This window comes from Scyliorhinus torazame, chromosome 12 (genome assembly GCF_047496885.1).
Source record: "Scyliorhinus torazame isolate Kashiwa2021f chromosome 12, sScyTor2.1, whole genome shotgun sequence".
NCBI classification, from domain to species: Eukaryota; Metazoa; Chordata; class Chondrichthyes; order Carcharhiniformes; family Scyliorhinidae; genus Scyliorhinus; species Scyliorhinus torazame.
The window spans coordinates 119,870,390-119,940,268 of NC_092718.1; positions in this window are offsets into that span (position 1 = coordinate 119,870,390).

A 69,879-nucleotide genomic window follows, 5' to 3' on the forward strand; every position below is an offset into this window, starting at 1 on the left:
GAGACGTGAGTTAGTCGGGACAGTGAAAACAGCGGAAGCGGAGAGTGAGCATTGACAGTGAAAACAGCGCGTGTGGAGAGTGAGCCGAGACATTGAAAACAGCGCGGGAGGTGAGTGAGCCTGGACATTGAAAACAGCGCGAGAGGTGAGTGAGCCGGGACATTGAAAACAGCGCGAGAGGTGAGTGAGCCGGGACATTAAAAACAGCGCGAGAGGCGAGTGAGCTGGGACAGTGAAAACAGCGCGAGAGGTGAGCGAGCTGGGACAGTGAAAACAGCGCGGGAGGTGAGTGAGCCGGGACATTGAACAGAGCGCGGGAGCTGAGTGAGCCGGGACATTGAAAACAGCGTGGGAGCTGAGTGAGCCGGGACATTGAAAACAGCGCGGGATGTGTGTGAGCCGGTTCATTGAACCAGCGCGAGGTGAGTGAGCCGGGACATTGAAAAAAGCGCAGGAGGTGAGTGAATCGGGACAGTGAAAACAGCGAATGAGGTGAGATGAGCCGGGAAATTGAAAACAGCGCGAGAGGTGAGTGAGCCCGGACATTGAAAACAGCGCTGGAGGTGAGTGAGCCGGGACAGTGAAAACAGCGCGGGAGATGAGTGAGCCGGGAAACAGAAAAAAGCGCGAGAAGTGAGTGAGTCTGGACATTGAAAACAGCGCGTGAGATGAGTGAGCATTGTCACAGAAAACAGCGCGAGAGGTGAGTGAGCCGGGACAGTGAAAACAGCGCGAGTGGTGAGTTAGTCGGGACAGTGAAAACAGCGGAAGCGGAGAGTGAGCATTCACAGTGAAAACAGCGCGTGTGGAGAGTGAGCCAGGACATTGAAAACAGTGCGGGAGCTGAGTGAGCCGTGACATTGAAAACAGAGCGGGAGCTGAGTGAGCCGGGACTTTGAAAACAGCGCGGGAGGTGAGTGAGCCTGGACATTGAAAACAGCGCGAGAGGTGAGTGAGCCGGGACATTGAGAACAGCGCGGGAGGTGAGTGAGCCGGGACAACGAAAATAGCGCGAGAGGTGAGTGAACCGGGGCATACAAAAAAGCGCGAGGGGTGAGTGAGCCTGGACATTAAAAACAGTGCGAGAGGTGAGTGAGCCGGGACAGTGAAAACAGCGCGGGAGGTGAGTGAGCCTGGACAGTGAAAACAGCGGGAGCGGAGAGTGAGCAGTGACAGTGAAAACAGCGCGAGTGGAGAGTGAGCCAGGACATTGAAAACAGCGCGGAAGCTGAATGAGCCGGGACATTGAAAACAGCGCGGGAGCTGAGTGAGCCGGGACATTGAAAACAGCGCGGGAGCTGAGTGAGCCCGGACATTGAAAACAGCGCGGGAGGTGAGTGAGCAGGGACAGTGAAAACAGCGCGAGAGGTGAGTGAGCCTGGGTAGTGAAAACAGCGCGAGAGGCAAGTGAGCCGGGACAGTGAAAACAGCGCGGGAGCAGAGTGAGCCAGGGCAGTGAAAATAGCGCGAGAGGTGAGTGAGCCGGGACACAGAAAAAAGCGCGAGAAGTGAGTGAGTCTGGACATTGAAAACACCGCGTGAGGTGAGTGAGCTTGGAAACTGAAAACAGCGCGAGAGGTGAGTGAGCCGGGACTGTGAAAACAGCGCGTGAGGTGAGTGAGCCGGGACATTGAAAACAGCGCGGGAGGTGAGTGAGCTGGGACAGCAATAACAGCGCGTGAGGTGAGTGAGCCGTGACAGTGAAAACAGCGCGAGAGGTGAGTGAGTCGGAACAGTGAAAACAGCGGGAGCGGAGAGTGAGCAGTGACAGTGAAAACAGCGCGAGTGGAGTGTGAGCCGGGACATTGAAAACAGCGCGGGAGCTGAATGAGCCGGGACATTGAAAACAGCGCGGGAGCTGAGTGAGCCGGGACTTTGAAAACACCGCGGGAGGTGAGTGAGCCGGGACATTGAAAACAGCGCGAGAGGTGAGTGAGCCGGGACATTGAAAACAGCGCGGGAGGTGAGTGAGCAGGGACAGTGAAAACAGCGCGAGAGGTGAGTGAGCCGGGACATTAAAAACAGCGCGAGAGGTGATTGAGCCTGGCCAATGAAAACATCGCGAGAGGTGAGTGAGCCGGGACGGTGTAAACAGCGCGCACGGAGCGTGAGCCGGGATATTCAACAGAGCGTGGGAGCTGAGTGAGCCGGAACATTGGAAACAGCGTGGGAGCTGAGTGAGCCGGGACATTGAAAACAGCGCGGGATGTGTGTGAGCCGGGACATTGAAACAGCGCGAGGTGAGTGAGCCGGGACATTTAAAAAAGCGCAGGAGGTGAGTGAATCGGGACAGTGAAAACAGCGAGTGAGGTGAGTGAGCCGGGAAATTGAAAACAGCGCGAGTGGTGAGTGAGCCCGGACATTGAAAACAGCGCGGGAGGTGAGTGAGCCGGGACAGTGAAAACAGCGCGAGTGGTGAGTTAGCCGGGACAGTGAAAAAAGCGGAAGCGGAGAGGGAGCATTGACAGTGAAAACAGCGCGTGTGGAGAGTGAGCCTGGACATTGAAAACAACGCGGGAGCTGAGTGAGCCGTGACATTGAAAACAGCGCGGGAGGTGAGTGAGCCTGGATATTGAAAACAGCGCGAGAGGTGAGTGAGCCGGGACATTGAGAACAGCGCGGGAGGTGAGTGAGCCGGGACTGTGAAAACAGCGCGAGAGGTGAGTGAGCTGGGACATTAAAAACAGCGCGAGAGGTGAGTGAGCTGGGACAGTGAAAACAGCGGGAGAGGTGAGTGAGCTGGGACAGTGAAAACAGCGCGTGAGGTGAGTGAGCCGGGACAGTGAAAACAGCGCGAGTGGAGAATGAGCCAGTACATTGAAAACAGCGCGAGAGGTGCGTGAGCCAGGACAGTGAAAACAGCGGGAGAGGTGAGTTTGTCGGGACAGTGAAAACAACGGACGCGGAGAGTGAGCATTGACAGTGAAAACAGCGCCTGTGGAGAGTGAGCCGGGACATTGAAAACAGCGCGTGGGCTGAGTGAGCCGTGACATTGAAAACAGCGCGGGAGCTGATTGAGCCTGGGCATTGAAAACAGCGCGAGAGGTGAGTGAGCCGGGACATTGAAAACAGCGCGGGAGGTGAGTGAGCCGGGACAGTGAAAACAGCGCGAGTGGTGAGTAAGCCGGGACAGTGAAAAAAGCGGAAGCGGAGAAGGAGCATTGACAGTGAAAACAGCGCGTGTGGAGAGTGAGCCTGGACATTGAAAACAACGCGGGAGCTGAGTGAGCCGTGACATTGAAAACTGCGCGGGAGGTGAGTGAGCCTGGGCATTGAAAACAGCGCGAGAGGTGAGTGAGCCGGGACATTGAGAACAGCGCGGGAGGTGAGTGAGCCGGGACTGTGAAAACAGCGCGAGAGGTGAGTGAGCCGGGACATTAAAAACAGCGCGAGAGGTGAGTGAGCTGGGACAGTGAAAACAGCGCGAGAAGTGAGTGAGCTGGGACAGTGAAAACAGCGTGGGAGGTGAGTGAGCCGGGACAGTGAAAACAGCGCGAGTGGAGAGTGAGCCGGTACATTGAAAACAGCGCGAGAGGTGAGTGAGCCGGGATAGTGAAAACAGCGCAGGAGTTGAGTGAGCCGGGACTTTGAAAACAGCGCGAGAGGTGAGTGAGCCGGGATGGTTAAATACAGCGCGAGAGGTGAGTGAGCCGGGACATTGAAAACAGCGCGAGAGGTGAGTGATCCGTGACATTGAAAACAGCGCGAGAGTTGAATGAGGCGGGACAGTGAAAACAGCGCGGGAGGTGAGTGAGCCGGGACAGTGAAAACAGCGCGAGATGTGAGTGAGCCGGGACATTGAAAATATCGCAACAGGTGAGTGAGCCGGGACATTGAAAACAGCGCGAGAGGTGAGTGAGGCGGCACATTGAAATCAGCGCGGGAGGTGAGTGAATCGGAACACTGAAAACAGCGCGAGAGGTGAGTGAGCCGGGTCATTGAAAACGGTGCGAGTGGTGAGTGAGCCCGGACGTTGAAAACAGCGCGGGAGGTGAGTGAGCCCGGACAGTGAAAACAGCGCGGGAGCTGATTGAGCCGGGACAGTGAAAACATCGCGGGAGCTGAATGAGACGGGACATGAAAACAGCGCGGGAGCTGAGTGAGCCGGGACTTTGAAAACAGCGCGGGAGGTGAGTGAGCCGGGACATTGAAAACAGCGTGAGAGGTGAGTGAGCCGGGACATTGAAAACAGCGCGGGAGGTGAGTGAGCCAGGACAGTGAAAACAGCGCGAGAGGTGAGTGAGCCGGGCCAATGAAAACATCGCGAGAGGTGAGTGAGCCGGGACGGTGTAAACAGCGCGCATGGAGCGTGAGCCCGGACATTGAACAGAGCGCGGGAGCTGAGTGAGCCGTGACATTGAAAACAGCGCGGGAGCTGAGTGAGCCTGGGCATTGAAAACAGCGCGAGAGGTGAGTGAGCCGGGATATTGAAAACAGCGCGAGTGGAGAGTGAGCCGGTACATTGAAAACAGCGCGAGAGGTGAGTGAGCCCGGACATTGAAAACAGCGCGGGAGGTGAGTGAGCCGGGACAGTGAAAACAGCGCGAGTGGTGAGTAAGCCGGGACAGTGAAAAAAGCGGAAGCGGAGAGGGAGCATTGACAGTGAAAACAGCGCGTGTGGAGAGTGAGCCTGGACATTGAAAACAACGCGGGAGCTGAGTGAGCCGTGACATTGAAAACTGCGCGGGAGGTGAGTGAGCCTGGGCATTGAAAACAGCGCGAGAGGTGAGTGAGCCGGGACATTGAGAACAGCGCGGGAGGTGAGTGAGCCGGGACTGTGAAAACAGCGCGAGAGGTGAGTGAGCCGGGACATTAAAAACAGCGCGAGAGGTGAGTGAGCTGGGACAGTGAAAAAAGCGCGAGATGTGAGTGAGCTGGGACAGTGAAAACAGCGTGGGAGGTGAGTGAGCCGGGACAGTGAAAACAGCGCGAGTGGAGAGTGACCCGGTACATTGAAAACAGCGCGAGAGGTGAGAGAGCCGGGATAGTGAAAACCACGCAGGAGTTGAGTGAGCCGGGACTTTGAAAACAGCGCGAGAGGTGAGTGAGCCGGGATGGTTAAATACAGCGCGAGAGGTGAGTGAGCCGGGACATTGAAAACAGCGCGAGTGGAGAGTGAGCCGGTACATTGAAAACAGCGCGAGAGGTGAGTGAGCCCGGACATTGAAAACAGCGCGGGAGGTGAGTGAGCCGGGACAGTGAAAACAGCGCGAGTGGTGAGTAAGCCGGGACAGTGAAAAAAGCGGAAGCGGAGAGGGAGCATTGACAGTGAAAACAGCGCGTGTGGAGAGTGAGCCTGGACATTGAAAACAACGCGGGAGCTGAGTGAGCCGTGACATTGAAAACTGCGCGGGAGGTGAGTGAGCCTGGGCATTGAAAACAGCGCGAGAGGTGAGTGAGCCGGGACATTGAGAACAGCGCGGGAGGTGAGTGAGCCGGGACTGTGAAAACAGCGCGAGAGGTGAGTGAGCCGGGACATTAAAAACAGCGCGAGAGGTGAGTGAGCTGGGACAGTGAAAAAAGCGCGAGATGTGAGTGAGCTGGGACAGTGAAAACAGCGTGGGAGGTGAGTGAGCCGGGACAGTGAAAACAGCGCGAGTGGAGAGTGACCCGGTACATTGAAAACAGCGCGAGAGGTGAGAGAGCCGGGATAGTGAAAACCACGCAGGAGTTGAGTGAGCCGGGACTTTGAAAACAGCGCGAGAGGTGAGTGAGCCGGGATGGTTAAATACAGCGCGAGAGGTGAGTGAGCCGGGACATTGAAAACAGCGCGAGAGGTGAGTGATCCGTGACATTGAAAACAGCGCGAGAGTTGAATGAGGCGGGACAGTGAAAACAGCGCGGGAGGTGAGTGAGCCGGGACAGTGAAAACAGCGCGAGATGTGAGTGAGCCGGGACATTGAAAATATCGCAACAGGTGAGTGAGCCGGGACATTGAAAACAGCGCGAGAGGTGAGTGAGGCGGCACATTGAAATCAGCGCGGGAGGTGAGTGAATCGGAACACTGAAAACAGCGCGAGAGGTGAGTGAGCCGGGTCATTGAAAACGGTGCGAGAGGTGAGTGAGCCCGGACGTTGAAAACAGCGCGGGAGGTGAGTGAGCCCGGACAGTGAAAACAGCGCGGGAGCTGAGTGAGCCGGGACAGTGAAAACATCGCGGGAGCTGAATGAGACGGGACATGAAAACAGCGCGGGAGCTGAGTGAGCCGGGACTTTGAAAACAGCGCGGGAGGTGAGTGAGCCGGGACATTGAAAACAGCGTGAGAGGTGAGTGAGCCGGGACATTGAAAACAGCGCGGGAGGTGAGTGAGCCAGGACAGTGAAAACAGCGCGAGAGGTGAGTGAGCCGGGCCAATGAAAACATCGCGAGAGGTGAGTGAGCCGGGACGGTGTAAACAGCGCGCATGGAGCGTGAGCCCGGACATTGAACAGAGCGCGGGAGCTGAGTGAGCCGGGACATTGAAAACAGCGTGGGAGCTGAGTGAGCAGGGACATTGAAAACAGCGCGGGATGTGTGTGAGCCGGTTCATTGAAACAGCGCGAGGTGAGTGAGCCGGGACATTGAAAAAAGCGCAGGAGGTGAGTGAATCGGGACAGTGAAAACAGCGAATGAGGTGAGATGAGCCGGGAAATTGAAAACAGCGCGAGAGGTGAGTGAGCCCGGACATTGAAAACAGCGCTGGAGGTGAGTGAGCCGGGACAGTGAAAACAGCGCGGGAGGTGAGTGAGCCGGGAAACGGAAAAAAGCGCGAGAAGTGAGTGAGTCTGGACATTGAAAACAGCGCAAGAGGTGAGTGAGCCGGGACAGTGAAAACAGCGCGAGTGGTGAGTTAGTCGGGACAGTGAAAACAGCGGAAGCGGAGAGTGAGCATTGACAGTGAAAACAGCGCGTGTGGAGAGTGAGCCAGGACATTGAAAACAGTGCGGGAGCTGAGTGAGCCGTGACATTGAAAACAGAGCGGGAGCTGAGTGAGCCGTGGACTTTGAAATCAGCGCGGGAGGTGAGTGAGCCTGGACATTGAAAACAGCGCGAGAGGTGAGTGAGCCGGGACATTGAGAACAGCGCGGGAGGTGAGTGAGCCGGGACAGCGAAAATAGCGCGAGAGGTGAGTGAACCGGGGCATACAAAAAAGCGCGAGGGGTGAGTGAGCCTGGACATTAAAAACAGTGCGAGAGGTGAGTGAGCCGGGACAGTGAAAACAGCGCGTGAGGTGAGTGAGCCGGGACATTGAAAACAGCGAGAGAGGTGAGTGAGCCGGGACAGTGAAAACAGCGCGAGAGGTGAGTGAGCCGGGCCAATGAAAACATCGCGAGAGGTGAGTGAGCCGGGACGGTGTAAACAGCGCGCATGGAGCGTGAGCCCGGACATTGAACAGAGCGCGGGAGCTGAGTGAGCCGGGACATTGAAAACAGCGTGGGAGCTGAGTGAGCCGGGACATTGAAAACAGCGCGGGATGTGTGTGAGCCGGTTCATTGAAACAGCGCGAGGTGAGTGAGCCGGGACATTGAAAAAAGCGCAGGAGGTGAGTGAATCGGGACAGTGAAAACAGCGAATGAGGTGAGATGAGCCGGGAAATTGAAAACAGCGCGAGAGGTGAGTGAGCCCGGACATTGAAAACAGCGCTGGAGGTGAGTGAGCCGGGACAGTGAAAACAGCGCGGGAGGTGAGTGAGCCGGGAAACGGAAAAAAGCACGAGAAGTGAGTGAGTCTGGACATTGAAAACAGCGCAAGAGGTGAGTGAGCCGGGACAGTGAAAACAGCGCGAGTGGTGAGTTAGTCGGGACAGTGAAAACAGCGGAAGCGGAGAGTGAGCATTGACAGTGAAAACAGCGCGTGTGGAGAGTGAGCCAGGACATTGAAAACAGTGCGGGAGCTGAGTGAGCCGTGACATTGAAAACAGAGCGGGAGCTGAGTGAGCCGTGGACTTTGAAATCAGCGCGGGAGGTGAGTGAGCCTGGACATTGAAAACAGCGCGAGAGGTGAGTGAGCCGGGACATTGAGAACAGCGCGGGAGGTGAGTGAGCCGGGACAGCGAAAATAGCGCGAGAGGTGAGTGAACCGGGGCATACAAAAAAGCGCGAGGGGTGAGTGAGCCTGGACATTAAAAACAGTGCGAGAGGTGAGTGAGCCGGGACAGTGAAAACAGCGCGTGAGGTGAGTGAGCCGGGACATTGAAAACAGCGAGAGAGGTGAGTGAGCCGGGACAGTGAAAACAGCGCGGGAGGCGAGTGAGCTGGGACAGTGAAAACAGCGCGAGAGGTGAGCGAGCTGGGACAGTGAAAACAGCGCGGGAGGTGAGTGAGCCGGGACATTGAACAGAGCGCGGGAGCTGAGTGAGCCGGGACATTGAAAACAGCGTGGGAGCTGAGTGAGCCGGGACATTGAAAACAGCGCGGGATGTGTGTGAGCCGGTTCATTGAACCAGCGCGAGGTGAGTGAGCCGGGACATTGAAAAAAGCGCAGGAGGTGAGTGAATCGGGACAGTGAAAACAGCGAATGAGGTGAGATGAGCCGGGAAATTGAAAACAGCGCGAGAGGTGAGTGAGCCCGGACATTGAAAACAGCGCTGGAGGTGAGTGAGCCGGGACAGTGAAAACAGCGCGGGAGATGAGTGAGCCGGGAAACAGAAAAAAGCGCGAGAAGTGAGTGAGTCTGGACATTGAAAACAGCGCGTGAGATGAGTGAGCATTGTCACAGAAAACAGCGCGAGAGGTGAGTGAGCCGGGACAGTGAAAACAGCGCGAGTGGTGAGTTAGTCGGGACAGTGAAAACAGCGGAAGCGGAGAGTTAGCATTCACAGTGAAAACAGCGCGTGTGGAGAGTGAGCCAGGACATTGAAAACAGTGCGGGAGCTGAGTGAGCCGTGACATTGAAAACAGAGCGGGAGCTGAGTGAGCCGGGACTTTGAAAACAGCGCGGGAGGTGAGTGAGCCTGGACATTGAAAACAGCGCGAGAGGTGAGTGAGCCGGGACATTGAGAACAGCGCGGGAGGTGAGTGAGCCGGGACAACGAAAATAGCGCGAGAGGTGAGTGAACCGGGGCATACAAAAAAGCGCGAGGGGTGAGTGAGCCTGGACATTAAAAACAGTGCGAGAGGTGAGTGAGCCGGGACAGTGAAAACAGCGCGGGAGGTGAGTGAGCCTGGACAGTGAAAACAGCGGGAGCGGAGAGTGAGCAGTGACAGTGAAAACAGCGCGAGTGGAGAGTGACCCAGGACATTGAAAACAGCGCGGAAGCTGAATGAGCCGGGACATTGAAAACAGCGCGGGAGCTGAGTGAGCCGGGACATTGAAAACAGCGCGGGAGCTGAGTGAGCCCGGACATTGAAAACAGCGCGGGAGGTGAGTGAGCAGGGACAGTGAAAACAGCGCGAGAGGTGAGTGAGCCTGGATAGTGAAAACAGCGCGAGAGGCAAGTGAGCCGGGACAGTGAAAACAGCGCGGGAGCAGAGTGAGCCAGGGCAGTGAAAATAGCGCGAGAGGTGAGTGAGCCGGGACACAGAAAAAAGCGCGAGAAGTGAGTGAGTCTGGACATTGAAAACACCGCGTGAGGTGAGTGAGCTTGGAAACTGAAAACAGCGCGAGAGGTGAGTGAGCCGGGACTGTGAAAACAGCGCGTGAGGTGAGTGAGCCGGGACATTGAAAACAGCGCGGGAGGTGAGTGAGCTGGGACAGCAATAACAGCGCGTGAGGTGAGTGAGCCGTGACAGTGAAAACAGCGCGAGAGGTGAGTGAGTCGGAACAGTGAAAACAGCGGGAGCGGAGAGTGAGCAGTGACAGTGAAAACAGCGCGAGTGGAGTGTGAGCCGGGACATTGAAAACAGCGCGGGAGCTGAATGAGCCGGGACATTGAAAACAGCGCGGGAGCTGAGTGAGCCGGGACTTTGAAAACACCGCGGGAGGTGAGTGAGCCGGGACATTGAAAACAGCGCGAGAGGTGAGTGAGCCGGGACATTGAAAACAGCGCGGGAGGTGAGTGAGCAGGGACAGTGAAAACAGCGCGAGAGGTGAGTGAGCCGGGACATTAAAAACAGCGCGAGAGGTGATTGAGCCGGGCCAATGAAAACATCGCGAGAGGTGAGTGAGCCGGGACGGTGTAAACAGCGCGCACGGAGCGTGAGCCGGGATATTCAACAGAGCGTGGGAGCTGAGTGAGCCGGAACATTGGAAACAGCGTGGGAGCTGAGTGAGCCGGGACATTGAAAACAGCGCGGGATGTGTGTGAGCCGGGACATTGAAACAGCGCGAGGTGAGTGAGCCGGGACATTTAAAAAAGCGCAGGAGGTGAGTGAATCGGGACAGTGAAAACAGCGAGTGAGGTGAGTGAGCCGGGAAATTGAAAACAGCGCGAGTGGTGAGTGAGCCCGGACATTGAAAACAGCGCGGGAGGTGAGTGAGCCGGGACAGTGAAAACAGCGCGAGTGGTGAGTTAGCCGGGACAGTGAAAAAAGCGGAAGCGGAGAGGGAGCATTGACAGTGAAAACAGCGCGTGTGGAGAGTGAGCCTGGACATTGAAAACAACGCGGGAGCTGAGTGAGCCGTGACATTGAAAACAGCGCGGGAGGTGAGTGAGCCTGGATATTGAAAACAGCGCGAGAGGTGAGTGAGCCGGGACATTGAGAACAGCGCGGGAGGTGAGTGAGCCGGGACTGTGAAAACAGCGCGAGAGGTGAGTGAGCTGGGACATTAAAAACAGCGCGAGAGGTGAGTGAGCTGGGACAGTGAAAACAGCGGGAGAGGTGAGTGAGCTGGGACAGTGAAAACAGCGCGTGAGGTGAGTGAGCCGGGACAGTGAAAACAGCGCGAGTGGAGAATGAGCCGGTACATTGAAAACAGCGCGAGAGGTGCGTGAGCCAGGACAGTGAAAACAGCGGGAGAGGTGAGTTTGTCGGGACAGTGAAAACAACGGACGCGGAGAGTGAGCATTGACAGTGAAAACAGCGCCTGTGGAGTGTGAGCCGGGACATTGAAAACAGCGCGTGGGCTGAGTGAGCCGTGACATTGAAAACAGCGCGGGAGCTGATTGAGCCTGGGCATTGAAAACAGCGCGAGAGGTGAGTGAGCCGGGACATTGAAAACAGCGCGGGAGGTGAGTGAGCCGGGACAGTGAAAACAGCGCGAGTGGTGAGTAAGCCGGGACAGTGAAAAAAGCGGAAGCGGAGAAGGAGCATTGACAGTGAAAACAGCGCGTGTGGAGAGTGAGCCTGGACATTGAAAACAACGCGGGAGCTGAGTGAGCCGTGACATTGAAAACTGCGCGGGAGGTGAGTGAGCCTGGGCATTGAAAACAGCGCGAGAGGTGAGTGAGCCGGGACATTGAGAACAGCGCGGGAGGTGAGTGAGCCGGGACTGTGAAAACAGCGCGAGAGGTGAGTGAGCCGGGACATTAAAAACAGCGCGAGAGGTGAGTGAGCTGGGACAGTGAAAACAGCGCGAGAAATGAGTGAGCTGGGACAGTGAAAACAGCGTGGGAGGTGAGTGAGCCGGGACAGTGAAAACAGCGCGAGTGGAGAGTGAGCCGGTACATTGAAAACAGCGCGAGAGGTGAGTGAGCCGGGATAGTGAAAACAGCGCAGGAGTTGAGTGAGCCGGGACTTTGAAAACAGCGCGAGAGGTGAGTGAGCCGGGATGGTTAAATACAGCGCGAGAGGTGAGTGAGCCGGGACATTGAAAACAGCGCGAGAGGTGAGTGATCCGTGACATTGAAAGCAGCGCGAGAGTTGAATGAGGCGGGACAGTGAAAACAGCGCGGGAGGTGAGTGAGCCGGGACAGTGAAAACAGCGCGAGATGTGAGTGAGCCGGGACATTGAAAATATCGCAACAGGTGAGTGAGCCGGGACATTGAAAACAGCGCGAGAGGTGAGTGAGGCGGCACATTGAAATCAGCGCGGGAGGTGAGTGAATCGGAACACTGAAAACAGCGCGAGAGGTGAGTGAGCCGGGTCATTGAAAACGGTGCGAGTGGTGAGTGAGCCCGGACGTTGAAAACAGCGCGGGAGGTGAGTGAGCCCGGACAGTGAAAACAGCGCGGGAGCTTATTGAGCCGGGACAGTGAAAACATCGCGGGAGCTGAATGAGACGGGACATGAAAACAGCGCGGGAGCTGAGTGAGCCGGGACTTTGAAAACAGCGCGGGAGGTGAGTGAGCCGGGACATTGAAAACAGCGTGAGAGGTGAGTGAGCCGGGACATTGAAAACAGCGCGGGAGGTGAGTGAGCCAGGACAGTGAAAACAGCGCGAGAGGTGAGTGAGCCGGGCCAATGAAAACATCGCGAGAGGTGAGTGAGCCGGGACGGTGTAAACAGCGCGCATGGAGCGTGAGCCCGGACATTGAACAGAGCGCGGGAGCTGAGTGAGCCGTGACATTGAAAACAGCGCGGGAGCTGAGTGAGCCTGGGCATTGAAAACAGCGCGAGAGGTGAGTGAGCCGGGACATTGAAAACAGCGCGAGTGGAGAGTGAGCCGGTACATTGAAAACAGCGCGAGAGGTGAGTGAGCCCGGACATTGAAAACAGCGCGGGAGGTGAGTGAGCCGGGACAGTGAAAACAGCGCGAGTGGTGAGTAAGCCGGGACAGTGAAAAAAGCGGAAGCGGAGAGGGAGCATTGACAGTGAAAACAGCGCGTGTGGAGAGTGAGCCTGGACATTGAAAACAACGCGGGAGCTGAGTGAGCCGTGACATTGAAAACTGCGCGGGAGGTGAGTGAGCCTGGGCATTGAAAACAGCGCGAGAGGTGAGTGAGCCGGGACATTGAGAACAGCGCGGGAGGTGAGTGAGCCGGGACTGTGAAAACAGCGCGAGAGGTGAGTGAGCCGGGACATTAAAAACAGCGCGAGAGGTGAGTGAGCTGGGACAGTGAAAAAAGCGCGAGATGTGAGTGAGCTGGGACAGTGAAAACAGCGTGGGAGGTGAGTGAGCCGGGACAGTGAAAACAGCGCGAGTGGAGAGTGAGCCGGTACATTGAAAACAGCGCGAGAGGTGAGTGAGCCGGGATAGTGAAAACCACGCAGGAGTTGAGTGAGCCGGGACTTTGAAAACAGCGCGAGAGGTGAGTGAGCCGGGATGGTTAAATACAGCGCGAGAGGTGAGTGAGCCGGGACATTGAAAACAGCGCGAGAGGTGAGTGATCCGTGACATTGAAAACAGCGCGAGAGTTGAATGAGGCGGGACAGTGAAAACAGCGCGGGAGGTGAGTGAGCCGGGACAGTGAAAACAGCGCGAGATGTGAGTGAGCCGGGACATTGAAAATATCGCAACAGGTGAGTGAGCCGGGACATTGAAAACAGCGCGAGAGGTGAGTGAGGCGGCACATTGAAATCAGCGCGGGAGGTGAGTGAATCGGAACACTGAAAACAGCGCGAGAGGTGAGTGAGCCGGGTCATTGAAAACGGTGCGAGAGGTGAGTGAGCCCGGACGTTGAAAACAGCGCGGGAGGTGAGTGAGCCCGGACAGTGAAAACAGCGCGGGAGCTGAGTGAGCCGGGACAGTGAAAACATCGCGGGAGCTGAATGAGACGGGACATGAAAACAGCGCGGGAGCTGAGTGAGCCGGGACTTTGAAAACAGCGCGGGAGGTGAGTGAGCCGGGACATTGAAAACAGCGTGAGAGGTGAGTGAGCCGGGACATTGAAAACAGCGCGGGAGGTGAGTGAGCCAGGACAGTGAAAACAGCGCGAGAGGTGAGTGAGCCGGGCCAATGAAAACATCGCGAGAGGTGAGTGAGCCGGGACGGTGTAAACAGCGCGCATGGAGCGTGAGCCCGGACATTGAACAGAGCGCGGGAGCTGAGTGAGCCGGGACATTGAAAACAGCGTGGGAGCTGAGTGAGCCGGGACATTGAAAACAGCGCGGGATGTGTGTGAGCCGGTTCATTGAAACAGCGCGAGGTGAGTGAGCCGGGACATTGAAAAAAGCGCAGGAGGTGAGTGAATCGGGACAGTGAAAACAGCGAATGAGGTGAGATGAGCCGGGAAATTGAAAACAGCGCGAGAGGTGAGTGAGCCCGGACATTGAAAACAGCGCTGGAGGTGAGTGAGCCGGGACAGTGAAAACAGCGCGGGAAACGGAAAAAAGCGCGAGAAGTGAGTGAGTCTGGACATTGAAAACAGCGCAAGAGGTGAGTGAGCCGGGACAGTGAAAACAGCGCGAGTGGTGAGTTAGTCGGGACAGTGAAAACAGCGGAAGCGGAGAGTGAGCATTGACAGTGAAAACAGCGCGTGTGGAGAGTGAGCCAGGACATTGAAAACAGTGCGGGAGCTGAGTGAGCCGTGACATTGAAAACAGAGCGGGAGCTGAGTGAGCCGTGGACTTTGAAATCAGCGCGGGAGGTGAGTGAGCCTGGACATTGAAAACAGCGCGAGAGGTGAGTGAGCCGGGACATTGAGAACAGCGCGGGAGGTGAGTGAGCCGGGACAGCGAAAATAGCGCGAGAGGTGAGTGAACCGGGGCATACAAAAAAGCGCGAGGGGTGAGTGAGCCTGGACATTAAAAACAGTGCGAGAGGTGAGTGAGCCGGGACAGTGAAAACAGCGCGTGAGGTGAGTGAGCCGGGACATTGAAAACAGCGAGAGAGGTGAGTGAGCCGGGACAGTGAAAACAGCGCGAGAGGTGAGTGAGCCGGGCCAATGAAAACATCGCGAGAGGTGAGTGAGCCGGGACGGTGTAAACAGCGCGCATGGAGCGTGAGCCCGGACATTGAACAGAGCGCGGGAGCTGAGTGAGCCGGGACATTGAAAACAGCGTGGGAGCTGAGTGAGCCGGGACATTGAAAACAGCGCGGGATGTGTGTGAGCCGGTTCATTGAAACAGCGCGAGGTGAGTGAGCCGGGACATTGAAAAAAGCGCAGGAGGTGAGTGAATCGGGACAGTGAAAACAGCGAATGAGGTGAGATGAGCCGGGAAATTGAAAACAGCGCGAGAGGTGAGTGAGCCCGGACATTGAAAACAGCGCTGGAGGTGAGTGAGCCGGGACAGTGAAAACAGCGCGGGAGGTGAGTGAGCCGGGAAACGGAAAAAAGCGCGAGAAGTGAGTGAGTCTGGACATTGAAAACAGCGCAAGAGGTGAGTGAGCCGGGACAGTGAAAACAGCGCGAGTGGTGAGTTAGTCGGGACAGTGAAAACAGCGGAAGCGGAGAGTGAGCATTGACAGTGAAAACAGCGCGTGTGGAGAGTGAGCCAGGACATTGAAAACAGTGCGGGAGCTGAGTGAGCCGTGACATTGAAAACAGAGCGGGAGCTGAGTGAGCCGTGGACTTTGAAATCAGCGCGGGAGGTGAGTGAGCCTGGACATTGAAAACAGCGCGAGAGGTGAGTGAGCCGGGACATTGAGAACAGCGCGGGAGGTGAGTGAGCCGGGACAGCGAAAATAGCGCGAGAGGTGAGTGAACCGGGGCATACAAAAAAGCGCGAGGGGTGAGTGAGCCTGGACATTAAAAACAGTGCGAGAGGTGAGTGAGCCGGGACAGTGAAAACAGCGCGTGAGGTGAGTGAGCCGGGACATTGAAAACAGCGAGAGAGGTGAGTGAGCCGGGACAGTGAAAACAGCGCGGGAGGTGAGTGAGCCGGGACAGTGAAAACAGCGCGAGAGGTGAGTGAGTCGGAACAGTGAAAACAGCGGGAGCGGAGAGTGAGCAGTGACAGTGAAAACAGCGCGAGTGGAGAGTGAGCCAGGACATTGAAAACAGCGCGGAAGCTGAATGAGCCGGGACATTGAAAACAGCGCGGGAGCTGAGTGAGCCGGGACTTTGAAAAGAGCGCGGGAGATGAGTGAGCCGGGACATTGAAAAGAGCGCGAGAGGTGATTGAGCCGGGACATTGAAAACAGCGCGGGAGGTGAGTGAGCCGGGACAGTGAAAACAGCGCGAGATGTGTGTGAGCCGGGAAATTGAAAACAGCGCGGGAGCTGAGTGAGCCCGGACATTGAAAACAGCGCGGGAGGTGAGTGAGCAGGGACAGTGAAAACAACGCGAGAGGTGAGTGAGCCTGGATAGTGAAAACAGCGCGGGAGTTGAGTGAGCCGGGACAGTGAAAACAGCGCGAGAGGCAAGTGAGCCGGGACAGTGAAAACAGCGCGGGAGCAGAGTGAGCCAGGGCAGTGAAAATAGCGCGAGAGGTGAGTGAGCCGGGACACAGAAAAAAGCGCGAGAAGTGAGTGAGTCTGGACATTGAAAACAGCGCGTGAGGTGAGTGAGCATGGACACTGAAAACAGCGCGAGAGGTGAGTGAGCCGGGACAGTGAAAACTGCGCGGGAGGGGCGTCAGCCAGGGCAGTGAAAACAGCGGGAGACGTGAGTTAGTCGGGACAGTGAAAACAGCGGAAGCGGAGAGTGAGCATTGACAGTGAAAACAGCGCGTGTGGAGAGTGAGCCGAGACATTGAAAACAGCGCGGGAGGTGAGTGAGCCTGGACATTGAAAACAGCGCGAGAGGTGAGTGAGCCGGGACATTGAAAACATCGCGAGAGGTGAGTGAGCCGGGACATTAAAAATAGCGCGAGAGGCGAGTGAGCTGGGACAGTGAAAACAGCGCGAGAGGTGAGCGAGCTGGGACAGTGAAAACAGCGCGGGAGGTGAGTGAGCCGGGACATTGAACAGAGCGCGGGAGCTGAGTGAGCCGGGACATTGAAAACAGCGTGGGAGCAGAGTGAGCCGGGACATTGAAAACAGCGCGGGATGTGTGTGAGCCGGTTCATTGAAACAGCGCGAGGTGAGTGAGCCGGGACATTGAAAAAAGCGCAGGAGGTGAGTGAATCGGGACAGTGAAAACAGCGAATGAGGTGAGATGAGCCGGGAAATTGAAAACAGCGCGAGAGGTGAGTGAGCCCGGACATTGAAAACAGCGCTGGAGGTGAGTGAGCCGGGACAGTGAAAACAGCGCGGGAGGTGAGTGAGCCGGGAAACGGAAAAAAGCGCGAGAAGTGAGTGAGTCTGGACATTGAAAACAGCGCAAGAGGTGAGTGAGCCGGGACAGTGAAAACAGCGCGAGTGGTGAGTTAGTCGGGACAGTGAAAACAGCGGAAGCGGAGAGTGAGCATTGACAGTGAAAACAGCGCGTGTGGAGAGTGAGCCAGGACATTGAAAACAGTGCGGGAGCTGAGTGAGCCGTGACATTGAAAACAGAGCGGGAGCTGAGTGAGCCGTGGACTTTGAAATCAGCGCGGGAGGTGAGTGAGCCTGGACATTGAAAACAGCGCGAGAGGTGAGTGAGCCGGGACATTGAGAACAGCGCGGGAGGTGAGTGAGCCGGGACAGCGAAAATAGCGCGAGAGGTGAGTGAACCGGGGCATACAAAAAAGCGCGAGGGGTGAGTGAGCCTGGACATTAAAAACAGTGCGAGAGGTGAGTGAGCCGGGACAGTGAAAACAGCGCGTGAGGTGAGTGAGCCGGGACATTGAAAACAGCGAGAGAGGTGAGTGAGCCGGGACAGTGAAAACAGCGCGAGAGGTGAGTGAGCCGGGCCAATGAAAACATCGCGAGAGGTGAGTGAGCCGGGACGGTGTAAACAGCGCGCATGGAGCGTGAGCCCGGACATTGAACAGAGCGCGGGAGCTGAGTGAGCCGGGACATTGAAAACAGCGTGGGAGCTGAGTGAGCCGGGACATTGAAAACAGCGCGGGATGTGTGTGAGCCGGTTCATTGAAACAGCGCGAGGTGAGTGAGCCGGGACATTGAAAAAAGCGCAGGAGGTGAGTGAATCGGGACAGTGAAAACAGCGAATGAGGTGAGATGAGCCGGGAAATTGAAAACAGCGCGAGAGGTGAGTGAGCCCGGACATTGAAAACAGCGCTGGAGGTGAGTGAGCCGGGACAGTGAAAACAGCGCGGGAGGTGAGTGAGCCGGGAAACGGAAAAAAGCGCGAGAAGTGAGTGAGTCTGGACATTGAAAACAGCGCAAGAGGTGAGTGAGCCGGGACAGTGAAAACAGCGCGAGTGGTGAGTTAGTCGGGACAGTGAAAACAGCGGAAGCGGAGAGTGAGCATTGACAGTGAAAACAGCGCGTGTGGAGAGTGAGCCAGGACATTGAAAACAGTGCGGTAGCTGAGTGAGCCGTGACATTGAAAACAGAGCGGGAGCTGAGTGAGCCGTGGACTTTGAAATCAGCGCGGGGGGTGAGTGAGCCTGGACATTGAAAACAGCGCGAGAGGTGAGTGAGCCGGGACATTGAGAACAGCGCGGGAGGTGAGTGAGCCGGGACAGCGAAAATAGCGCGAGAGGTGAGTGAACCGGGGCATACAAAAAAGCGCGAGGGGTGAGTGAGCCTGGACATTAAAAACAGTGCGAGAGGTGAGTGAGCCGGGACAGTGAAAACAGCGCGTGAGGTGAGTGAGCCGGGACATTGAAAACAGCGAGAGAGGTGAGTGAGCCGGGACAGTGAAAACAGCGCGGGAGGTGAGTGAGCCGGGACAGTGAAAACAGCGCGAGAGGTGAGTGAGTCGGAACAGTGAAAACAGCGGGAGCGGAGAGTCAGCAGTGACAGTGAAAACAGCGCGAGTGGAGAGTGAGCCAGGACATTGAAAACAGCGCGGAAGCTGAATGAGCCGGGACATTGAAAACAGCGCGGGAGCTGAGTGAGCCGGGACTTTGAAAAGAGCGCGGGAGATGAGTGAGCCGGGACATTGAAAAGAGCGCGAGAGGTGATTGAGCCGGGACATTGAAAACAGCGCGGGAGGTGAGTGAGCCGGGACAGTGAAAACAGCGCGAGATGTGTGTGAGCCGGGAAATTGAAAACAGCGCGGGAGCTGAGTGAGCCCGGACATTGAAAACAGCGCGGGAGGTGAGTGAGCAGGGACAGTGAAAACAACGCGAGAGGTGAGTGAGCCTGGATAGTGAAAACAGCGCGGGAGTTGAGTGAGCCGGGACAGTGAAAACAGCGCGAGAGGCAAGTGAGCCGGGACAGTGAAAACAGCGCGGGAGCAGAGTGAGCCAGGGCAGTGAAAATAGCGCGAGAGGTGAGTGAGCCGGGACACAGAAAAAAGCGCGAGAAGTGAGTGAGTCTGGACATTGAAAACAGCGCGTGAGGTGAGTGAGCATGGACACTGAAAACAGCGCGAGAGGTGAGTGAGCCGGGACAGTGAAAACTGCGCGGGAGGGGCGTCAGCCAGGGCAGTGAAAACAGCGGGAGACGTGAGTTAGTCGGGACAGTGAAAACAGCGGAAGCAGAGAGTGAGCATTGACAGTGAAAACAGCGCGTGTGGAGAGTGAGCCGAGACATTGAAAACAGCGCGGGAGGTGAGTGAGCCTGGACATTGAAAACAGCGCGAGAGGTGAGTGAGCCGGGACATTGAAAACATCGCGGGAGGTGAGTGAGCCGGGACATTAAAAATAGCGCGAGAGGCGAGTGAGCTGGGACAGTGAAAACAGCGCGAGAGGTGAGCGAGCTGGGACAGTGAAAACAGCGCGGGAGGTGAGTGAGCCGGGACATTGAACAGAGCGCGGGAGCTGAGTGAGCCAGGACATTGAAAACAGCGTGGGAGCTGAGTGAGCCGGGACATTGAAAACAGCGCGGGATGTGTGTGAGCCGGTTCATTGAAACAGCGCGAGGTGAGTGAGCCGGGACATTGAAAAAAGCGCAGGAGGTGAGTGAATCGGGACAGTGAAAACAGCGAATGAGGTGAGATGAGCCGGGAAATTGAAAACAGCGCGAGAGGTGAGTGAGCCCGGACATTGAAAACAGCGCTGGAGGTGAGTGAGCCGGGACAGTGAAAACAGCGCGGGAGGTGAGTGAGCCGGGAAACAGAAAAAAGCGCGAGAAGTGAGTGAGTCTGGACATTGAAAACAGCGCGTGAGATGAGTGAGCATGGACCCAGAAAACAGCGCGAGAGGTGAGTGAGCCGGGACAGTGAAAACAGCGCGAGTGGTGAGTTAGTCGGGACAGTGAAAACAGCGGAAGCGGAGAGTGAGCATTCACAGTGAAAACAGCGCGTGTGGACAGTGAGCCAGGACATTGAAAACAGTGCGGGAGCTGAGTGAGCCGTGACATTGAAAACAGAGCGGGAGCTGAGTGAGCCGTGACTTTGAAAAGAGCGCGGGAGATGAGTGAGCCGGGACATTGAAAAGAGCGCGAGAGGTGATTGAGCCGGGACATTGAAAACAGCGCGGGAGGTGAGTGAGCCGGGACAGTGAAAACAGCGCGAGATGTGTGTGAGCCGGGAAATTGAAAACAGCGCGGGAGCTGAGTGAGCCCGGACATTGAAAACAGCGCGGGAGGTGAGTGAGCAGGGACAGTGAAAACAACGCGAGAGGTGAGTGAGCCTGGATAGTGAAAACAGCGCGGGAGTTGAGTGAGCCGGGACAGTGAAACCAGCGCGAGAGGCAAGTGAGCCGGGACAGTGAAAACAGCGCGGGAGCAGAGTGAGCCAGGGCAGTGAAAATAGCGCGAGAGGTGAGTGAGCCGGGACACAGAAAAAAGCGCGAGAAGTGAGTGAGTCTGGACATTGAAAACAGCGCGTGAGGTGAGTGAGCATGGACACTGAAAACAGCGCGAGAGGTGAGTGAGCCGGGACAGTGAAAACTGCGCGGGAGGGGCGTCAGCCAGGGCAGTGAAAACAGCGGGAGACGTGAGTTAGTCGGGACAGTGAAAACAGCGGAAGCGGAGAGTGAGCATTGACAGTGAAAACAGCGCGTGTGGAGAGTGAGCCGAGACATTGAAAACAGCGCGGGAGGTGAGTGAGCCTGGACATTGAAAACAGCGCGAGAGGTGAGTGAGCCGGGACATTGAAAACATCGCGAGAGGTGAGTGAGCCGGGACATTAAAAATAGCGCGAGAGGCGAGTGAGCTGGGACAGTGAAAACAGCGCGAGAGGTGAGCGAGCTGGGACAGTGAAAACAGCGCGGGAGGTGAGTGAGCCGGGACATTGAACAGAGCGCGGGAGCTGAGTGAGCCGGGACATTGAAAACAGCGTGGGAGCTGAGTGAGCCGGGACATTGAAAACAGCGCGGGATGTGTGTGAGCCGGTTCATTGAAACAGCGCGAGGTGAGTGAGCCGGGACATTGAAAAAAGCGCAGGAGGTGAGTGAATCGGGACAGTGAAAACAGCGAATGAGGTGAGATGAGCCGGGAAATTGAAAACAGCGCGAGAGGTGAGTGAGCCCGGACATTGAAAACAGCGCTGGAGGTGAGTGAGCCGGGACAGTGAAAACAGCGCGAGAGGTGAGTGAGCCGGGAAACAGAAAAAAGCGCGAGAAGTGAGTGAGTCTGGACATTGAAAACAGCGCGTGAGATGAGTGAGCATGGACACAGAAAACAGCGCGAGAGGTGAGTGAGCCGGGACAGTGAAAACAGCGCGAGTGGTGAGTTAGTCGGGACAGTGAAAACAGCGGAAGCGGAGAGTGAGCATTCACAGTGAAAACAGCGCGTGTGGAGAGTGAGCCAGGACATTGAAAACAGTGCGGGAGCTGAGTGAGCCGTGACATTGAAAACAGAGCGGGAGCTGAGTGAGCCGGGACTTTGAAAACAGCGCGAGAGGTGAGTGAGCCGGGACATTGAGAACAGCGCGGGCGGTGAGTGAGCCGGGACAACGAAAATAGCGCGAGAGGTGAGTGAACCGGGGCATACAAAAAAGCGGGAGGGGTGAGTGAGCCTGGACAATAAAAACAGTGCGAGAGGTGAGTGAGCCGGGACATTAAAAACAGCGCGAGAGGTGAGTGAGCCGGGACAGTGAAAACAGCGCGTGAGGTGAGTGAGCCGGGACATTGAAAGCAGCGAGAGAGGTGAGTGAGCCGGGACAGTGAAAACAGCGCGAGGGGTGAGTGAGCCGGGACAGTGAAAACAGCGCGAGAGGTGAGTGATTCGGAACAGTGAAAACAGCGGGAGCGGAGAGTGAGCACTAACAGTGAAAACAGCGCGGGTGGAGAGTGAGCCAGGACATTGAAAACAGCGCGGAAGCTGAATGAGCCGGGACATTGAAAACAGCGCGGGAGCTGAGTGAGCCGGGACATTGAAACCAGCGCGGGAGCTGAGTGAGCCCGGACATTGAAAACAGCGCGGGAGGTGAGTGAGCAGGGACAGTGAAAACAACGCGAGAGGTGAGTGAGCCTGGATAGTGAAAACAGCGCGGGAGTTGAGTGAGCCGGGACAGTGAAAACAGCGCGAGAGGCAAGTGAGCCGGGACAGTGAAAACAGCGCGGGAGCAGAGTGAGCCAGGGCAGTGAAAATAGCGCGAGAGGTGAGTGAGCCGGGACACAGAAAAAAGCGCGAGAAGTGAGTGAGTCTGGACATTGAAAACAGCGCGTGAGGTGAGTGAGCATGGACACTGAAAACAGCGCGAGAGGTGAGTGAGCCGGGACAGTGAAAACTGCGCGGGAGGGGCGTGAGCCAGGACAGTGAAAACAGCGGGAGACGTGAGTTAGTCGGGACAGTGAAAACAGCGGAAGCGGAGAGTGAGCATTGACAGTGAAAACAGCGCGTGTGGAGAGTGAGCCGAGACATTGAAAACAGCGCGGGAGGTGAGTGAGCCTGGACATTGAAAACAGCGCGAGAGGTGAGTGAGCCGGGACATTGAAAACAGCGCGAGAGGTGAGTGAGCCGGGACATTAAAAATAGCGCGATAGGCGAGTGAGCTGGGACAGTGAAAACTGCGCGAGAGGTGAGCGAGCTGGGACAGTGAAAACAGCGCGGGAGGTGAGTGAGCCGGGACATTGAACAGAGCGCGGGAGCTGAGTGAGCCGGGACATTGAAAACAGCGTGGGAGCTGAGTGAGCCGGGACATTGAAAACAGCGCGGGATGTGTGTGAGCCGGTTCATTGAAACAGCGCGAGGTGAGTGAGCCGGGACATTGAAAAAAGCTCAGGAGGTGAGTGAATCGGGACAGTGAAAACAGCGAATGAGGTGAGATGAGCCGGGAAATTGAAAACAGCGCGAGAGGTGAGTGAGCCCGGACATTGAAAACAGCGCTGGAGGTGAGTGAGCCGGGACAGTGAAAACAGCGCGGGAGGTGAGTGAGCCGGGAAACAGAAAAAAGCGCGAGAAGTGAGTGAGTCTGGACATTGAAAACAGCGCGTGAGAAGAGTGAGCATGGACACAGAAAACAGCGCGAGAGGTGAGTGAGCCGGGACAGTGAAAACAGCGCGAGTGGTGAGTTAGTCGGGACAGTGAAAACAGCGGAAGCGGAGAGTGAGCATTGACAGTGAAAACAGCGCGTGTGGAGAGTGAGCCAGGACATTGAAAACAGTGCGGGAGCTGAGTGAGCCGTGACATTGAAAACAGAGCGGGAGCTGAGTGAGCCGGGACTTTGAAAACAGCGCGGGAGGTGAGTGAGCCTGGACATTGAAAACAGCGCGAGAGGTGAGTGAGCCGGGACATTGAGAACAGCGCGGGAGGTGAGTGAGCCGGGACAACGAAAATAGCGCGAGAGGTGAGTGAACCGGGGCATACAAAAAAGCGCGAGGGGTGAGTGAGCCTGGACATTAAAAACAGTGCGAGAGGTGAGTGAGCCGGGACATTAAAAACAGCGCGAGAGGTGAGTGAGCCGGGACAGTGAAAACAGCGCGTGAGGTGAGTGAGCCGGGACATTGAAAACAGCGAGAGAGGTGAGTGAGCCGGGACAGTGAAAACAGCGCGAGAGGTGAGTGAGCCGGGACAGTGAAAACAGCGCGAGAGGTGAGTGATTCGGAACAGTGAAAACAGCGGGAGCGGAGAGTGAGCAGTGACAGTGAAAACAGCGCGAGTGGAGAGTGAGCCAGGACATTGAAAACAGCGCGGAAGCTGAATGAGCCGGGACATTGAAAACAGCGCGGGAGCTGAGTGAGCCGGCACATTGAAAACAGCGCGGGAGCTGAGTGAGCCCGGACATTGAAAACAGCGCGGGAGGTGAGTGAGCAGGGACAGTGAAAACAGCGCGAGAGGTGAGTGAGCCTGGATAGTGAAAACAGCGCGGGAGTTGAGTGAGCCGGGACAGTGAAAACAGCGCGAGAGGCAAGTGAGCCGGGACAGTGAAAACAGCGCGGGAGCAGAGTGAGCCATGCAGTGAAAATAGCGCGAGAGGTGAGTGAGCCGGGACACAGAAAAAAGCGCGAGAAGTGAGTGAGTCTGGACATTGAAAACAGCGCGTGAGGTGAGTGAGCTTGGAAACTGAAAACAGCGCGAGAGGTGAGTGAGCCGGGACAGTGAAAACAGCGCGAGTGGTGAGTTAGCCGGGTCAGTGAAAAAAGCGGAAGCGGAGAGGGAGCATTGACAGTGAAAACAGCGCGTGTGGCGAGTGAGCCTGGACATTGAAAACAACGCGGGAGCTGAGTGAGCCGTGACATTGAAAACAGCGCGGGAGCTGAGTGAGCCGGGACTTTGAAAACAGCGCGGGAGGTGAGTGAGCCTGGATATTGAAAACAGCGCGAGAGGTGAGTGAGCCGGGACATTGAGAACAGCGCGAGAGGTGAGTGATTCGGAACAGTGAAAACAGCGGGAGCGGAGAGTGAGCAGTGACAGTGAAAACAGCGTGAGTGGAGAGTGAGCCAGGACATTGAAAACAGCGCGGAAGCTGAATGAGCCGGGACATTGAAAACAGCGCGGGAGCTGAGTGAGCCGGGACATTGTAAACAGCGCGGGAGCTGAGTGAGCCCGGACATTGAAAACAGCGCGGGAGGTGAGTGAGCAGGGACAGTGAAAACAGCGCGAGAGGTGAGTGAGCCTGGATAGTGAAAACAGCGCGGGAGTTGAGTGAGCCGGGACAGTGAAAACAGCGCGAGAGGCAAGTGAGCCGGGACAGTGAAAACAGCGCGGGAGCAGAGTGAGCCAGGGCAGTGAAAATAGCGCGAGAGATGAGTGAGCCCGGACACAGAAAAAAGCGCGAGAAGTGAGTGAGTCTGGACATTGAAAACAGCGTGTGAGGTGAGTGAGCTTGGAAACTGAAAACAGCGCGAGAGGTGAGTGAGCCGGGACAGTGAAAACAGCGCGAGTGGTGAGTTAGCCGGGAAAGTGAAAACAGCGCGGAAGCTGAATGAGCCGGGACATTGAAAACAGCGCGAGAGGTGAGTGAGCCGGGACATTGAAAACATCGCGAGAGGTGAGTGAGCCGGGACATTAAAAATAGCGCGAGAGGCGAGTGAGCTGGGACAGTGAAAACAGCGCGAGAGGTGAGCGAGCTGGGACAGTGAAAACAGCGCGGGAGGTGAGTGAGCCGGGACATTGAACAGAGCGCGGGAGCTGAGTGAGCCGGGACATTGAAAACAGCGTTGGAGCTGAGTGAGCCGGGACATTGAAAACAGCGCGGGATGTGTGTGAGCCGGTTCATTGAAACAGCGCGAGGTGAGTGAGCCGGGACATTGAAAAAAGCGCAGGAGGTGAGTGAATCGGGACAGTGAAAACAGCGAATGAGGTGAGATGAGCCGGGAAATTGAAAACAGCGCGAGAGGTGAGTGAGCCCGGACATTGAAAACAGCGCTGGAGGTGAGTGAGCCGGGACAGTGAAAACAGCGCGGGAGGTGAGTGAGCCGGGAAACGGAAAAAAGCGCGAGAAGTGAGTGAGTCTGGACATTGAAAACAGCGCAAGAGGTGAGTGAGCCGGGACAGTGAAAACAGCGCGAGTGGTGAGGTAGTCGGGACAGTGAAAACAGCGGAAGCGGAGAGTGAGCATTGACAGTGAAAACAGCGCGTGTGGAGAGTGAGCCAGGACATTGAAAACAGTGCGGGAGCTGAGTGAGCCGTGACATTGAAAACAGAGCTGGAGCTGAGTGAGCCGTGGACTTTGAAATCAGCGCGGGAGGTGAGTGAGCCTGGACATTGAAAACAGCGCGAGAGGTGAGTGAGCCGGGACATTAAAAACAGTGCGAGAGGTGAGTGAGCCGGGACAGTGAAAACAGCGCGTGAGGTGAGTGAGCCGGGACATTGAAAACAGCGAGAGAGGTGAGTGAGCCGGGACAGTGAAAACAGCGCGAGAGGTGAGTGAGCCGGGCCAATGAAAACATCGCGAGAGGTGAGTGAGCCGGGACGGTGTAAACAGCGCGCATGGAGCGTGAGCTCGGACATTGAACAGAGCGCGGGAGCTGAGTGAGCCGGGACATTGAAAACAGCGTGGGAGCTGAGTGAGCCGGGACATTGAAAACAGCGCGGGATGTGTGTGAGCCGGTTCATTGAAACAGCGCGAGGTGAGTGAGCCGGGACATTGAAAAAAGCGCAGGAGGTGAGTGAATCGGGACAGTGAAAACAGCGAATGAGGTGAGATGAGCCGGGAAATTGAAAACAGCGCGAGAGGTGAGTGAGCCCGGACATTGAAAACAGCGCTGGAGGTGAGTGAGTCGGAACAGTGAAAACAGCGGGAGCGGAGAGTGAGCAGTGACAGTGAAAAAAGCGCGAGTGGAGAGTGAGCCAGGACATTGAAAACAGCGAGGAAGCTGAATGAGCCGGGACATTGAAAACAGCGCGGGAGCTGAGTGAGCCGGGACTTTGAAAAGAGCGCGGGAGATGAGTGAGCCGGGACATTGAAAAGAGCGCGAGAGGTGATTGAGCCGGGACATTGAAAACAGCGCGGGAGGTGAGTGAGCCGGGACAGTGAAAACAGCGCGAGATGTGTGTGAGCCGGGAAATTGAAAACAGCGCGGGAGCTGAGTGAGCCCGGACATTGAAAACAGCGCGGGAGGTGAGTGAGCAGGGACAGTGAAAACAACGCGAGAGGTGAGTGAGCCTGGATAGTGAAAACAGCGCGGGAGTTGAGTGAGCCGGGACAGTGAAAACAGCGCGAGAGGCAAGTGAGCCGGGACAGTGAAAACAGCGCGGGAGCAGAGTGAGCCAGGGCAGTGAAAATAGCGCGAGAGGTGAGTGAGCCGGGACACAGAAAAAAGCGCGAGAAGTGAGTGAGTCTGGACATTGAAAACAGCGCGTGAGGTGAGTGAGCATGGACACTGAAAACAGCGCGAGAGGTGAGTGAGCCGGGACAGTGAAAACTGCGCGGGAGGGGCGTCAGCCAGGGCAGTGAAAACAGCGGGAGACGTGAGTTAGTCGGGACAGTGAAAACAGCGGAAGCAGAGAGTGAGCATTGACAGTGAAAACAGCGCGTGTGGAGAGTGAGCCGAGACATTGAAAACAGCGCGGGAGGTGAGTGAGCCTGGACATTGAAAACAGCGCGAGAGGTGAGTGAGCCGGGACATTGAAAACATCGCGGGAGGTGAGTGAGCCGGGACATTAAAAATAGCGCGAGAGGCGAGTGAGCTGGGACAGTGAAAACAGCGCGAGAGGTGAGCGAGCTGGGACAGTGAAAACAGCGCGGGAGGTGAGTGAGCCGGGACATTGAACAGAGCGCGGGAGCTGAGTGAGCCAGGACATTGAAAACAGCGTGGGAGCTGAGTGAGCCGGGACATTGAAAACAGCGCGGGATGTGTGTGAGCCGGTTCATTGAAACAGCGCGAGGTGAGTGAGCCGGGACATTGAAAAAAGCGCAGGAGGTGAGTGAATCGGGACAGTGAAAACAGCGAATGAGGTGAGATGAGCCGGGAAATTGAAAACAGCGCGAGAGGTGAGTGAGCCCGGACATTGAAAACAGCGCTGGAGGTGAGTGAGCCGGGACAGTGAAAACAGCGCGGGAGGTGAGTGAGCCGGGAAACAGAAAAAAGCGCGAGAAGTGAGTGAGTCTGGACATTGAAAACAGCGCGTGAGATGAGTGAGCATGGACACAGAAAACAGCGCGAGAGGTGAGTGAGCCGGGACAGTGAAAACAGCGCGAGTGGTGAGTTAGTCGGGACAGTGAAAACAGCGGAAGCGGAGAGTGAGCATTCACAGTGAAAACAGCGCGTGTGGAGAGTGAGCCAGGACATTGAAAACAGTGCGGGAGCTGAGTGAGCCGTGACATTGAAAACAGAGCGGGAGCTGAGTGAGCCGGGACTTTGAAAAGAGCGCGGGAGATGAGTGAGCCGGGACATTGAAAAGAGCGCGAGAGGTGATTGAGCCGGGACATTGAAAACAGCGCGGGAGGTGAGTGAGCCGGGACAGTGAAAACAGCGCGAGATGTGTGTGAGCCGGGAAATTGAAAACAGCGCGGGAGCTGAGTGAGCCCGGACATTGAAAACAGCGCGGGAGGTGAGTGAGCAGGGACAGTGAAAACAACGCGAGAGGTGAGTGAGCCTGGATAGTGAAAACAGCGCGGGAGTTGAGTGAGCCGGGACAGTGAAACCAGCGCGAGAGGCAAGTGAGCCGGGACAGTGAAAACAGCGCGGGAGCAGAGTGAGCCAGGGCAGTGAAAATAGCGCGAGAGGTGAGTGAGCCGGGACACAGAAAAAAGCGCGAGAAGTGAGTGAGTCTGGACATTGAAAACAGCGCGTGAGGTGAGTGAGCATGGACACTGAAAACAGCGCGAGAGGTGAGTGAGCCGGGACAGTGAAAACTGCGCGGGAGGGGCGTCAGCCAGGGCAGTGAAAACAGCGGGAGACGTGAGTTAGTCGGGACAGTGAAAACAGCGGAAGCGGAGAGTGAGCATTGACAGTGAAAACAGCGCGTGTGGAGAGTGAGCCGAGACATTGAAAACAGCGCGGGAGGTGAGTGAGCCTGGACATTGAAAACAGCGCGAGAGGTGAGTGAGCCGGGACATTGAAAACATCGCGAGAGGTGAGTGAGCCGGGACATTAAAAATAGCGCGAGAGGCGAGTGAGCTGGGACAGTGAAAACAGCGCGAGAGGTGAGCGAGCTGGGACAGTGAAAACAGCGCGGGAGGTGAGTGAGCCGGGACATTGAACAGAGCGCGGGAGCTGAGTGAGCCGGGACATTGAAAACAGCGTGGGAGCTGAGTGAGCCGGGACATTGAAAACAGCGCGGGATGTGTGTGAGCCGGTTCATTGAAACAGCGCGAGGTGAGTGAGCCGGGACATTGAAAAAAGCGCAGGAGGTGAGTGAATCGGGACAGTGAAAACAGCGAATGAGGTGAGATGAGCCGGGAAATTGAAAACAGCGCGAGAGGTGAGTGAGCCCGGACATTGAAAACAGCGCTGGAGGTGAGTGAGCCGGGACAGTGAAAACAGCGCGGGAGGTGAGTGAGCCGGGAAACAGAAAAAAGCGCGAGAAGTGAGTGAGTCTGGACATTGAAAACAGCGCGTGAGATGAGTGAGCATGGACACAGAAAACAGCGCGAGAGGTGAGTGAGCCGGGACAGTGAAAACAGCGCGAGTGGTGAGTTAGTCGGGACAGTAAAAAACAGCGGAAGCGGAGAGTGAGCATTCACAGTGAAAACAGCGCGTGTGGAGAGTGAGCCAGGACATTGAAAACAGTGCGGGAGCTGAGTGAGCCGTGACATTGAAAACAGAGCGGGAGCTGAGTGAGCCGGGACTTTGAAAACAGCGCGAGAGGTGAGTGAGCCGGGACATTGAGAACAGCGCGGGCGGTGAGTGAGCCGGGACAACGAAAATAGCGCGAGAGGTGAGTGAACCGGGGCATACAAAAAAGCGCGAGGGGTGAGTGAGCCTGGACAATAAAAACAGTGCGAGAGGTGAGTGAGCCGGGACATTAAAAACAGCGCGAGAGGTGAGTGAGCCGGGACAGTGAAAACAGCGCGTGAGGTGAGTGAGCCGGGACATTGAAAGCAGCGAGAGAGGTGAGTGAGCCGGGACAGTGAAAACAGCGCGAGGGGTGAGTGAGCCGGGACTGTGAAAACAGCGCGAGAGGTGAGTGATTCGGAACAGTGAAAACAGCGGGAGCGGAGAGTGAGCACTAACAGTGAAAACAGCGCGGGTGGAGAGTGAGCCAGGACATTGAAAACAGCGCGGAAGCTGAATGAGCCGGGACATTGAAAACAGCGCGGGAGCTGAGTGAGCCGGGACATTGAAAACAGCGCGGGAGCTGAGTGAGCCCGGACATTGAAAACAGCGCGGGAGGTGAGTGAGCAGGGACAGTGAAAACAACGCGAGAGGTGAGTGAGCCTGGATAGTGAAAACAGCGCGGGAGTTGAGTGAGCCGGGACAGTGAAAACAGCGCGAGAGGCAAGTGAGCCGGGACAGTGAAAACAGCGCGGGAGCAGAGTGAGCCAGGGCAGTGAAAATAGCGCGAGAGGTGAGTGAGCCGGGACACAGAAAAAAGCGCGAGAAGTGAGTGAGTCTGGACATTGAAAACAGCGCGTGAGGTGAGTGAGCATGGACACTGAAAACAGCGCGAGAGGTGAGTGAGCCGGGACAGTGAAAACTGCGCGGGAGGGGCGTGAGCCAGGACAGTGAAAACAGCGGGAGACGTGAGTTAGTCGGGACAGTGAAAACAGCGGAAGCGGAGAGTGAGCATTGACAGTGAAAACAGCGCGTGTGGAGAGTGAGCCGAGACATTGAAAACAGCGCGGGAGGTGAGTGAGCCTGGTCATTGAAAACAGCGCGAGAGGTGAGTGAGCCGGGACATTGAAAACAGCGCGAGAGGTGAGTGAGCCGGGACATTAAAAATAGCGCGATAGGCGAGTGAGCTGGGACAGTGAAAACTGCGCGAGAGGTGAGCGAGCTGGGACAGTGAAAACAGCGCGGGAGGTGAGTGAGCCGGGACATTGAACAGAGCGCGGGAGCTGAGTGAGCCGGGACATTGAAAACAGCGTGGGAGCTGAGTGAGCCGGGACATTGAAAACAGCGCGGGATGTGTGTGAGCCGGTTCATTGAAACAGCGCGAGGTGAGTGAGCCGGGACATTGAAAAATGCTCAGGAGGTGAGTGAATCGGGACAGTGAAAACAGCGAATGAGGTGAGATGAGCCGGGAAATTGAAAACAGCGCGAGAGGTGAGTGAGCCCGGACATTGAAAACAGCGCTGGAGGTGAGTGAGCCGGGACAGTGAAAACAGCGCGGGAGGTGAGTGAGCCGGGAAACAGAAAAAAGCGCGACAAGTGAGTGAGTCTGGACATTGAAAACAGCGCGTGAGATGAGTGAGCATGGACACAGAAAACAGCGCGAGAGGTGAGTGAGCCGGGACAGTGAAAACAGCGCGAGTGGTGAGTTAGTCGGGACAGTGAAAACAGCGGAAGCGGAGAGTGAGCATTCACAGTGAAAACAGCGCGTGTGGAGAGTGAGCCAGGACATTGAAAACAGTGCGGGAGCTGAGTGAGCCGTGACATTGAAAACAGAGCGGGAGCTGAGTGAGCCGGGACTTTGAAAACAGCGCGGGAGGTGAGTGAGCCTGGACATTGAAAACAGCGCGAGAGGTGAGTGAGCCGGGACATTGAGAACAGCGCGGGAGGTGAGTGAGCCGGGACAACGAAAATAGCGCGAGAGGTGAGTGAACCGGGGCATACAAAAAAGCGCGAGGGGTGAGTGAGCCTGGACATTAAAAACAGTGCGAGAGGTGAGTGAGCCGGGACATTAAAAACAGCGCGAGAGGTGAGTGAGCCGGGACAGTGAAAACAGCGCGTGAGGTGAGTGAGCCGGGACATTGAAAACAGCGAGAGAGGTGAGTGAGCCGGGACAGTGAAAACAGCGCGAGAGGTGAGTGAGCCGGGACAGTGAAAACAGCGCGAGAGGTGAGTGATTCGGAACAGTGAAAACAGCGGGAGCGGAGAGTGAGCAGTGACAGTGAAAACAGCGCGAGTGGAGAGTGAGCCAGGACATTGAAAACAGCGCGGAAGCTGAATGAGCCGGGACATTGAAAACAGCGCGGGAGCTGAGTGAGCCGGCACATTGAAAACAGCGCGGGAGCTGAGTGAGCCCGGACATTGAAAACAGCGCGGGAGGTGAGTGAGCAGGGACAGTGAAAACAGCGCGAGAGGTGAGTGAGCCTGGATAGTGAAAACAGCGCGGGAGTTGAGTGAGCCGGGACAGTGAAAACAGCGCGAGAGGCAAGTGAGCCGGGACAGTGAAAACAGCGCGGGAGCAGAGTGAGCCATGCAGTGAAAATAGCGCGAGAGGTGAGTGAGCCGGGACACAGAAAAAAGCGCGAGAAGTGAGTGAGTCTGGACATTGAAAACAGCGCGTGAGGTGAGTGAGCTTGGAAACTGAAAACAGCGCGAGAGGTGAGTGAGCCGGGACAGTGAAAACAGCGCGAGTGGTGAGTTAGCCGGGTCAGTGAAAAAAGCGGAAGCGGAGAGGGAGCATTGACAGTGAAAACAGCGCGTGTGGAGAGTGAGCCTGGACATTGAAAACAACGCGGGAGCTGAGTGAGCCGTGACATTGAAAACAGCGCGGGAGCTGAGTGAGCCGGGACTTTGAAAACAGCGCGGGAGGTGAGTGAGCCTGGATATTGAAAACAGCGCGAGAGGTGAGTGAGCCGGGACATTGAGAACAGCGCGAGAGGTGAGTGATTCGGAACAGTGAAAACAGCGGGAGCGGAGAGTGAGCAGTGACAGTGAAAACAGCGTGAGTGGAGAGTGAGCCAGGACATTGAAAACAGCGCGGAAGCTGAATGAGCCGGGACATTGAAAACAGCGCGGGAGCTGAGTGAGCCGGGACATTGTAAACAGCGCGGGAGCTGAGTGAGCCCGGACATTGAAAACAGCGCGGGAGGTGAGTGAGCAGGGACAGTGAAAACAGCGCGAGAGGTGAGTGAGCCTGGATAGTGAAAACAGCGCGGGAGTTGAGTGAGCCGGGACAGTGAAAACAGCGCGAGAGGCAAGTGAGCCGGGACAGTGAAAAGAGCGCGGGAGCAGAGTGAGCCAGGGCAGTGAAAATAGCGCGAGAGATGAGTGAGCCGGGACACAGAAAAAAGCGCGAGAAGTGAGTGAGTCTGGACATTGAAAACAGCGTGTGAGGTGAGTGAGCTTGGAAACTGAAAACAGCGCGAGAGGTGAGTGAGCCGGGACAGTGAAAACAGCGCGAGTGGTGAGTTAGCCGGGAAAGTGAAAAAAGCGGAAGCGGAGAGGGAGCATTGACAGTGAAAACAGCGCGTGTGGAGAGTGAGCCTGGACATTGAAAACAACGCGGGAGCTGAGTGAGCCGTGACATTGAAAACAGCGCGGGAGCTGAGTGAGCCGGGACTTTGAAAACAGCGCGGGAGGTGAGTGAGCCTGGATATTGAAAACAGCGCGAGAGGTGAGTGAGCCGGGACATTGAGAACAGCGCGGGAGGTGAGTGAGCCGGGACTGTGAAAACAGCGCGAGAGGTGAGTGAGCTGGGACATTAAAAACAGCGCGAGAGGTGAGTGAGCTGGGACAGTGAAAACAGCGGGAGATTTGAGTGAGCTGGGACAGTGAAAACAGCGCGTGAGGTGAGTGAGCCGGGACAGTGAAAACAGCGCGAGTGGAGAGTGAGCCGGTACATTGAAAACAGCGCGAGAGGTGAGTGAGCATGGACAGTGAATACTGCGCGGGAGGTGCGTGAGCCAGGACAGTGAAAACAGCGGGAGAGGTGAGTTTGTCGGGACAGTGAAAACAACGGAAGCGGAGAGTGAGCATTGACAGTGAAAACAGCGCCTGTGGAGAGTGAGCCGGGACATTGAAAACAGCGCGTGGGCTGAGTGAGCCGTGACATTGAAAACAGCGCGGGAGCTGAGTGAGCCGGGACTTTGAAAACTGCGCGGGAGGTGAGTGAGCCTGGGCATTGAAAACAGCGCGAGAAGTGAGTGAGCCGGGGTAGTGAAAACAGCGCAGGAGTTGAGTGAGCCGGGATGGTTAAATACAGCGCGAGAGGTGAGTGAGCCGGGACATTGAAAACAGCGCGAGAGGTGAGTGATCCGTGACATTGAAAACAGCGCGAGAGGTGAATGAGGCGGGACAGTGAAAACAGCGCGGGAGGTGATTGAGCCGGGACAGTGAAAACAGCGCGAGATGTGAGTGAGCCGGGACATTGAATATATCGCGAAAGGTGAGTGAGCCGGGACATTGAAAACAGCGCGAGAGGTTAGTGAGGCGGCACATTGAAATCAGCGCGGGAGGTGAGTGAATCGGAACACTGAAAACAGCGCGAGAGTTGAGTGAGCCGGGTCATTGAAAACGGTGCGAGAGGTGAGTGAGCCCGGACGTTGAAAACAGCGCGGGAGGTGAGTGAGCCCGGACAGTGAAAACAGCGCGGGAGCTGAGTGAGCCGGGACACTGAAAACATCGCGGGAGCTGAATGAGCCGGGACATTGAAAACAGCGCGGGAGCTGAGTGAGCCGGGACTTTGAAAACAGCGCGGGAGGTGAGTGAGCCGGGACATTGAAAACAGCGTGAGAGGTGAGTGAGCCGGGACATTGAAAACAGCGCGGGAGGTGAGTGAGCCAGGACAGTGAAAACAGCGCGAGAGGTGAGTGAGCCGGGCCAATGAAAACATCGCGAGAGGTGAGTGAGCCGGGACGGTGTAAACAGCGCGCATGGAGCGTGAGCCGGGACATTGAACAGAGCACGGGAGCTGAGTGAGCCGGGACATTGAATACAGCGTGGGAGCTGAGTGAGCCGGGACATTGAAAACAGCGTGGGAGCTGAGTGAGACGGGACATTGAAAACAGCGCGGGATGTGTGTGAGCCGGTTCATTGAAACAGCGCGAGGTGAGTGAGCCGGGACATTGAAAAAAGCGCAGGAAGTGAGTGAATCGGGACAGTGAAAACAGCGAATGAGGTGAGATGAGCCGGGAAATTGAAAACAGCGCGAGAGGTGAGTGAGCCCGGACATTGAAAACAGCGCTGGAGGTGAGTGAGCCGGGACAGTGAAAACAGCGCGGGAGGTGAGTGAGCCGGGAAACGGAAAAAAGCGCGAGAAGTGAGTGAGTCTGGACATTGAAAACAGCGTGTGAGCTGAGTGAGCATGGATACTGAAAACAGCGCGAGAGGTGAGTGAGCCGGGACAGTGAAACAGCGCGAGTGGTGAGTTAGTCGGGACAGTGAAAACAGCGGAAGCGGAGAGTGAACCGGGGCATACAAAAAAGCGCGAGGGGTGAGTGAGCCTGGACATTAAAAACAGTGCGAGAGGTGAGTGAGCCGGGACATTAAAAACAGCGCGAGAGGTGAGTGAGCCGGGACAGTGAAAACAGCGCGTGAGGTGAGTGAGCCGGGACATTGAAAACAGCAGGAGAGGTGAGTGAGCCGGGACAGTGAAAACAGCGCGGGAGGTGAGTGAGCCGGGACAGTGAAAACAGCGCGAGAGGTGAGTGAGTCGGAACAGTGAAAACAGCGGGAGCGGAGAGTGAGCAGTGACAGTGAAAACAGCGCGAGTGGAGAGTGAGCCAGGACATTGAAAACAGCGCGGAAGCTGAATGAGCCGGGACATTGAAAACAGCGCGGGAGCTGAGTGAGCCGGGACTTTGAAAACAGCGCGGGAGATGAGTGAGCCGGGACATTGAAAAGAGCGCGAGAGGTGATTGAGCCGGGACATTGAAAACAGCGCGGGAGGTGAGTGAGCCGGGACAGTGAAAACAGCGCGAGATGTGTGTGAGCCGGGAAATTGAAAACAGCGCGGGAGCTGAGTGAGCCCGGACATTGAAAACAGCGCGGGAGGTGAGTGAGCAGGGACAGTGAAACCAGCGCGAGAGGTGAGTGAGCCTGGATAGTGAAAACAGCGCGGGAGTTGAGTGAGCCGGGACAGTGAAAACAGCGCGAGAGGCAAGTGAGCCGGGACAGTGAAAACAGCGCGGGCGCAGAGTGAGCCAGGGCAGTGAAAATAGCGCGAGAGGTGAGTGAGCCGGGACACAGAAAAAAGCGCGAGAAGTGAGTGAGTCTGGACATTGAAAACAGCGCGTGAGGTGAGTGAGCTTGGACACTGAAAACAGCGCGAGAGGTGAGTGAGCCGGGACAGTGAAAACTGCGCGGGAGGGGCGTGAGCCAGGACAGTGAAAACAGCGGGAGACGTGAGTTAGTCGGGACAGTGAAAACAGCGGAAGCGGAGAGTGAGCATTGACAGTGAAAACAGCGCGTGTGGAGAGTGAGCCGAGACATTGAAAACAGCGCGGGAGGTGAGTGAGCCTGGACATTGAAAACAGCGCGAGAGGTGAGTGAGCCGGGACATTGAAAACAGCGCGAGAGGTGAGTGAGCCGGGACATTAAAAACAGCGCGAGAGGCGAGTGAGCTGGGACAGTGAAAACAGCGCGAGAGGTGAGCGAGCTGGGACAGTGAAAACAGCGCGGGAGGTGAGTGAGCCGGGACATTGAACAGAGCGCGGGAGCTGAGTGAGCCGGGACATTGAAAACAGCGTGGGAGCTGAGTGAGCCGGGACATTGAAAACAGCGCGGGATGTGTGTGAGCCGGTTCATTGAAACAGCGCGAGGTGAGTGAGCCGGGGCATTGAAAAAAGCGCAGGAGGTGAGTGAATCGGGACAGTGAAAACAGCGAATGAGGTGAGATGAGCCGGGAAATTGAAAACAGCGCGAGAGGTGAGTGAGCCCGGACATTGAAAACAGCGCTGGAGGTGAGTGAGCCGGGACAGTGAAAACAGCGCAGGAGGTGAGTGAGCCGGGAAACAGAAAAATGCGCGAGAAGTGAGTGAGTCTGGACATTGAAAACAGCGCGTGAGGTGAGTGAGCATGGACACAGAAAACAGCGCGAGAGGTGAGTGAGCCGGGACAGTGAAAACAGCGCGAGTGGTGAGTTAGTCGGGACAGTGAAAACAGCGGAAGCGGAGAGTGAGCATTCACAGTGAAAACAGCGCGTATGGAGAGTGAGCCAGGACATTGAAAACAGTGCGGAAGCTGAGTGAGCCGTGACATTGAAAACAGAGCGGGAGCTGAGTGAGCCGGGACTTTGAAAACAGCGCGGGAGGTGAGTGCGCCTGGACATTGAAAACAGCGCGAGAGGTGAGTGAGCCGGGACATTGAGAACAGCGCGGGAGGTGAGTGAGCCGGGACAGCGAAAATAGCGCGAGAGGTGAGTGAACCGGGGCATACAAAAAAGCGCGAGGGGTGAGTGAGCCTGGACATTAAAAACAGTGCGAGAGGTGAGTGAACCGGGACATTAAAAACAGAGCGAGAGGTGAGTGAGCCGGGACAGTGAAAACAGCGCGTGAGGTGAGTGAGCCGGGACATTGAAAACAGCGAGAGAGGTGAGTGAGCCGGGACAGTGAAAACAGCGCGAGAGGTGAGTGAGTCGGGACAGTGAAAACAGCGCGTGAGGTGAGTGAGCCGGGACAGTGAAAACAGCGCGAGTGGAGAGTGAGCCGGTACATTGAAAACAGCGCGAGAGGTGAGTGAGCATGGACAGTGAAAACTGCGCGGGAGGTGCGTGAGCCAGGACAGTGAAAACAGCGGGAGAGGTGAGTTTGTCGGGACAGTGAAAACAACGGAAGCGGAGAGTGAGCATTGACAGTGAAAACAGCGCCTGTGGAGAGTGAGCCGGGACATTGAAAACAGCGCGTGGGCTGAGTGAGCCTTGACATTGAAAACAGCGCGGGAGCTGAGTGAGCCGGGACTTTGAAAACTGCGCGGGAGGTGAGTGAGCCTGGGCATTGAAAACAGCGCGAGAGGTGAGTGAGCCGGGACATTGAGAACAGCGCGGGAGGTGAGTGTGCCGGGACTGTGAAAACAGCGCGAGAGGTGAGTGAGCCGGGACATTAAAAACAGCGCGAGAGGTGAGTGAGCTGGGACAGTGAAAACAGTGCGAGAAGTGAGTGAGCTGGGACAGTGAAAACAGCGTGGGAGGTGAGTGAGCCGGGACAGTGAAAACAGCGCGAGTGGAGAGTGAGCCGGTACATTGAAAACAGCGCGAGAGGTGAGTGAGCCGGGATAGTGAAAACAGCGCAGGAGTTGAGTGAGCCGGGACTTTGAAAACAGCGCGAGAGGTGAGTGAGCCGGGATGGTTAAATACAGCGCGAGAGGTGAGTGAGCCGGGACATTGAAAACAGCGCGAGAGGTGAGTGATCCGTGACATTGAAAACAGCGCGAGAGGTGAATGAGGCGGGACAGTGAAAACAGCGCGGGAGGTGATTGAGCCGGGACAGTGAAAACAGCGCGAGATGTGAGTGAGCCGGGACATTGAATACATCGCGACAGGTGAGTGAGCCGGGACATTGAAAACAGCGCGAGAGGTTAGTGAGGCGGCACATTGAAATCAGCGCGGGAGGTGAGTGAATCGGAACACTGAAAACAGCGCGAGAGGTGAGTGAGCCGGGTCATTGAAAACGGTGCGAGAGGTGAGTGAGCCCGGACGTTGAAAACAGCGCGGGAGGTGAGTGAGCCCGGACAGTGAAAACAGCGCGGGAGCTGAGTGAGCCGGGACACTGAAAACATCGCGGGAGCTGAATGAGCCGGGACATTGAAAACAGCGCGGGAGCTGAGTGAGCCGGGACTTTGAAAACAGCGCGGGAGGTGAGTGAGCCGGGACATTGAAAACAGCGTGAGAGGTGAGTGAGCCGGGACATTGAAAACAGCGCGGGAGGTGAGTGAGCCAGGACAGTGAAAACAGCGCGAGAGGTGAGTGAGCCGGCCAATGAAAACATCGCGAGAGGTGAGTGAGCCGGGACGGTGTAAACAGCGCGCATGGAGCGTGAGCCGGGACATTGAACAGAGCACGGGAGCTGCGTGAGCCGGGACATTGAAAACAGCGTGGGAGCTGAGTGAGCCGGGACATTGAAAACAGCGCGGGGTGTGTGTGAGCCGGTTCATTGAAACAGCGCGAGGTGAGTGAGCCGGGACATTGAAAAAAGCGCAGGAGGTGAGTGAATCGGGACAGTGAAAACAGCGAATGAGGTGAGATGAGCCGGGAAATTGAAAACAGCGCGAGAGGTGAGTGAGCCCAGACATTGAAAACAGCGCTGGAGGTGAGTGAGCCGGGACAGTGAAAACAGCGCGGGAGGTGAGTGAGTCTGGACATTGAAAACAGCGCGTGAGCTGAGTGAGCATGGACACTGAAAACAGCGCGAGAGGTGAGTGAGCCGGGACAGTGAAAACTGCGCGAGTGGTGAGTTAGTCGGGACAGTGAAAACAGCGGAAGCGGAGAGTGAGCATTGACAGTGAAAACAGCGCGTGTGGAGAGTGAGCCAGGACATTGAAAACAGTGCGGGAGCTGAGTGAGCCGGGACTTTGAAAACAGCGCGGGAGGTGAGTGAGCCTGGACATTGAAAACAGCGCGAGAGGTGAGTGAGCCGGGACATTGAGAACAGCGCGGGAGGTGAGTGAGCCGGGACAGCGAAAATAGCGCGAGAGGTGAGTGAACCGGGGCATACAAAAAAGCGCGAGGGGTGAGTGAGCCTGGACATTAAAAACAGTGCGAGAGGTGAGTGAGCCGGGACATTAAAAACAGCGCGAGAGGTGAGTGAGCCGGGACAGTGAAAACAGCGCGTGAGGTGAGTGAGCCGGGACATTGAAAACAGCGAGAGAGGTGAGTGAGCCGGGACAGTGAAAACAGCGCGGGAGGTGAGTGAGCCGGGACAGTGAAAACAGCGCGAGAGGTGAGTGAGTCGGAACAGTGAAAACAGCGGGAGCGGAGAGTGAGCAGTGACAGTGAAAACAGCGCGAGTGGAGAGTGAGCCAGGACATTGAAAACAGCGCGGAAGCTGAATGAGCCCGGACATTGAAAACAGCGCGGGAGCTGAGTGAGCCGGGACTTTGAAAACAGCGCGGGAGATGAGTGAGCCGGGACATTGAAAAGAGTGCGAGAGGTGATTGAGCCGGGACATTGAAAACAGCGCGGGAGGTGAGTGAGCCGGGACAGTGAAAACAGCGCAAGATGTGTGTGAGCCGGGAAATTGAAAACAGCGCGGGAGCTGAGTGAGCCCGGACATTGAAAACAGCGCGGGAGGTGAGTGAGCAGGGACAGTGAAACCAGCGCGAGAGGTGAGTGAGCCTGGATAGTGAAAACAGCGCGGGAGTTGAGTGAGCCGGGACAGTGAAAACAGCGCGAGAGGCAAGTGAGCCGGGACAGTGAAAACAGCGCGGGAGCAGAGTGAGCCAGGGCAGTGAAAATAGCGCGAGAGGTGAGTGAGCCGGGACACAAAAAAAAGCGCGAGAAGTGAGTGAGTCTGGACATTGAAAACAGCGCGTGAGGTGAGTGAGCATGGACACTGAAAACAGCGCGAGAGGTGAGTGAGCCGGGACAGTGAAAACTGCGCGGGAGGGGCGTGAGCCAGGACAGTGAAAACAGCGGGAGACGTGAGTTAGTCGGGACAGTGAAAACAGCGGAAGCGGAGAGTGAGCATTGACAGTGAAAACAGCGCGTGTGGAGAGTGAGCCGAGACATAGAAAACAGCGCGGGAGGTGAGTGAGCCTGGACATTGAAAACAGCGCGAGAGGTGAGTGAGCCGGGACATTGAAAACAGCGCGAGAGGTGAGTGAGCCGGGACATTAAAAACAGCGCGAGAGGCGAGTGAGCTGGGACAGTGAAAACAGCGCGAGAGGTGAGCGAGCTGGGACAGTGAAAACAGCGCGGGAGGTGAGTGAGCCGGGACATTGAACAGAGCGCGGGAGCTGAGTGAGCCGGGACATTGAAAACAGCGTGGGAGCTGAGTGAGACGGGACATTGAAAACAGCGCGGGATGTGTGTGAGCCGGTTCATTGAAACAGCGCGAGGTGAGTGAGCCGGGACATTGAAAAAAGCGCAGGAGGTGAGTGAATCGGGACAGTGAAAACAGCGAATGAGGTGAGATGAGCCGGGAAATTGAAAACAGCGCGAGAGGTGAGTGAGCCCGGACATTGAAAACATCGCTGGAGGTGAGTGAGCCGGGACAGTGAAAACAGCGCGGGAGGTGAGTGAGCCGGGAAACAGAAAAATGCGCGAGAAGTGAGTGAGTCTGGACATTGAAAACAGCGCGTGAGGTGAGTGAGCATGGACACAGAAAACAGCGCGAGAGGTGAGTGAGCCGGGACAGTGAAAAAAGCGCGAGTGGTGAGTTAGTCGGGACAGTGAAAACAGCGGAAGGGGAGAGTGAGCATTCACAGTGAAAACAGCGCGTGTGGAGAGTGAGCCGGGACATTGAAAACAGCGCGTGGGCTGAGTGAGCCGTGACATTGAAAACAGCGCGGGAGCTGAGTGAGCCGGGACTTTGAAAACTGCGCGGGAGGTGAGTGAGCCTGGGCATTGAAAACAGCGCGAGAGGTGAGTGAGCCGGGACATTGAGAACAGCGCGGGAGGTGAGTGTGCCGGGACTGTGAAAACAGCGCGAGGGGTGAGTGAGCCGGGACATTAAAAACAGCGCGAGAGGTGAGTGAGCTGGGACAGTGAAAACAGCGCGAGAAGTGAGTGAGCTGGGACAGTGAAAACAGCGTGGGAGGTGAGTGAGCCGGGACAGTGAAAACAGCGCGAGTGGAGAGTGAGCCGGTACATTGAAAACAGCGCGAGAGGTGAGTGAGCCGGGATAGTGAAAACAGCGCAGGAGTTGAGTGAGCCGGGATGGTTAAATACAGCGCGAGAGGTGAGTGAGCCGGGACATTGAAAACAGCGCGAGAGGTGAGTGATCCGTGACATTGAAAACAGCGCGAGAGGTGAATGAGGCGGGACAGTGAAAACAGCGCGGGAGGTGATTGAGCCGGGACAGTGAAAACAGCGCGAGATGTGAGTGAGCCGGGACATTGAATATATCGCGAAAGGTGAGTGAGCCGGGACATTGAAAACAGCGCGAGAGGTTAGTGAGGCAGCACATTGAAATCAGCGCGGGAGGTGAGTGAATCGGAACACTGAAAACAGCGCGAGAGTTGAGTGAGCCGGGTCATTGAAAACGGTGCGAGAGGTGAGTGAGCCCGGACGTTGAAAACAGCGCGGGAGGTGAGTGAGCCCGGACAGTGAAAACAGCGCGGGAGCTGAGTCAGCCGGGACACTGAAAACATCGCGGGAGCTGAATGAGCCGGGACATTGAAAACAGCGCGGGAGCTGAGTGAGCCGGGACTTTGAAAACAGCGCGGGAGGTGAGTGAGCCGGGACATTGAAAACAGCGTGAGAGGTGAGTGAGCCGGGACATTGAAAACAGCGCGGGAGGTGAGTGAGCCAGGACAGTGAAAACAGCGCGAGAGGTGAGTGAGCCGGGCCAATGAAAACATCGCGAGAGGTGAGTGAGCCGGGACGGTGTAAACAGCGCGCATGGAGCGTGAGCCGGGACATTGAACAGAGCACGGGAGCTGAGTGAGCCGGGACATTGAATACAGCGTGGGAGCTGAGTGAGCCGGGACATTGAAAACAGCGTGGGAGCTGAGTGAGACGGGACATTGAAAACAGCGCGGGATGTGTGTGAGCCGGTTCATTGAAACAGCGCGAGGTGAGTGAGCCGGGACATTGAAAAAAGCGCAGGAAGTGAGTGAATCGGGACAGTGAAAACAGCGAATGAGGTGAGATCAGACGGGAAATTGAAAACAGCGCGAGAGGTGAGTGAGCCCGGACATTGAAAACAGCGCTGGAGGTGAGTGAGCCGGGACAGTGAAAACAGCGCGGGAGGTGAGTGAGCCGGGAAACGGAAAAAAGCGCGAGAAGTGAGTGAGTCTGGACATGGAAAACAGCGTGTGAGCTGAGTGAGCATGGATACTGAAAACAGCGCGAGAGGTGAGTGAGCCGGGACAGTGAAACAGCGCGAGTGGTGAGTTAGTCAGGACAGTGAAAACAGCGGAAGCGGAGAGTGAGCATTGACAGTGAAAACAGCGCGTGTGGAGAGTGAGCCAGGACATTGAAAACAGTGCGGGAGCTGAGTGAGCCGGGACTTTGAAAACAGCGCGGGAGGTGAGTGAGCCTGGACATTGAAACCAGCGCGAGAGGTGAGTGAGCCTGGATAGTGAAAACAGCGCGGGAGTTGAGTGAGCCGGGACAGTGAAAACAGCGCGAGAGGCATGTGAGCTGGGACAGTGAAAACAGCGCGGGCGCAGAGTGAGCCAGGGCAGTGAAAATAGCGCGAGAGGTGAGTGAGCCGGGACACAGAAAAAAGCGCGAGAAGTGAGTGAGTCTGGACATTGAAAACAGCGCGTGAGGTGAGTGAGCTTGGACACTGAAAACAGCGCGAGAGGTGAGTGAGGCGGGACAGTGAAAACTGCGCGGGAGGGGCGTGAGCCAGGACAGTGAAAACAGCGGGAGACGTGAGTTAGTCGGGACAGTGAAAACAGCGGAAGCGGAGAGTGAGCATTGACAGTGAAAACAGCGCGTGTGGAGAGTGAGCCGAGACATTGAAAACAGCGCGGGAGGTGAGTGAGCCTGGACATTGAAAACAGCGCGAGAGGTGAGTGAGCCGGGACATTGAAAACAGCGCGAGAGGTGAGTGAGCCGGGACATTAAAAACAGCGCGAGAGGCGAGTGAGCTGGGACAGTGAAAACAGCGCGAGAGGTGAGCGAGCTGGGACAGTGAAAACAGCGCGGGAGGTGAGTGAGCCGGGACATTGAACAGAGCGCGGGAGCTGAGTGAGCCGGGACATTGAAAACAGCGTGGGAGCTGAGTGAGCCGGGACATTGAAAACAGCGCGGGATGTGTGTGAGCCGGTTCATTGAAACAGCGCGAGGTGAGTGAGCCGGGGCATTGAAAAAAGCGCAGGAGGTGAGTGAATCGGGACAGTGAAAACAGCGAATGAGGTGAGATGAGCCGGGAAATTGAAAACAGCGCGAGAGGTGAGTGAGCCCGGACATTGAAAACAGCGCTGGAGGTGAGTGAGCCGGGACAGTGAAAACAGCGCGGGAGGTGAGTGAGCCGGGAAACAGAAAAATGCGCGAGAAGTGAGTGAGTCTGGACATTGAAAACAGCGCGTGAGGTGAGTGAGCATGGACACAGAAAACAGCGCGAGAGGTGAGTGAGCCGGGACAGTGAAAACAGCGCGAGTGGTGAGTTAGTCGGGACAGTGAAAACAGCGGAAGCGGAGAGTGAGCATTCACAGTGAAAACAGCGCGTGTGGAGAGTGAGCCAGGACATTGAAAACAGTGCGGAAGCTGAGTGAGCCGTGACATTGAAAACAGAGCGGGAGCTGAGTGAGCCGGGACTTTGAAAACAGCGCGGGAGGTGAGTGAGCCTGGACATTGAAAACAGCGCGAGAGGTGAGTGAGCCGGGACATTGAGAACAGCGCGGGAGGTGAGTGAGCCGGGACAGCGAAAATAGCGCGAGAGGTGAGTGAACCGGGGCATACAAAAAAGCGCGAGGGGTGAGTGAGCCTGGACATTAAAAACAGTGCGAGAGGTGAGTGAACCGGGACATTAAAAACAGAGCGAGAGGTGAGTGAGCTGGGACAGTGAAAACAGCGCGTGAGGTGAGTGAGCCGGGACATTGAAAACAGCGAGAGAGGTGAGTGAGCCGGGACAGTGAAAACAGCGCAGGAGGTGATTGAGCCGGGACAGTGAAAACAGCGCGAGAGGTGAGTGAGTCGGGACAGTGAAAACAGCGCGTGAGGTGAGTGAGCCGGGACAGTGAAAACAGCGCGAGTGGAGAGTGAGCCGGTACATTGAAAACAGCGCGAGAGGTGAGTGAGCATGGACAGTGAAAACTGCGCGGGAGGTGCGTGAGCCAGGACAGTGAAAACAGCGCGAGAGGTGAGTGAGCCGGGCCAATGAAAACATCGCGAGAGGTGAGTGAGCCGGGACGGTGTAAACAGCGCGCATGGAGCGTGAGCCGGGACATTGAACAGAGCACGGGAGCTGAGTGAGCCGGGACATTGAATACAGCGTGGGAGCTGAGTGAGCCGGGACATTGAAAACAGCGTGGGAGCTGAGTGAGACGGGACATTGAAAACAGCGCGGGATGTGTGTGAGCCGGTTCATTGAAACAGCGCGAGGTGAGTGAGCCGGGACATTGAAAAAAGCGCAGGAAGTGAGTGAATCGGGACAGTGAAAACAGCGAATGAGGTGAGATCAGCCGGGAAATTGAAAACAGCGCGAGAGGTGAGTGAGCCCGGACATTGAAAACAGCGCTGGAGGTGAGTGAGCCGGGACAGTGAAAACAGCGCGGGAGGTGAGTGAGCCGGGAAACGGAAAAAAGCGCGAGAAGTGAGTGAGTCTGGACATGGAAAACAGCGTGTGAGCTGAGTGAGCATGGATACTGAAAACAGCGCGAGAGGTGAGTGAGCCGGGACAGTGAAACAGCGCGAGTGGTGAGTTAGTCAGGACAGTGAAAACAGCGGAAGCGGAGAGTGAGCATTGACAGTTAAAACAGCGCGTGTGGAGAGTGAGCCAGGACATTGAAAACAGTGCGGGAGCTGAGTGAGCCGGGACTTTGAAAACAGCGCGGGAGGTGAGTGAGCCTGGACATTGAAACCAGCGCGAGAGGTGAGTGAGCCTGGATAGTGAAAACAGCGCGGGAGTTGAGTGAGCCGGGACAGTGAAAACAGCGCGAGAGGCAAGTGAGCTGGGACAGTGAAAACAGCGCGGGCGCAGAGTGAGCCAGGGCAGTGAAAATAGCGCGAGAGGTGAGTGAGCCGGGACACAGAAAAAAGCGCGAGAAGTGAGTGAGTCTGGACATTGAAAACAGCGCGTGAGGTGAGTGAGCTTGGACACTGAAAACAGCGCGAGAGGTGAGTGAGCCGGGACAGTGAAAACTGCGCGGGAGGGGCGTGAGCCAGGACAGTGAAAACAGCGGGAGACGTGAGTTAGTCGGGACAGTGAAAACAGCGGAAGCGGAGAGTGAGCATTGACAGTGAAAACAGCGCGTGTGGAGAGTGAGCCGAGACATTGAAAACAGCGCGGGAGGTGAGTGAGCCTGGACATTGAAAACAGCGCGAGAGGTGAGTGAGCCGGGAGATTGAAAACAGCGCGAGAGGTGAGTGAGCCGGGACATTAAAAACAGCGCGAGAGGCGAGTGAGCTGGGACAGTGAAAACAGCGCGAGAGGTGAGCGAGCTGGGACAGTGAAAACAGCGCGGGAGGTGAGTGAGCCGGGACATTGAACAGAGCGCGGGAGCTGAGTGAGCCGGTTCATTGAAACAGCGCGAGGTGAGTGAGCCGGGGCATTGAAAAAAGCGCAGGAGGTGAGTGAATCGGGACAGTGAAAACAGCGAATGAGGTGAGATGAGCCGGGAAATTGAAAACAGCGCGAGAGGTGAGTGAGCCCGGACATTGAAAACAGCGCTGGAGGTGAGTGAGCCGGGACAGTGAAAACAGCGCGGGAGGTGAGTGAGCCGGGAAACAGAAAAATGCGCGAGAAGTGAGTGAGTCTGGACATTGAAAACAGCGCGTGAGGTGAGTGAGCATGGACACAGAAAACAGCGCGAGAGGTGAGTGAGCCGGGACAGTGAAAACAGCGCGAGTGGTGAGTTAGTCGGGACAGTGAAAACAGCGGAAGCGGAGAGTGAGCATTCACAGTGAAAACAGCGCGTGTGGAGAGTGAGCCAGGACATTGAAAACAGTGCGGAAGCTGAGTGAGCCGTGACATTGAAAACAGAGCGGGAGCTGAGTGAGCCGGGACTTTGAAAACAGCGCGGGAGGTGAGTGAGCCTGGACATTGAAAACAGCGCGAGAGGTGAGTGAGCCGGGACATTGAGAACAGCGCGGGAGGTGAGTGAGCCGGGACAGCGAAAATAGCGCGAGAGGTGAGTGAACCGGGGCATACAAAAAAGCGCGAGGGGTGAGTGAGCCTGGACATTAAAAACAGTGCGAGAGGTGAGTGAACCGGGACATTAAAAACAGAGCGAGAGGTGAGTGAGCTGGGACAGTGAAAACAGCGCGTGAGGTGAGTGAGCCGGGACATTGAAAACAGCGAGAGAGGTGAGTGAGCCGGGACAGTGAAAACAGCGCGGGAGGTGATTGAGCCGGGACAGTGAAAACAGCGCGAGAGGTGAGTGAGTCGGGACAGTGAAAACAGCGCGTGAGGTGAGTGAGCCGGGACAGTGAAAACAGCGCGAGTGGAGAGTGAGCCGGTACATTGAAAACAGCGCGAGAGGTGAGTGAGCATGGACAGTGAAAACTGCGCGGGAGGTGCGTGAGCCAGGACAGTGAAAACAGCGGGAGAGGTGAGTTTGTCGGGACAGTGAAAACAACGGAAGCGGAGAGTGAGCATTGACAGTGAAAACAGCGCGTGTGGAGAGTGAGCCGGGACATTGAAAACAGCGCGTGGGCTGAGTGAGCCTTGACATTGAAAACAGCGCGGGAGCTGAGTGAGCCGGGACTTTGAAAACTGCGCGGGAGGTGAGTGAGCCTGGGCATTGAAAACAGCGCGAGAGGTGAGTGAGCCGGGACATTGAGAACAGCGCGGGAGGTGAGTGTGCCGGGACTGTGAAAACAGCGCGAGAGGTGAGTGAGCCGGGACATTAAAAACAGCGCGAGAGGTGAGTGAGCTGGGACAGTGAAAACAGTGCGAGAAGTGAGTGAGCTGGGACAGTGAAAACAGCGTGGGAGGTGAGTGAGCCGGGACAGTGAAAACAGCGCGAGTGGAGAGTGAGCCGGTACATTGAAAACAGCGCGAGAGGTGAGTGAGCCGATATAGTGAAAACAGCGCAGGAGTTGAGTGAGCCGGGACTTTGAAAACAGCGCGAGAGGTGAGTGAGCCGGGATGGTTAAATACAGCGCGAGAGGTGAGTGAGCCGGGACATTGAAAACAGCGCGAGAGGTGAGTGATCCGTGACATTGAAAACAGCGCGAGAGGTGAATGAGGCGGGACAGTGAAAACAGCGCGGGAGGTGATTGAGCCGGGACAGTGAAAACAGCGCGAGATGTGAGTGAGCCGGGACATTGAATACATCGCGACAGGTGAGTGAGCCGGGACATTGAAAACAGCGCGAGAGGTTAGTGAGGCGGGACATTGAAATCAGCGCGGGAGGTGAGTGAATCGGAACACTGAAAACAGCGCGAGAGGTGAGTGAGCCGGGTCATTGAAAACGGTGCGAGAGGTGAGTGAGCCCGGACGTTGAAAACAGCGCGGGAGGTGAGTGAGCCCGGACAGTGAAAACAGCGCGGGAGCTGAGTGAGCCGGGACACTGAAAACATCGCGGGAGCTGAATGAGCCGGGACATTGAAAACAGCGCGGGAGCTGAGTGAGCCGGGACTTTGAAAACAGCGCGGGAGGTGAGTGAGCCGGGACATTGAAAACAGCGTGAGAGGTGAGTGAGCCGGGACATTGAAAACAGCGCGGGAGGTGAGTGAGCCAGGACAGTGAAAACAGCGCGAGAGGTGAGTGAGCCGGCCAATGAAAACATCGCGAGAGGTGAGTGAGCCGGGACGGTGTAAACAGCGCGCATGGAGCGTGAGCCGGGACATTGAACAGAGCACGGGAGCTGCGTGAGCCGGGACATTGAAAACAGCGTGGGAGCTGAGTGAGCCGGGACTTTGAAAACAGCGCGGGAGGTGAGTGAGCCTGGACATTGAAAACAGCGCGAGAGGTGAGTGAGCCGGGACATTGAGAACAGCGCGGGAGGTGAGTGAGCCGGGACAGCGAAAATAGCGCGAGAGGTGAGTGAGCCGGGACTTTGAAAACAGCGCGGGAGATGAGTGAGCCGGGACATTGAAAAGAGCGCGAGAGGTGATTGAGCCGGGACATTGAAAAAAGCGCGGGAGGTGAGTGAGCCGGGACAGTGAAAACAGCGCGAGATGTGTGTGAGCCGGGAAATTGAAAACAGCGCGGGAGCTGAGTGAGCCCGGACATTGAAAACAGCGCGGGAGGTGAGTGAGCAGGGACAGTGAAACCAGCGCGAGAGGTGAGTGAGCCTGGACAGTGAAAACAGCGCGGGAGTTGAGTGAGCCGGGACAGTGAAAACAGCGCGAGAGGCAAGTGAGCCGGGACAGTGAAAACAGCGCGGGAGCAGAGTGAGCCAGGGCAGTGAAAATAGCGCGAGAGGTGAGTGAGCCGGGACACAGAAAAAAGCGCGAGAAGTGAGTGAGTCTGGACATTGAAAACAGCGCGTGAGGTGAGTGAGCATGGACACTGAAAACAGCGCGAGAGGTGAGTGAGCCGGGACAGTGAAAACTGCGCGGGAGGGGCGTGAGCCAGGACAGTGAAAACAGCGGGAGACGTGAGTTAGTCGGGACAGTGAAAACAGTGGAAGCGGAGAGTGAGCATTGACAGTGAAAACAGCGCGTGTGGAGAGTGAGCCGAGACATTGAAAACAGCGCGGGAGGTGAGTGAGCCTGGACATTGAAAACAGCGCGAGAGGTGAGTGAGCCGGGACATTGAAAACAGCGCGAGAGGTGAGTGAGCCGGGACATTAAAAACAGCGCGAGAGGCGAGTGAGCTGGGACAGTGAAAACAGCGCGAGAGGTGAGCGAGCTGGGACAGTGAAAACAGCGCGGGAGGTGAGTGAGCCGGGACATTGAACAGAGCGCGGGAGCTGAGTGAGCCGGGACATTGAAAACAGCGTGGGAGCTGAGTGAGACGGGACATTGAAAACAGCGCGGGATGTGTGTGAGCCGGTTCATTGAAACAGCGCGAGGTGAGTGAGCCGGGACATTGAAAAAAGCGCAGGAGGTGAGTGAATCGGGACAGTGAAAACAGCGAATGAGGTGAGATGAGCCGGGAAATTGAAAACAGCGCGAGAGGTGAGTGAGCCCGGACATTGAAAACATCGCTGGAGGTGAGTGAGCCGGGACAGTGAAAACAGCGCGGGAGGTGAGTGAGCCGGGAAACAGAAAAATGCGCGAGAAGTGAGTGAGTCTGGACATTGAAAACAGCGCGTGAGGTGAGTGAGCATGGACACAGAAAACAGCGCGAGAGGTGAGTGAGCCGGGACAGTGAAAAAAGCGCGAGTGGTGAGTTAGTCGGGACAGTGAATACAGCGGAAGGGGAGAGTGAGCATTCACAGTGAAAACAGCGCGTGTGGAGAGTGAGCCGGGACATTGAAAACAGCGCGTGGGCTGAGTGAGCCGTGACATTGAAAACAGCGCGGGAGCTGAGTGAGCCGGGACTTTGAAAACTGCGCGGGAGGTGAGTGAGCCTGGGCATTGAAAACAGCGCGAGAGGTGAGTGAGCCGGGACATTGAGAACAGCGCGGGAGGTGAGTGTGCCGAGACTGTGAAAACAGCGCGAGGGGTGAGTGAGCCGGGACATTAAAAACAGCGCGAGAGGTGAGTGAGCTGGGACAGTGAAAACAGCGCGAGAAGTGAGTGAGCTGGGACAGTGAAAACAGCGTGGGAGGTGAGTGAGCCGGGACAGTGAAAACAGCGCGAGTGGAGAGTGAGCCGGTACATTGAAAACAGCGCGAGAGGTGAGTGAGCCGGGATAGTGAAAACAGCGCAGGAGTTGAGTGAGCCGGGATGGTTAAATACAGCGCGAGAGGTGAGTGAGCCGGGACATTGAAAACAGCGCGAGAGGTGAGTGATCCGTGACATTGAAAACAGCGCGAGAGGTGAATGAGGCGGGACAGTGAAAACAGCGCGGGAGGTGATTGAGCCGGGACAGTGAAAACAGCGCGAGATGTGAGTGAGCCGGGACATTGAATATATCGCGAAAGGTGAGTGAGCCGGGACATTGAAAACAGCGCGAGAGGTTAGTGAGGCGGCACATTGAAATCAGCGCGGGAGGTGAGTGAATCGGAACACTGAAAACAGCGCGAGAGTTGAGTGAGCCGGGTCATTGAAAACGGTGCGAGAGGTGAGTGAGCCCGGACGTTGAAAACAGCGCGGGAGGTGAGTGAGCCCGGACAGTGAAAACAGCGCGGGAGCTGAGTGAGCCGGGACACTGAAAACATCGCGGGAGCTGAATGAGCCGGGACATTGAAAACAGCGCGGGAGCTGAGTGAGCCGGGACTTTGAAAACAGCGCGGGAGGTGAGTGAGCCGGGACATTGAAAACAGCGTGAGAGGTGAGTGAGCCTGGACATTGAAAACAGCGCGGGAGGTGAGTGAGCCAGGACAGTGAAAACAGCGCGAGAGGTGAGTGAGCCGGGCCAATGAAAACATCGCGAGAGGTGAGCGAGCCGGGACGGTGTAAACAGCGCGCATGGAGCGTGAGCCGGGACATTGAACAGAGCACGGGAGCTGAGTGAGCCGGGACATTGAATACAGCGTGGGAGCTGAGTGAGCCGGGACATTGAAAACAGCGTGGGAGCTGAGTGAGACGGGACATTGAAAACAGCGCGGGATGTGTGTGAGCCGGTTCATTGAAACAGCGCGAGGTGAGTGAGCCGGGACATTGAAAAAAGCGCAGGAAGTGAGTGAATCGGGACAGTGAAAACAGCGAATGAGGTGAGATGAGCCGGGAAATTGAAAACAGCGCGAGAGGTGAGTGAGCCCGGACATTGAAAACAGCGCTGGAGGTGAGTGAGCCGGGACAGTGAAAACAGCGCGGGAGGTGAGTGAGCCGGGAAACGGAAAAAAGCGCGAGAAGTGAGTGAGTCTGGACATTGAAAACAGCGTGTGAGCTGAGTGAGCATGGATACTGAAAACAGCGCGAGAGGTGAGTGAGCCGGGACAGTGAAACAGCGCGAGTGGTGAGTTAGTCGGGACAGTGAAAACAGCGGAAGCGGAGAGTGAGCATTGACAGTGAAAACAGCGAGTGTGGAGAGTGAGCCAGGACATTGAAAACAGTGCGGGAGCTGAGTGAGCCGGGACTTTGAAAACAGCGCGGGAGGTGAGTGAGCCTGGACATTGAAAACAGCGCGAGAGGTGAGTGAGCCGGGACATTGAGAACAGCGCGGGAGGTGAGTGAGCCGGGACAGCGAAAATAGCGCGAGAGGTGAGTGAACCGGGGCATACAAAAAAGCGCGAGGGGTGAGTGAGCCTGGACATTAAAAACAGTGCGAGAGGTGAGTGAGCCGGGACATTAATAACAGCGCGAGAGGTGAGTGAGCCGGGACAGTGAAAACAGCGCGTGAGGTGAGTGAGCCGGGACATTGAAAACAGCGAGAGAGGTGAGTGAGCCGGGACAGTGAAAACAGCGCGGGAGGTGAGTGAGCCGGGACAGTGAAAACAGCGCGAGAGGTGAGTGAGTCGGAACAGTGAAAACAGCGGGAGCGGAGAGTGAGCAGTGACAGTGAAAACAGCGCGAGTGGAGAGTGAGCCAGGACATTGAAAACAGCGCGGAAGCTGAATGAGCCGGGACATTGAAAACAGCGCGGGAGCTGAGTGAGCCGGGACTTTGAAAACAGCGCGGGAGATGAGTGAGCCGGGACATTGAAAAGAGCGCGAGAGGTGATTGAGCCGGGACATTGAAAACAGCGCGGGAGGTGAGTGAGCCGGGACAGTGAAAACAGCGCGAGATGTGTGTGAGCCGGGAAATTGAAAACAGCGCGGGAGCTGAGTGAGCCCGGACATTGAAAACAGCGCGGGAGGTGAGTGAGCAGGGACAGTGAAACCAGCGCGAGAGGTGAGTGAGCCTGGATAGTGAAAACAGCTCGGGAGTTAAGTGAGCCGGGACAGTGAAAACAGCGCGAGAGGCAAGTGAGCTGGGACAGTGAAAACAGCGCGGGCGCAGAGTGAGCCAGGGCAGTGAAAATAGCGCGAGAGGTGAGTGAGCCGGGACACAGAAAAAAGCGCGAGAAGTGAGTGAGTCTGGACATTGAAAACAGCGCGAGAGGTGAGTGAGCCGGGACAGTGAAAACTGCGCGGGAGGGGCGTGAGCCAGGACAGTGAAAACAGCGGGAGACGTGAGTTAGTCGGGACAGTGAAAACAGCGGAAGCGGAGAGTGAGCATTGACAGTGAAAACAGCGCGTGTGGAGAGTGAGCCGAGACATTGAAAACAGCGCGGGAGGTGAGTGAGCCGGGACATTGAAAACAGCGCGAGAGGTGAGTGAGCCGGGACATTAAAAACAGCGCGAGAGGCGAGTGAGCTGGGACAGTGAAAACAGCGCGAGAGGTGAGCGAGCTGGGACAGTGAAAACAGCGCGGGAGGTGAGTGAGCCGGGACATTGAACAGAGCGCGGGAGCTGAGTGAGCCGGGACATTGAAAACAGCGTGGGAGCTGAGTGAGCCGGGACATTGAAAACAGCGCGGGATGTGTGTGAGCCGGTTCATTGAAACAGCGCGAGGTGAGTGAGCCGGGGCATTGAAAAAAGCGCAGGAGGTGAGTGAATCGGGACAGTGAAAACAGCGAATGAGGTGAGATGAGCCGGGAAATTGAAAACAGCGCGAGAGGTGAGTGAGCCCGGACATTGAAAACAGCGCTGGAGGTGAGTGAGCCGGGACAGTGAAAACAGCGCGGGAGGTGAGTGAGCCGGGAAACAGAAAAATGCGCGAGAAGTGAGTGAGTCTGGACATTGAAAACAGCGCGTGAGGTGAGTGAGCATGGACACAGAAAACAGCGCGAGAGGTGAGTGAGCCGGGACAGTGAAAACAGCGCGAGTGGTGAGTTAGTCGGGACAGTGAAAACAGCGGAAGCGGAGAGTGAGCATTCACAGTGAAAACAGCGCGTGTGGAGAGTGAGCCAGGACATTGAAAACAGTGCGGAAGCTGAGTGAGCCGTGACATTGAAAACAGAGCGGGAGCTGAGTGAGCCGGGACTTTGAAAACAGCGCGGGAGGTGAGTGAGCCTGGACATTGAAAACAGCGCGAGAGGTGAGTGAGCCGGCACATTGAGAACAGCGCGGGAGGTGAGTGAGCCGGGACAGCGAAAATAGCGCGAGAGGTGAGTGAACAGGGGCATACAAAAAAGCGCGAGGGGTGAGTGAGCCTGGACATTAAAAACAGTGCGAGAGGTGAGTGAACCGGGACATTAAAAACAGAGCGAGAGGTGAGTGAGCCGGGACAGTGAAAACAGCGCGTGAGGTGAGTGAGCCGGGCCATTGAAAACAGCGAGAGAGGTGAGTGAGCCGGGACACTGAAAACAGCGCGGGAGGTGATTGAGCCGGGACAGTGAAAACAGCGCGAGTGGAGAGTGAGCCGGTACATTGAAAACAGCGCGAGAGGTGAGTGAGCATGGACAGTGAAAACTGCGCGGGAGGTGCGTGAGCCAGGACAGTGAAAACAGCGGGAGAGGTGAGTTTGTCGGGACAGTGAAAACAACGGAAGCGGAGAGTGAGCATTGACAGTGAAAACAGCGCCTGTGGAGAGTGAGCCGGGACATTGAAAACAGCGCGTGGGCTGAGTGAGCCTTGACATTGAAAACAGCGCGGGAGCTGAGTGAGCCGGGACTTTGAAAACTGCGCGGGAGGTGAGTGAGCCTGGGCATTGAAAACAGCGCGAGAGGTGAGTGAGCCGGGACATTGAGAACAGCGCGGGAGGTGAGTGTGCCGGGACTGTGAAAACAGCGCGAGAGGTGAGTGAGCCGGGACATTAAAAACAGCGCGAGAGGTGAGTGAGCTGGGACAGTGAAAACAGTGCGAGAAGTGAGTGAGCTGGGACAGTGAAAACAGCGTGGGAGGTGAGTGAGCCGGGACAGTGAAAACAGCGCGAGTGGAGAGTGAGCCGGTACATTGAAAACAGCGCGAGAGGTGAGTGAGCCGGGATAGTGAAAACAGCGCAGGAGTTGAGTGAGCCGGGACTTTGAAAACAGCGCGAGAGGTGAGTGAGCCGGGATGGTTAAATACAGCGCGAGGTGAGTGAGCCGGGACATTGAAAAAAGCGCAGGAAGTGAGTGAATCGGGACAGTGAAAACAGCGAATGAGGTGAGATGAGCCGGGAAATTGAAAACAGCGCGAGAGGTGAGTGAGCCCGGACATTGAAAACAGCGCTGGAGGTGAGTGAGCCGGGACAGTGAAAACAGCGCGGGAGGTGAGTGAGCCGGGAAACGGAAAAAAGCGCGAGAAGTGAGTGAGTCTGGACATTGAAAACAGCGTGTGAGCTGAGTGAGCATGGATACTGAAAACAGCGCGAGAGGTGAGTGAGCCGGGACAGTGAAACAGCGCGAGTGGTGAGTTAGTCGGGACAGTGAAAACAGCGGAAGCGGAGAGTGAGCATTGACAGTGAAAACAGCGAGTGTGGAGAGTGAGCCAGGACATTGAAAACAGTGCGGGAGCTGAGTGAGCCGGGACTTTGAAAACAGCGCGGGAGGTGAGTGAGCCTGGACATTGAAAACAGCGCGAGAGGTGAGTGAGCCGGGACATTGAGAACAGCGCGGGAGGTGAGTGAGCCGGGACAGCGAAAATAGCGCGAGAGGTGAGTGAACCGGGGCATACAAAAAAGCGCGAGGGGTGAGTGAGCCTGGACATTAAAAACAGTGCGAGAGGTGAGTGAGCCGGGACATTAAAAACAGCGCGAGAGGTGAGTGAGCCGGGACAGTGAAAACAGCGCGTGAGGTGAGTGAGCCGGGACATTGAAAACAGCGAGAGAGGTGAGTGAGCCGGGACAGTGAAAACAGCGCGGGAGGTGAGTGAGCCGGGACAGTGAAAACAGCGCGAGAGGTGAGTGAGTCGGAACAGTGAAAACAGCGGGAGCGGAGAGTGAGCAGTGACAGTGAAAACAGCGCGAGTGGAGAGTGAGCCAGGACATTGAAAACAGCGCGGAAGCTGAATGAGCCGGGACATTGAAAACAGCGCGGGAGCTGAGTGAGCCGGGACTTTGAAAACAGCGCGGGAGATGAGTGAGCCGGGACATTGAAAAGAGCGCGAGAGGTGATTGAGCCGGGACATTGAAAACAGCGCGGGAGGTGAGTGAGCCGGGACAGTGAAAACAGCGCGAGATGTGTGTGAGCCGGGAAATTGAAAACAGCGCGGGAGCTGAGTGAGCCCGGACATTGAAAACAGCGCGGGAGGTGAGTGAGCAGGGACAGTGAAACCAGCGCGAGAGGTGAGTGAGCCTGGATAGTGAAAACAGCTCGGGAGTTGAGTGAGCCGGGACAGTGAAAACAGCGCGAGAGGCAAGTGAGCTGGGACAGTGAAAACAGCGCGGGCGCAGAGTGAGCCAGGGCAGTGAAAATAGCGCGAGAGGTGAGTGAGCCGGGACACAGAAAAAAGCGCGAGAAGTGAGTGAGTCTGGACATTGAAAACAGCGCGAGAGGTGAGTGAGCCGGGACAGTGAAAACTGCGCGGGAGGGGCGTGAGCCAGGACAGTGAAAACAGCGGGAGACGTGAGTTAGTCGGGACAGTGAAAACAGCGGAAGCGGAGAGTGAGCATTGACAGTGAAAACAGCGCGTGTGGAGAGTGAGCCGAGACATTGAAAACAGCGCGGGAGGTGAGTGAGCCTGGACATTGAAAACAGCGCGAGAGGTGAGTGAGCAGGGACATTGAAAACAGCGCGAGAGGTGAGTGAGCCGGGACATTAAAAACAGCGCGAGAGGCGAGTGAGCTGGGACAGTGGAAACAGCGCGAGAGGTGAGCGAGCTGGGACAGTGAAAACAGCGCGGGAGGTGAGTGAGCCGGGACATTGAACAGAGCGCGGGAGCTGAGTGAGCCGGGACATTGAAAACAGCGTGGGAGCTGAGTGAGCCGGGACATTGAAAACAGCGCGGGATGTGTGTGAGCCGGTTCATTGAAACAGCGCGAGGTGAGTGAGCCGGGGCATTGAAAAAAGCGCAGGAGGTGAGTGAATCGGGACAGTGAAAACAGCGAATGAGGTGAGATGAGCCGGGAAATTGAAAACAGCGCGAGAGGTGAGTGAGCCCGGACATTGAAAACAGCGCTGGAGGTGAGTGAGCCGGGACAGTGAAAACAGCGCGGGAGGTGAGTGAGCCGGGAAACAGAAAAATGCGCGAGAAGTGAGTGAGTCTGGACATTGAAAACAGCGCGTGAGGTGAGTGAGCATGGACACAGAAAACAGCGCGAGAGGTGAGTGAGCCGGGACAGTGAAAACAGCGCGAGTGGTGAGTTAGTCGGGACAGTGAAAACAGCGGAAGCGGAGAGTGAGCATTCACAGTGAAAACAGCGCGTGTGGAGAGTGAGCCAGGACATTGAAAACAGTGCGGAAGCTGAGTGAGCCGTGACATTGAAAACAGAGCGGGAGCTGAGTGAGCCGGGACTTTGAAAACAGCGCGGGAGGTGAGTGAGCCTGGACATTGAAAACAGCGCGAGAGGTGAGTGAGCCGGGACATTGAGAACAGCGCGGGAGGTGTGTGAGCCGGGACAGCGAAAATAGCGCGAGAGGTGAGTGAACCGGGGCATACAAAAAAGCGCGAGGGGTGAGTGAGCCTGGACATTAAAAACAGTGCGAGAGGTGAGTGAACCGGGACATTAAAAACAGAGCGAGAGGTGAGTGAGCCGGGACAGTGAAAACAGCGCGTGAGGTGAGTGAGCCGGGACATTGAAAACAGCGAGAGAGGTGAGTGAGCCGGGACACTGAAAACAGCGCGGGAGGTGATTGAGCCGGGACAGTGAAAACAGCGCGAGTGGAGAGTGAGCCGGTACATTGAAAACAGCGCGAGAGGTGAGTGAGCATGGACAGTGAAAACTGCGCGGGAGGTGCGTGAGCCAGGACAGTGAAAACAGCGGGAGAGGTGAGTTTGTCGGGACAGTGAAAACAACGGAAGCGGAGAGTGAGCATTGACAGTGAAAACAGCGCCTGTGGAGAGTGAGCCGGGACATTGAAAACAGCGCGTGGGCTGAGTGAGCCTTGACATTGAAAACAGCGCGGGAGCTGAGTGAGCCGGGACTTTGAAAACTGCGCGGGAGGTGAGTGAGCCTGGGCATTGAAAACAGCGCGAGAGGTGAGTGAGCCGGGACATTGAGAACAGCGCGGGAGGTGAGTGTGCCGGGACTGTGAAAACAGCGCGAGAGGTGAGTGAGCCGGGACATTAAAAACAGCGCAAGAGGTGAGTGAGCTGGGACAGTGAAAACAGTGCGAGAAGTGAGTGAGCTGGGACAGTGAAAACAGCGCGAGTGGAGAGTGAGCCGGTACATTGAAAACAGCGCGAGAGGTGAGTGAGCCGGGATAGTGAAAACAGCGCAGGAGTTGAGTGAGCCGGGACTTTGAAAACAGCGCGAGAGGTGAGTGAGCCGGGATGGTTAAATACAGCGCGAGAGGTGAGTGAGCCGGGACATTGAAAACAGCGCGAGAGGTGAGTGATCCGTGACATTGAAAACAGCGCGAGAGGTGAATGAGGCGGGACAGTGAAAACAGCGCGGGAGGTGATTGAGCCGGGACAGTGAAAACAGCGCGAGATGTGAGTGAGCCGGGACATTGAATACATCGCGACAGGTGAGTGAGCCGGGACATTGAAAACAGCGCGAGAGGTTAGTGAGGCGGCACATTGAAATCAGCGCGGGAGGTGAGTGAATCGGAACACTGAAAACAGCGCGGGAGGTGAGTGAGCCGGGACATTGAAAACAGCGTGAGAGGTGAGTGAGCCGGGACATTGAAAACAGCGCGGGAGGTGAGTGAGCCAGGACAGTGAAAACAGCGCGAGAGGTGAGTGAGCCGGCCAATGAAAACATCGCGAGAGGTGAGTGAGCCGGGACGGTGTAAACAGCGCGCATGGAGCGTGAGCCGGGACATTGAACAGAGCACGGGAGCTGCGTGAGCAGGGACATTGAAAACAGCGTGGGAGCTGAGTGAGCCGGGACATTGAAAACAGCGCGGGATGTGTGTGAGCCGGTTCATTGAAACAGCGCGAGGTGAGTGAGCCGGGAAATTGAAAAAAGCGCAGGAGGTGAGTGAATCGGGACAGTGAAAACAGCGAATGAGGTGAGATGAGCCGGGAAATTGAAAACAGCGCGAGAGGTGAGTGAGCCCGGACATTGAAAACAGCGCTGGAGGTGAGTGAGCCGGGACAGTGAAAACAGCGCGGGAGGTGAGTGAGCCGGGAAACGGAAAAAAGCGCGAGAAGTGAGTGAGTCTGGACATTGAAAACAGCGCGTGAGCTGAGTGAGCATGGACACTGAAAACAGCGCGAGAGGTGAGTGAGCCGGGACAGTGAAAACTGCGCGAGTGGTGAGTTAGTCGGGACAGTGAAAACAGCGGAAGCGGAGAGTGAGCATTGACAGTGAAAACAGCGCGTGTGGAGAGTGAGCCAGGACATTGAAAACAGTGCGGGAGCTGAGTGAGCCGGGACTTTGAAAACAGCGCGGGAGGTGAGTGAGCCTGGACATTGAAAACAGCGCGAGAGGTGAGTGAGCCGGGACATTGAGAACAGCGCGGGAGGTGAGTGAGCCGGGACAGCGAAAATAGCGCGAGAGGTGAGTGAACCGGGGCATACAAAAAAGCGCGAGGGGTGAGTGAGCCTGGACATTAAAAACAGTGCGAGAGGTGAGTGAGCCGGGACATTAAAAACAGCGCGAGAGGTGAGTGAGCCGGGACAGTGAAAACAGCGCGTGAGGTGAGTGAGCCGGGACATTGAAAACAGCGAGAGAGGTGAGTGAGCCGGGACAGTGAAAACAGCGCGGGAGGTGAGTGAGCCGGGACAGTGAAAACAGCGCGAGAGGTGAGTGAGTCGGAACAGTGAAAACAGCGGGAGCGGAGAGTGAGCAGTGACAGTGAAAACAGCGCGAGTGGAGAGTGAGCCAGGACATTGAAAACAGCGCGGAAGCTGAATGAGCCGGGACATTGAAAACAGCGCGGGAGCTGAGTGAGCCGGGACTTTGAAAACAGCGCGGGAGATGAGTGAGCCGGGACATTGAAAAGAGCGCGAGAGGTGATTGAGCCGGGACATTGAAAACAGCGCGGGAGGTGAGTGAGCCGGGACAGTGAAAACAGCGCGAGATGTGTGTGAGCCGGGAAATTGAAAACAGCGCGGGAGCTGAGTGAGCCCGGACATTGAAAACAGCGCGGGAGGTGAGTGAGCAGGGACAGGGAAACCAGCGCGAGAGGTGAGTGAGCCTGGATAGTGAAAACAGCGCGGGAGTTGAGTGAGCCGGGACAGTGAAAACAGCGCGAGAGGCAAGTGAGCCGGGACAGTGAAAACAGCGCGGGAGCAGAGTGAGCCAGGGCAGTGAAAATAGCGCGAGAGGTGAGTGAGCCGGGACACAGAAAAAAGCGCGAGAAGTGAGTGAGTCTGGACATTGAAAACAGCGCGTGAGGTGAGTGAGCATGGGCACTGAAAACAGCGCGAGAGGTGAGTGAGCCGGGACAGTGAAAACTGCGCGGGAGGGGCGTGAGCCAGGACAGTGAAAACAGCGAGAGACGTGAGTTAGTCGGGACAGTGAAAACAGCGGAAGCGGAGAGTGAGCATTGACAGTGAAAACAGCGCGTGTGGAGAGTGAGCCGAGACATTGAAAACAGCGCGGGAGGTGAGTGAGCCTGGACATTGAAAACAGCGCGAGAGGTGAGTGAGCCGGGACATTGAAAACAGCGCGAGAGGTGAGTGAGCCGGGACATTAAAAACAGCGCGAGAGGCGAGTGAGCTGGGACAGTGAAAACAGCGCGAGAGGTGAGCGAGCTGGGACAGTGAAAACAGCGCGGGAGGTGAGTGAGCCGGGACATTGAACAGAGCGCGGGAGCTGAGTGAGCCGGGACATTGAAAAAAGCGTGGGAGCTGAGTGAGACGGGACATTGAAAACAGCGCGGGATGTGTGTGAGCCGGTTCATTGAAACAGCGCGAGGTGAGTGAGCCGGGACATTGAAAAAAGCGCAGGAGGTGAGTGAATCGGGACAGTGAAAACAGCGAATGAGGTGAGATGAGCCGGGAAATTGAAAACAGCGCGAGAGGTGAGTGAGCCCGGACATTGAAAACATCGCTGGAGGTGAGTGAGCCGGGACAGTGAAAACAGCGCGGGAGGTGAGTGAGCCGGGAAACAGAAAAATGCGCGAGAAGTGAGTGAGTCTGGACATTGAAAACAGCGCGTGAGGTGAGTGAGCATGGACACAGAAAACAGCGCGAGAGGTGAGTGAGCCGGGACAGTGAAAAAAGCGCGAGTGGTGAGTTAGTCGGGACAGTGAAAACAGCGGAAGGGGAGAGTGAGCATTCACAGTGAAAACAGCGCGTGTGGAGAGTGAGCCAGGACATTGAAAACAGTGCGGAAGCTGAGTGAGCACTGACATTGAAAACAGAGCGGGAGCTGAGTGAGCCGGGACTTTGAAAACAGCGCGGGAGGTGAGTGAGCCTGGACATTGAAAACAGCGCGAGAGGTGAGTGAGCCAGGACATTGAGAACAGCGCGGGAGGTGAGTGAGCCGGGACAGCGAAAATAGTGCGAGAGGTGAGTGAACCGGGGCATACAAAAAAGCGCGAGGGGTGAGTGAGCCTGGACATTAAAAACAGTGCGAGAGGTGAGTGAACCGGGACATTAAAAACAGCGCGAGAGGTGAGTGAGCCGGGACAGTGAAAACAGCGCGTGAGGTGAGTGAGCCGGGACATTGAAAACAGCGAGAGAGGTGAGTGAGCCGGGACAGTGAAAACAGCGCGGGAGGTGAGTGAGCCGGGACAGTGAAAACAGCGCGAGAGGTGAGTGAGTCGGAACAGTGAAAACAGCGGGAGCGGAGAGTGAGCAGTGACAGTGAAAACAGCGCGAGTGGAGAGTGAGCCAGGACATTGAAAACACCGCGGAAGCTGAATGAGCCGGGACATTGAAAACAGAGCGGGAGCTGAGTGAGTCGGGACATTGAAAAGAGCGCGAGAGGTGAGTGAGCCGGGACATTGAAAACAGCGCGGGAGGTGAGTGAGCCGGGACAGTGAAAACAGCGCGAGATGTGTGTGAGCCGGGAAATTGAAAACAGCGCGGGAGCTGAGTGAGCCCGGACATTGAAAACAGCGCGGGAGGTGAGTGAGCAGGGACAGTGAAAACAGCGCGAGAGGTGAGTGAGCCTGGATAGTGAAAACAGCGCGGGAGTTGAGTGAGACGGGACAGTGAAAACAGCGCGAGAGGCAAGTAGGCCGGGACAGTGAAAACAGCGCGGGAGCAGAGTGAGCCAGGGCAGTGAAAATAGCGCGAGAGGTGAGTGAGCCGGGACACAGAAAAAAGCGCGAGAAGTGAGTGAGTCTGGGCATTGAAAACAGCGCGTGAGGTGAGTGAGCATGGACACTGAAAACAGCGCGAGAGGTGAGTGAGCCGGGACAGTGAAAACTGCGCGGGAGGTGCGTGAGCCAGGACAGTGAAAACAGCGGGAGACGTGAGTTAGTCGGGACAGTGAAAACAGCGGAAGCGGAGAGTGAGCATTGACAGTGAAAACAGCGCGTGTGGAGAGTGAGCCGAGATTTTGAAAACAGCGCGGGAGGTGAGTGAGCCTGGACATTGAAAACAGCGCGAGAGGTGAGTGAGCCGGGACATTGAAAACAGCGCGAGAGGTGAGTGAGCCGGGACATTAAAAACAGCGCGAGAGGCGAGTGAGCTGGGACAGCGAAAACAGCGCGAGAGGTGAGTGAGCTGGGACAGTGAAAACAGCGCGGGAGGTGAGTGAGCCGGGGCAGTGAAAGCAGAGCGAGTGGAGAGTGAGCCGGTACATTGAAAACAGCGCAAGAGGTGAGTGAGCCGGGATAGTGAAAACAGCGCAGGCGTTGAGTGAGCCGGGACTGTGAAAACAGCGCGAGAGGTGAGTGAGCCGGGACGGTTAAATACAGCGCGAGAGGTGAGTGAACCGGGACATTGAAAACAGCGCGAGAGGTGAGTGACCCGTGACATTGAATACAGCGCGAGAGGTGAATGAGCCGGGACAGTGAAAACAGCGCAGGAGGTGAGTGAGCCGGGACAGTGAAAACAGCGCGAGATGTGAATGAGCCGGGACATTGAAAATAGCGCGACAGGTGAGTGAGCTGGGACAGTGAAAACAGCGCGGAAGGTTAGTGAGCCGGGACATTGAAAACAGCGCGAGAGGTGAGTGAGGCGGCACATTGAAATCAGCGCGGGAGGTGAGTGAGCCGGGATAGTGAAAATAGCGCGGGAGCTGAGTGAGCCGCGACAGTGAAAACAGCGCGGGAGGTGAGTGAGCCGGGAAATTGAAAACAGCGCGAGAGGTGAGTGAGCCGGGACATTGAAAGCACCGTGAGAGGCAAGTGAGCAGGGACAGTGGAAACAGCGTGAGAGGCAAGTGAGCAGGGACAGTGGAAACAGCGCCTGGGCTGAGTGAGCGGGGACAGTGAAAATAGCGCGAGAGGTGAGTGAGCCGGGACATAGAAAAAAGCGCGGGAGGAGAGTGAGCCTGGACAATGAAAAAAGCGCGTGAGGTGAGTGAGCCTGGACATTGAAAACAGCGCGAGAGGTGAGTGAGCCGGGACAGTGAAAACAGCGCGAGTGGAGAGTGAGCCGGGACATTGAAAACAGCGCGAGAGCTGAGTGAGCCGGGACATTGAAAACAGCGCGTGAGGTGAGTGAGCATGGACATTGAAAACAGCGCGAGAGGTGAGTGAGCCGGGAGAGGGAAAACAGCGCGGGAGCTGAGTGAGCCGGGACATTGAAAACAGCGCGTGAGGTGTGTGAGCATGGACATTAAAAACAGCGCGAGAGGTGAGTGAGCCGGGACATTGAAAACAGCGCGTGAGGTGTGTGAGCATGGACATTGAAAACAGCGCGAGAGGTGAGTGAGCCGGGACAGTGAAAACAGCGCGAGAGGTGAGTGAGCCGGGTCATTGAAAAAGGCGCGAGAGCTTAGTGAGCCCGGACATTGAAAACAGCGCGGGAGGTGAGTGAGCCGGGACAGTGAAAACAGCGCGGGAGCTGAGTGAGCCGGGATAGTGAAAATAGCGCGGGAGCTGAGTGAGCCGCGACAGTGAAAACAGTGCGGGAGGTGAGTGAGCCGGGAAATTGAAAACAGCGCGAGAGGTGAGTGAGCCGGGACATTGAAAGCACCGTGAGAGGCAAGTGAGCAGGCACAGTGGAAACAGCGCCTGGGCTGAGTGAGCGGGGACAGTGAAAATAGCGCGAGAGGTGAGTGAGCCGGGACATAGAAAAAAGCGCGAGAGGAGAGTGAGCCTGGACAATGAAAAAAGCGCGTGAGGTGAGTGAGCCTGGACATTGAAAACAGCGCGAGAGGTGAGTGAGCCGGGACAGTGAAAACAGCGCGAGTGGAGAGTGAGCCGGGACATTGAAAACAGCGCGGGAGCTGAGTGAGCCGGGACATTGAAAACAGCGCGTGAGGTGAGTGAGCATGGTCATTGAAAACAGCGCGAGAGGTGAGTGAGCCGGGACAGGGAAAACAGCGGGAGCGGAGAGTGAGCAGTGACAGTGAAAACAGCGCGAGTTGAGAGTGAGCCGGGACATTGAAAACAGCGCGGGAGCTGAGTGAGCCATAACATTGAAAACAGCGCGTGAGGTGTGTGAGCATGGACATTGAAAACAGCGCGAGAGGTGAGTGAGCCGGGACAGTGAAAACAGTTCGAGAGGTGAGTGAGCCGGGACAGTGAAAACAACTGGAGAGGTGAGTAATTCGGGACAGTGAAAGCAGCGGGAGCGGAGAGTGAGCAGTGACAGTGAAAACAGCGCGAGAGGTGAGTGAGCCGGGACATTGAAAACAGCGCGGGAACTGAGTGAGCCGGGACATTGAAAACAGCGCGTGAGGTGAGTGAGCATGGACATTGAAAGCAGCGCGAGAGGTGAGTGAGCCGGGACAGGGAAAACAACGGGAGCGGAGAGTGAGCAGTGACAGTGAAAACAGCGCGAGTGGAGAGTGAGCCGGGACATTGAAAACAGCGCGGGAGCTGAGTGAGCCGGGACATTGAAAACAGTGCATGAGGAGAGTGAGCATGGACATTGAAAACAGCGCGAGAGGTGAGTGAGCCGGGACAGTGAAAACAGCGCGAGAGGTGAGTGAGCCGGGACAGTGAAAACAGCTGGAGAGGTGAATAATTCGAGACAGTGAAAGCAGCGGGAGCGGAGAGTGAGCAGTGACAGTGAAAACAGCGCGAGAGGTGAGTGAGCCGGGACATTGAAAACAGCGCGGGAGCTGAGTGAGCCGGGACATTGAAAACAGCGCGTGAGGTGAGTGAGCAGTCACAGTGAAAACAGCGCGAGTGGAGAGTGAGCCGGGACATTTAAAACAGCGCGCGAGTTGAGTGAGCCGGGACATTGAAAACAGCGCGTGAGGTGAGTGAGCATGGACATTGAAAACAGCGCGAGAGGTAAGTGAGCCGGGACAGTGAAAACAGCGCGAGAGGTGAGTGAGCCGGGACAGTGAAAACAGCTGGAGAGGTGAGTAATTCGGGACAGTGAAAGCAGCGGGAGCGGAGAGTGAGCAGTGACAGTGAAAACAGCGCGAGAGGTGAGTGAGCCGGGACATTGAAAACAGCGCGGGAGCTGAGTGAGCTGGGACATTGAAAACAGCGCGGGAGCTGAGTGAGCCGGGACATGGAAAACAGCGCGGGAGCTGAGTGAGCCAGGACATTGAAATCAGCGCGGTATGTGAGTGAGTCGGGAAATTAAAAGCAGCGCGGGAGGTGAGTTAGCCGGGACTGTGAAAACAGCGCGAGGGGTGAGTGAGTCGGGACATTAAAAACAGCGCGAGAGGTGTGTGAGCTGGGACAGTGAAAACAGCGCGAGAGGTGAGTGAGCTGGGACAGTGAAAACAGCGTGGGAGGTGAGTGAGCCGGGACAGTGAAAACAGCGCGTGTGGAGAGTGAGCCGGTACATTGAAAACAGCGCGAGAGGTGAGTGAGCCGGAATAGTGAAAACAGCGCAGGAGTTGAGTGAGCCGGGACTGTGAAAACAGCGCGAGAGGTGAGTGAGCCGGGATGGTTAAATACAGCGCGAGAGGTGAGTGAGCCGGGTCATTGAAAACGGCGCGAGAGGTGAGTGAGCCCGGACGTTGAAAACAGCGCGGGAGGTGAGTGAGCCCGGACAGTGAAAACAGCGCGGGAGCTGAGTGAGCCGGGACAGTGAAAACATCGCGGGAGCTGAATGAGCCGGGACATTGAAAACAGCGCGGGAGCTGAGTGAGCCGGGACTTTGAAAACAGCGCGGTAGGTGAGTGAGCCGGGACATTGAAAACAGCGTGAGAGGTGAGTGAGCCGGGACATTGAAAACAGCGCGGGAGCTGAGTGAGCCATGACAGTGAAAACAGCGCGAGAGGTGAGTGAGCCGGGACATTAAAAACAGCGCGAGAGGTGAGTGAGCCGGGCCAATGAAAACATCGCGAGAGGTGAGTGAGCCGGGACGGTGAAAACAGCCCGCATGGAGCGTGAGCCGGGACATTGAACAGAGCGCGGGAGCTGAGTGAGCCGGGACATTGAAAACAGCGTGGGAGCTGAGTGAGCCGGGTCATTGAAAACAGCGCGGGATGTGTGTGAGCCGGGACATTGAAACAGCGCGAGGTGAGTGAGCCGGGACATTGAAAAAAGCGCAGGAGGTGAGCGAATCGGGACAGTGAAAACAGCGAATGAGGTGAGTGAGCCGGGAAATTGAAAACGGCGCGAGAGGTGAGTGAGCCCGGACATTGAAAACAGCGCGGGACGTGAGTGAGCCGGGACAGTGAAAACAGCGCGGGATGTGAGTGAGCCCGGACAGTGAAAACAGCGCGGGAGCTGAGTGAGGCGGCACATTGAAATCAGCGCGGGAGGTTAGTGAATCGGAACACTGAAAACAGCGCGAGAGGTGAGTGAGCCGGGACTTTGAAAACACCGCGGGAGGTGAGTGAGCCGGGACATTGAAAACAGCGCGAGAGGTGAGTGAGCCGGGAAATTGAAAACGGCGCGAGAGGTGAGTGAGCCCGGACATTGAAAACAGCGCGGGACGTGAGTGAGCCGGGACAGTGAAAACAGCGCGGGATGTGAGTGAGCCCGGACAGTGAAAACAGCGCGGGAGCTGAGTGAGGCGGCACATTGAAAAAAGCGCAGGAGGTGAGCGAATCGGGACAGTGAAAACAGCGAATGAGGTGAGTGAGCCGGGAAATTGAAAACGGCGCGAGAGGTGAGTGAGCCCGGACATTGAAAACAGCGCGGGACGTGAGTGAGCCGGGACAGTGAAAACAGCGCGGGATGTGAGTGAGCCCGGACAGTGAAAACAGCGCGGGAGCTGAGTGAGGCGGCACATTGAAATCAGCGCGGGAGGTTAGTGAATCGGAACACTGAAAACAGCGCGAGAGGTGAGTGAGCCGGATCATTGAAAACGGCGCGAGAGGTGAGTGAGCCCGGACGTTGAAAACAGCGCGGGAGGTGAGTGAGCCCGGACAGTGAAAACAGCGCGGGAGCTGAGTGAGCCGGGACAGTGAAAACATCGCGGGAGCTGAATGAGCCGGGACATTGAAAACAGCGCGGGAGCTGAGTGAGCCGGGACTTTGAAAACAGCGCGGGAGGTGAGTGAGCCGGGACATTGAAAACAGCGTGAGAGGTGAGTGAGCCGGGACATTGAAAACAGCGCGGGAGCTGAGTGAGCCATGACAGTGAAAACAGCACGAGAGGTGAGTGAGCCGGGACATTAAAAACAGCGCGAGAGGTGAGTGAGCCGGGCCAATGAAAACATCGCGAGAGGTGAGTGAGCCGGGACGGTGAAAACAGCCCGCATGGAGCGTGAGCCGGGACATTGAACAGAGCGCCGGGAGCTGAGTGAACCGGGACATTGAAAACAGCGTGGGATGGGTGTGAGCCGGGACATTGAAACAGCGCGAGGTGAGTGAGCCGGGACATTGAAAAAAGCGCAGGAGGTGAGCGAATCGGGACAGTGAAAACAGCGAATGAGGTGAGTGAGCCGGGAAATTGAAAACAGCGCGAGAGGTGAGTGAGCCCGGACATTGAAAACAGCGCAGGAGGTGAGTGAGCCGGGACAGTGAAAACAGCGCGGGAGGTGAGTGAGCCGGGACACAGAAAAAAGCGCGAGAAGTGAGTGAGTCTGGACATTGAAAAAAGCATGTGAGGTGAGTGAGCATGGACACTGAAAACAGCGCGAGAGGTGAGTGAGCCGGGACAGTGAAAACAGCGCGAGTGGTGAGTTAGTCCGAACAGTGAAAACAGCGGAAGCGGAGAGTGAGCATTTACAGTGAAAACAGCGCGTGTGGAGAGTGAGCCGGGACATTGAAAACAGCGCGGGAGCTGAGTGAGCCGGGACTTTGAAAACATCGCGGGAGGTGAGTGAGCCTGGACATTGAAAACGGCGCGAGAGTCGAGTGAGCCGGGACATTGAGAACAGCGCGGGAGGTGAGTGAGCCGGGACGGTGAAAACAGCGCGAGAGGTGAGTGAGCCGGGACATTCAAAACAGCGTGAGAGGCAAGTGAGCCGGGACAGTGAAAACAGCGCGGGAGCAGAGTGAGCCAGGGCAGTGAAAATAGCGCGAGAGGTGAGTGATCCGGGACACAGAAAAAAGTGCGAGAAGTGAGTGAGTCGGAACAGTGAAAACAGCGGGAGCGGAGAGTGAGCAGTGATAGTGAAAACAGCGCGAGTGGAGTGTGAGCCGGGACATTGAAAACAGCGCGGGAGCTGAATGAGCCGTGACATTGAAAACAGCGCGGGAGCTCAGTGAGCCGGGACTTTGAAAACACCGCGGGAGGTGAGTGAGCCGGGACATTGAAAACAGCGCGAGAGGTGAGTGAGCCGGGACATTGAAAACAGCGCGGGAGGTGAGTAGCCGGGACAGTGAAAACAGCGCGAGAGGTGAGTGAGCCGGGACATTAAAAACAGCGCGAGAGGTGAGTGAGCCTGGCCAATGAAAACATCACGAGAGGTGAGTGAGCCGGGACGGTGAAAACAGCGCGCACGGAGCGTGAGCCGGGATATTGAACAGAGCGTGGGAGCTGAGTGAGCCAGGACATTGAAAACAGCGTGGGAGCTGAGTGAGCCGGGACATTGAAAACAGCGCGGGATGTGTGTGAGCCGGGACATTGAAACAGCGCGAGGTGAGTGAGCCGGGACATTGAAAAAAGCGCAGGAGTGGAGTGAATCGGGACAGTGAAAACAGCGAGTGAGGTGAGTGATCCGGGAAATTGAAAACAGCGCGAGAGGTGAGTGAGCCCGTACGTTGAAAACAGCGCGGGAGGTGAGTGAGCCGGGACAGTGAAAACAGCGCGGGAGGTGAGTGAGCCGGGATAGTGAAAACAGCGCGGGAGTTGAGCGAGCCGGGACAGTTAAAACAGCGCGAGAGATGAGTGAGCCGGGACATTGAAAGCAGCGTGAGAGGCAAGTGAGCCGGGACAGTGAAAACTGCGCGGGAGCAGAGTGAGCCAGGGCAGTGAAAATAGCGCGAGAGGTGAGTGAGCCGGGACACAGAAAAAAGCGCGAGCAGTGAGTGAGTCTGGACATTGAAAACAGCGCGTGAGGTGAGTGAGCATGGACACTGAAAACAGCGCGAAAGGTGAGTGAGCCGGGACAGTGAAAACAGCGCGAGTGGTGAGTTAGTCTGGACAGTGAAAACAGCGGAAGCGGAGAGTGAGCAGTGACAGTAAAAACAGCGCGAGTGGAGAGTGAGCCAGGACATTGAAAACACCGCGGAAGCTGAATGAGCCGGGACATTGAAAACAGCGCGGGAGCTGAGTGAGTCGGGACATTGAAAAGAGCGCGAGAGGTGAGTGAGCCGGGACATTGAAAACAGCGCGGGAGGTGAGTGAGCCGGGACAGTGAAAACAGCGCGAGATGTGTGTGAGCCGGGAAATTGAAAACAGCGCGGGAGCTGAGTGAGCCCGGACATTGAAAACAGCACGGGAGGTGAGTGAGCAGGGACAGTGAAAACAGCGCGAGAGGTGAGTGAGTCTGGATAGTGAAAACAGCGGGGGAGTTGAGTGAGACGGGACAGTGAAAACAGCGCGAGAGGCAAGTAGGCCGGGACAGTGAAAACAGCGCGGGAGCAGAGTGAGCCAGGGCAGTGAAAATAGCGCGAGAGGTGAGTGAGCCGGGACACAGAAAAAAGCGCGAGAAGTGAGTGAGTCTGGGCATTGAAAACAGCGCGTGAGGTGAGTGAGCATGGACACTGAAAACAGCGCGAGAGGTGAGTGAGCCGGCACAGTGAAAACTGCGCGGGAGGTGCGTGAGCCAGGACAGTGAAAACAGCGGGAGACGTGAGTTAGTCGGGACAGTGAAAACAGCGGAAGCGGAGAGTGAGCATTGACAGTGAAAACAGCGCATGTGGAGAGTGAGCCGAGATTTTGAAAACAGCGCGGGAGGTGAGTGAGCCTGGACATTGAAAACAGCGCGAGAGGTGAGTGAGCCCGGACATTAAAAACAGCGCGAGAGGCGAGTGAGCTGGGACAGTGAAAACAGCGCGAGAGGTGAGTGAGTTGGGACAGTGAAAACAGCGCGGGAGGTGAGTGAGCCGGGGCAGTGAAAGCAGAGCGAGTGGAGAGTGAGCCGGTACATTGAAAACAGCGCAAGAGGTGAGTGAGCCGGGATAGTGAAAACAGCGCAGGCGTTGAGTGAGCCGGGACTGTGAAAACAGCGCGAGAGGTGAGTGAGCCGGGACGGTTAAATACAGCGCGAGAGGTGAGTGAGCCAGGACATTGAAAACAGCGCGAGAGGTGAGTGAGCCGGGACAGTGAAAACAGCGCGAGATGTGAATGAGCCGGGACATTGAAAATAGCGCGACAGGTGAGTGAGCTGGGACAGTGAAAACAGCGCGGAAGGTTAGTGAGCCGGGACATTGAAAACAGCGCGAGAGGTGAGTGAGGCGGCACATTGAAATCAGCGCGGGAGGTGAGTGAGCCGGGATAGTGAAAATAG